The sequence below is a fragment of the Amblyomma mixtum genome, chromosome 2, assembly GCF_055824585.1.
Source record: "Amblyomma mixtum isolate Tamu chromosome 2, ASM5582458v1, whole genome shotgun sequence".
Lineage (NCBI taxonomy): Eukaryota > Metazoa > Arthropoda > Arachnida > Ixodida > Ixodidae > Amblyomma > Amblyomma mixtum.
In genome coordinates this window covers 125,361,618-125,433,706 of record NC_143013.1, presented here as the reverse complement: position 1 = coordinate 125,433,706, position 72,089 = coordinate 125,361,618, and positions in this window count along the sequence as shown.

Sequence of the window (72,089 nt, the reverse complement as noted above, 5' to 3'; positions counted from 1 at the left end):
AATCCAAGATCTGAGCGTTGGTGTATTTCTTGAACAGGTAGCCCACTGTCTGCAGGAAAAGTACATTGGTCGTAACAACAACGTCATCCTCAGTCAGTTCAGGATTCAAGGCGGTAGCGTTCTTGAGCAACTGCAACCATCGGTGGGAGCTTATGTGGTTCGTGAACACTTCGAGCTCGCTTATCGGGAACACAGCCGAATCTTTTGGTGAGGCGTGTAAAGCCTCTTTGATAGACTCAAAAATGTCACTCTCCATTTCGGCCGTCTGAAGCGCCCGTTCTTTGCTGGCTGTTTTCATGTCGCTGGAGAGGGCTATGTAGAAGGCCATCCAGTACTTGTAGTAGGCGTCCTTTCCGTCGCTGATAACAGCGCGGTGCTGCTGGCGGTAGAGGGTTATCAGAGGAGACGGCGACAAATTAATGCTGCGGCTGCCTTTGTAGAACCCTTTATGCATCAAAGACACTCTCACCTTGAACCAGAAGGGAGCCTGCCAATTGTAGGCCAGATTGACGAGCACGCCAAGCGCGTCGATATCTTGATTTGGTGGATTCGGCCAAGGCAGGCTGAGTTCGTTCAGAAATTGCCGGAAAAGCTTCAGGTTTGTTCCGTAAGTGGAGGAGTTGCTCATGCAAGACTCTATCATAGCCAGTGCCTTATTAGCCACGGGGAACGCCTTGGATCCTTCCTGCAGAGTCGTGCTCAGATCCAGGAGCCATGAGTAGACCATGTCTACCATAGCGGACGTGTCAAAATCTCTAATTTCTTCTCGTTGTCTGGGCGGTGACCAGTTTGAGCAGACGTGGGCACTGAAATCGTGGCAGGGGTCAAACTTTGTGCTTCGACTCTCTTCGAGAAGGCTTGCGTGTGAAAGGCAGTCGTCTGTCACGCAGAAGCCGTCTTTTACTTTCGGTGTCGTCGTGGGGATTAGGAAGAAGAGGGCGACTATGAAAAATAGCATGGTCGCAGCAACGAGGCTGATGAGAATCTGCCCCTTAAGGAGCATTCCTGCGCTGCTGCCAAAGGTCTCACGAGGACTTCTCACCTGAAGATAAAGAGGAGCTTTGTATTACTCGAACCGGAATTGCAGAGTTATGTCATTAAATATGAGAGTCTAATATGCGCCCTTTCCCACGTTCCAATGTGCTTATATGGTAAAGAAAACCTTTTACATGGTAAAACACGAGAACAAGACAGTATTTGTGCAGGACCAGAATTAATTTAGGTAGCTTCGGCCTAAGTTATCAGTGGTATTTTTACTTTTACGGTGTTACAAATGAAGGTATACTACTTTTAAGAGTGAAATTACCAGTGAAGGCTGACAGATTTGATGTCAAAATGAATGTAAGACATAATAGTCAAGCGCTGCACCAGTGATCATAATTATAAATGCGAAATACTTTAGCATGCCGTCTCAGAAGATCATTCCTACTTATTTGTAAATAAATTTTCTGACTCATGGAAAAAATTTACGTGATCTTGTGTTGTGAGCAAACGGATTTTGAGGAAGCGACGATCGTTGCTAAACTCGATGCAATTCCCACGCGCCCATCATGGCGCTGCGTAATAGCCTTAGGGGAGCTCCGAATGAGCAAGCTGCGCCGCCCAAGCCCAAACGGTGGCCGTGTTTGAAGTAGACACCATCCTCGGCAGTGGCGCTTAACCGCTGCGCCACTGCGCCAGCACTCGTACGAGGACTCACCGCGATCATGAATGTAACTGAAAATGTCGTGACGCCATCAACACCACGTGACCACCAATGATAGAGCATCTATGATATCTATGACAGAGCACCGCCAAAGTTGAAAATGTGACGAACCCCAAAATTTGAAAATCGCCCACCCCAAAAAATTCCTAAGGACAATCAAAACTTTGTACGGACACTTTCATGTTTAATTAAGGGGATTAGTGGGTGAAATAAGCTACATTAGCAAGTTTAATTACTGAAACTTTATGTGATAATAAAATAGAAGGTACTCGATCATTCTTGAAGGTTATAATTCACGCATACCATTTAGAGGTAGTGCAAAGTTTCCAACCAAAGTTCGGGCGCGAAAATTGCAAGAACATTAGGCACTCGTTACAGACACCACAACAGGCTATGTAAACGATATAATATTTTTTTTTCTTTAACAATGTGGGTAAGAAGGCCCCTAAGTTTCCCTGTTTACGTTTGATTTTCTTCCCCGACCCTAAACCAAACGCTATATGGCGAATTCTCTCCTGCTGGAAGTAGCGGGCGCCTTCCAAATGTTTAACATAAAGCGCCCTGCTCAGAAGTGAAATAAACCTGGTGTTGGCGTGAGTGTTCGACACCATCTACTTTTCGTCCGTTGCATCAGGCCGCTGCCCATATAAAAGCAGATGCAGCTAAATTCCCACCATGCTCCGATAATACAAGACATCTCCGCATGAAATGTTCAAATTGGCAACTTACCATGTCGGCCAAATCGAAGTTTCTCAGGCCATGCCAATTTGGGCTCAACATGGTGCTCTTCCTTGGAATCGCCTTAGAACCCTTGGCGGGAGGTGCCGGGTTCTCGGCAGGTGCAATATCCGGCACTAAGCCATCGGAAGCCGGGTCGCCTGGTGGGGCTACTGCGCTCTGCGGGTAAGCCAGGCTAGTCTCGCCCGCGTTTTTTTTGGTAGACGTCGTGGGATGAGAGCTAGGAGGTTGGGTGGCGGTAAGCGTGACGTTCACGTCCGCCTGCTTTGTATCACCACCCGAGGGAGCCTCTTGCACACCGAAGGCCACTTGGCTGGTTTTTTGGCGTGAGTGCTTTAGATATGAAGCTTTATCCCGAGCTTGCTGCGATGGCTGATTCTCTGCGATGCGTTCAGGATGCGGCGCATTACGGCTCTCAGCATGGCTTGGCTTTGCGGGCTTCGAAGCGGGATCGTCTGAAGTTGGCCCCGCTGTTTCCACTTTGATGGTTGCGCCCTTAAGGCGGCTGGTCGAGCTTCCAGCTAATGAGCGCCGACTGCGGTTGTCAGCAGCACTAGTTGACAGCCTGCAAGGCACCTTAAAGGAAGATCCTGCTTTGACTGCCTCCTCGGCATCTTGAGGAGGGTGAGATTCGTTTTTTTGCTCCTTGCCGACTGTCGCGCTGGGCTTGCGTCTCTTACGAGTGGACAGCTTAGACATCTCTCCGTCTGGCTTTGAAAGGCCACGTTCCTTGTCGGGAGCACCTGGTCCAGAAGACATAACGTCTCGACAGCAGAGTATGGCCCAGCCCGAGCCTGCAAAGAACACAAGGGTGCGGAACTGTATAAGCCAGCCACCTATCATTTACGTTTCCTAATAAAGACGGACAGATATCTGTTACACACCTCTTGAAAAAAGTTAGGCGGTCGATTAGTTTATTCCTTTCAGAATCAGCTATCAACAGCGCACACCATTATTTCAACGGCAATGCATAATAGCCTGCATAATAGTACATATTACTACAATCCATACAACTTCACGGGGACACGTAACAAGCGCGAAACACGGAACGCCTGAAATAAAGTGCAGTAGAGCCCACGCCTGTGACCTTCTTTTTCTGAGGTTACTGGTTTCGCGCTGCTTGTTCTTTTTCGAGCTTGCCACATACTGCTCCACTGAGTGGAGCTCGGTTGCCACGCGTTGAGTGCGGAGCACAAGTAATGAAGTATTTACAAGCCCAGTCAGGCCCACTCCGCGTGTGCTCGCAGTTACTGGATTTATAGATGGCTGCCCCTGCACCTAAGGTGCGAAATATTAGCTGCGTCGCTAGAAAATAATATTTTGTTGTTTTGAGTATGCGGCGTCAGGACACCCAGGTTGTATATAAAAATGTTCTCGCAGTTCTTTTGTGCTACAAGAGAGGTTTTTTTGCGGACGTATGGTTTATCAAAAACATCCTTGAGTAACAACATTTTCGCGGGCTAGTTGGTTAAGCATTCTGTATCTTACAACGAGAACGACAAAAGGAACAAGAGACGAGGAATACAGCAGTGTGTTCTTCTTTGTTTGCTCGCCTCTTTTGTATGTTTGTATTCGTGCAGTTCAATACAGGGTCCTTGGGTAGCTGCCATTATGTTTACTCCGCAACCAGGTACTGTTCTCGCATGAGCAGCTGATTATCCAGAGGCGCGCAGCGCGCATTGTAAAATTCTTTGGAGTACCTACTGACATATATCACCATACTCGGCCTCTGAATAAATCAAATGACACTTGTGCTTGTACGCCGTTCCAGCGTATACTGACAAACTGAGACCTGTTCAGCCTGGCGCCATGTGTCAGTGATGGCTACCAAATCTTGCAAAGTGAAGAGCGTACTACAAGGCCCATGCGCTTCATGCCTGTCGTTTAGACGGCGCTTCGCCTCAACACAAAGAACCCATTATAGAAGGCACACATTGGCATAGGGAGATGCATCTGATCACCTTTACTAAGAATATTGCATTACCATATGGTACTGATTTACGGGTCAAAGTAAGTGCAAGAAAAAGCTTATTGTTCAGTCGTGACCCATTGCAAGCACTGGCGCTCTTTCGTTCAGCCGCTATGACTATATAAATTAAAAAAAGTTGCTTGCTCAAGAAGTGCGCTAACAAACAAACGGCAAGTCTCAGAGAACACGGTAGAGTTTATGAAGCGGCTATGAAAACGCTTTAGTTGAAAGCTTGTGAGGGCAGACTAAGATTCAGAACTTTTTTGTGTCTGCGTCTGTGGAGCATGGGTAAAGCGTCTGTGGCGAAGCCATTGCCGACCGCAGGAGTAGCACAGCGGTTTAAGCAAATTCCTCGTATAGGAGATGCGGGGGGTTTAACTTCAGGGAGGCCTGGGTGCTCACCAATTTTTTGGCGTGTGCAAGCTTTACCCTGCCCTCGGATTCTACCCTAGCGTTGTGGTCGCGCGAACTGCTTATAAATACGGGGCTCTGAGGACGCCTTGCTTTTACTAATCGCAAGACTAACATGACGCGCACTAACCAGGCTGCCCTTGGTGCAATGAAATCACGATTATCATTAAACGCCATACGGTGGGACAGCGCTAAATGGCGTAGCAACCAGCTCGGATCGAAGTTGTTTAGTGAAGGCTGTTTGCTGGACGTTAGGGTCCGTCGTAATTTATTGCTCCGCCGCCGCGGTGGCCCAGTGGTTATGGTGCTCGGCTGCTGACCCGAAAGACGCGGGTTCGATCCCGGCCGCGGCGGCTGGAATTTCTTTGGAGGAGAAATTCTAGAGGCCCGTGTACTGTGCGATGTCAGTGCACGTTAAAGAACCCCAGGTGGTCGAAATTTCCGGAGCCCTCCACTACGGCGTCTCTCATAGCCTTAGTCGCTTTGGGACGTTAAACCCCATAAACCAAACCAAACCAATTTATTGCTCCTGTATGATCGGTAGCAAGAGGACCAGTAGGGGTCGCGTTACGTTAGATTACGTTTAAGCATGCTAGCGCGCGCTTTTTTACACAGCCGCGATAATGTTTCGCGCGGATCGAGAGACTTTCTTTGCTGTCAAGAAGCCGCACGAAGCCGATGACGTGGCGTAGAAACAGCAGCTGGATGACGTGACGCACGGCAAAGAGACGCAATGTCGTATAGCAGTGATCGCTACCGTTGCGCCCTTTTCGATCGAATGAGTAAGCAGCCGTATAGAGAGTAGAGCACTGCATTAGTCAGCTAGAACCAGAGATCTGCCCCCGTCGTTGATTTGCGGTTGCATACACCTGAGTGCCCCAATTATTTCAGGGATAAAGGATTCGAAAAAAGGAAATGATTTCCCGCAAAACAATTCTATGCTAGCCTCAAGTATATTAATAAAACGCAATGCGCGCTTAGTTGGTGATGCATTTTCTTTTCTTGAAAGGTAGAGAGGAAAGTGAGGTCGCACTTTTTTTCTTTGTCTTTTCTAGTCAAGGTGACGGGCCGCCGCGGTGGCTCAGTGGCTATGGTGCTCGGCTGCTGGCCCGAAAGACGCGCGTTCGATCTCGGCCGCGGCGGTTGAATTTCTTTGGAGGAGAAATTCTAGAGGCCCGTGTACTGTGTGTTGTCAGTGCACGTTAAAGAACCCCAGGTGGTCGAAATTTCCGCAGCCCTCCACTACGGCGTCTCTCATAGCCTTAGTCGCTTTGGGACGTTAAACCCCATAAAACCGAACCAATCAAGATGGCGGCTAATAAGTTAACGAAGATTAAGGAGAGCAAACTGCATTTCTTCCACTATTTCTAAGCAGGTAGAATTCGCTGGTATGGAGGGAGACAGAGGTAGTGGTGACACACATGGCCTCTTGCCATGATAAAAAAGGCTTCCGATAATTCCCGAGCTCATCCATCTTTGATCCTCGTCAGAATTTTGATCTTGGCAAGCAGTGGCTCACAGTTCTGATCGTTGTAATCCTTGGAAGAACGGCAATGGGCGGGTCGATTCGTGCTTGAGTGTGATGCGTTTTCCAACATTTTTTCATGTTTCCTGCCCCGTTCATGAACAGGGCGCCCAGTCTGGCCAACGGACACTTTACCACAAGGAAGGGGGATGCCATAGACTACACCCATGGCACACCGAGCAGAAAAGGGCTTCGCGTGTTTTTTTTCCCCACAGCCAGATGTTGCAGGGCCACTACTGCTGACCTTAGGGCAGATCTTGGCCAATTTACACGGCGCCGAGAAAACCACCGGGACGCCGTGCTTGTTGCCCACCCTTTTTAGGTTGTGGGACACCTTGTGGATGTATGGAATAAACAGTTTCGGCGTTCCCCAGTCTTCCTGGTCTCCGTGTCTTTTTTTGCCTTCCCTTGATTTTCTATAGCAGTGCCTCGGTCACAGCAGTCATCACGTGGCCAGGAAACCCTGCTTTGCGCAATCTGGCTACCTCGCCTCGAAAGCTTTCTTGCATCATTTGAGCGAATCACTTGACGAGTGCGGATTTTAGGAAAGGGGCCGCAATAGCCCTCTTAAGAGTTTTTGATTTTGCCGAAGCAAAAGGATAAAACCTTTCTTGGCTCTAGGGTGCTAGCACCAGCGTACTCACCTTTCTCCTGGAAAGATGTTGAGGTCTACAAACTGGAACCTCAAGTAACAGCTAGATTTGCAACTCAAAGCACAAAGTAATTTTCAACCCTGTAAAAAACTGCGTGCAAAGTATTCCAATGGCTGCAAATCACAACAGAAAAACAGCATAGTTAGACAAGTACGCCAGAGATAAGGGGTTCACATATTTTTCGAAGATGGTCTTCATTCCAGAAATAGCAGAAAAAATTGGCAGTGCTTTATCTCTGGTTACACTTGGACGATTGCGAAAACAACGAGGAGAGAGAGAGGGGCGATGGCGATGCGCCGCTACTGCGCATGTGCAACTGGCGAGTGCGGCGGCGGCACCACTGAGTCACCTGCCTAGCGACGGCGGCGGCGCGCCAACTGTGCGTCATGTGACGTCACTGCTCCTCGTGCACGCGCAGTACGGCCTTTCCTCAGCTCCGCGAAATGGCTCGGCGACTCGCGTAGTGTTGCTTTCGCAACAAAAATCATTTTGTCGGTGACAAAATCTCTCTGGAGTGCAAAGGCGTGCTAGTCAGCTTACTGTTCTGAGAAATATTCACTACGGTCGCTATCTAAATCAACAGAGCACACCAGATGCAATGCCATGACTACGGAATTGGCTTTAAACAAACGAATTGGTGCTAGCTGGAGCACCCTCCAAGAAGAAGCTGCGCATGCGCTGCAGATTAGGGTGCACAACACTTCAAAAGAATAATATATAGCCCAGGGCTGTGAAGCTTGTGATTGACGACACTGATTTACGCCGCCATCTTCTACCAGTTAGGCTCTTTGAACCCTTCTGGTAAACAGACCAGTTATTTTGCTTACTCACTTTCGTTTTACGGCCTGCTGTGATTAGCTGGATGCTTTCGCTGCGCTTGAGTGACAGGAGAAGTTTCGTTGAAACCCTCACGGACACAGGGGACGGCGCTGCAGAGAATGGTGAAGACTATTAATAGTGATGGACTTTTTTTGAGCGATCAGTGGGATTGTGCTAATGTTTTTTGTGACCGATCACTGTCATCCTTTTTTATTTCACCTGTTCGGAACAAACAAAAAGCTAATCAAAGATAATGCAGTGTCTTATAAGAATTTATCCCGCTCACGCACTCAAAGTGCTTATTAACCAGCTGCGAATCCGAAAAAATGGCTGAGGCTTAACTTGGTTAAGCCTGGAGAATGCGAAGCATCATCGTGTCGCGTAATTTGGAGGCGCACAACCACAGCGACGGCGCGAGGTGGGCCCCCGTTTCTCCACTGTCGTGACGTCATCGTGTCACGTGGTGTGACGTCATGTATCACGTGATTTGGAGGCGCACAAGCACAGCGACGGCGCGAAGTGGGCCCCCGTTTCTCCACTGTCGTGACGTCATCATGTCACGTGGTGTGACGTCATGTATCACGTGATTTGGAGGCGCACAACCACGGTGAAGGGCTGAAGTGGTAGCTAAAGTAGTATGCTTCGCATAAAAGCAAACACGCAAAACACGCCAATTCGAAAAAGCAAACACGCCAAACAAACTTTCAAAATTTAACCTCAAACCATAAACTCGTCTCCGCTTTCCTCGAATCAAACCCTCAGGTCAAGATCTTGCTTGCTATTTCACTGTTAGGTCCTCTGGTATCTGTTGTTCTGTCAAACTTCATATAGTTTCATAGGGTTTGATACTGAATGGGTCGTAAATAAAATTCGTTAAGATCCGGAAAATCAAATAGAACTATCGCAGATATAATGAGGTTCACAAAAGCGATGTAGCAGGCTAGTTGGTAGTGCGTATCTGTGGGAACAGGGCAGGTAACAGCACAGAACGAAGAGGAACACACGCACGGTGTGTGTCCCTATTCGTTTTCTCCTGTTAACTGGGCTGTTCCTACAGATATCGTGAGCAATAAGGCAGGCTGAACTGTGCTCCATATAGTCCCAGGCGTATTCCCATGTCTGCATTTTGGGCCTTCCCTTTTCCACATTGAATGATCTCTACGATACGGATACTACTGTTTCTTTCCTATCAACGGCTTGCGCGTTGTGCCCCTCTTTTTAAGGCGGAAGCCTTTAATGTCTCATCGTTGTAAGCAGAAGTTGTCGACAGAAATGTCACGCTTTTCAATTGGTCGAAACGGTCGTGACGTCACAGGGCGCGAGTTTCAAACGGCGCCAATTGTACTTGGGCTACTAACCATGCAACCAATTGAAGGGATCGTATAGTGATGCTCCAAGTAAGTGGGACTGAGCTTAGTTAATTGCTTAATTACTCTAATAAACCTTTCTAATCGGACCAGATACATAAATAAAACCGAGTAGGAAATTGGTCGAGCTCGGGAATCGAACCCCGGTCTTCGGTGTGCGAGACGAGCATGCTATCCACTCTGCCATGCCAGTTCGACGGTTCGGAATGAACAAAGGCGCGTCTAGTGAATACGGTCTCTTCGCTCACTCTCATCCTCCTCCCTTCCCTTCCAGCGAGGTTTAGGTGTCCACCGAGGTATGAGAGACAGATAGATTTCCTTTACTCAAAAACCAATTTACCGACGAGCGAGGCGTAGAACCGAATGGGTGATGGCGTTCTATGGACTCCCTGGCAGCGTTGCAAGACGCTGTCGCGTTCCACGCTCGGAGGCGAAGCTTAACATCTTAACCACACATCAGTGACCACACTTTAAGTAAAAAAAGTGCCCCCCCCCCCCTGAATTTTGAAGGGTGTACAAATACAATTTCCAATTTTTTCATTACGGGCCCTCTTTATCATCTCTCACTCCCACTTCCTCCCTTCCTCTACGGTGCGGTTCAGGTGTCCACCGAGATGACAGAGAATTACTGCGCCATTTCCTTTCCTCAAAAAGCGTTGCGTTCAAAGGGCAAGGCATCGCGCCGAACGGGTGGTGGCGTTCCGTGGACTGCCTGGCAGCGCTACAAAACGCTGTCGCGTTCCCCTCCTAAAGGCGAAGCTTAAGCGTCGTTAATTAGCAGTTAATTAGTATTCAGGGATTAATCAGTAATTAACATTAATTACTGATTTGTCGTCACTTGGTAATTAGTACTCAATTATATGTGACGCCACCAGTGCCACAGAAGCAGCGAAAGTGGTGCGGAAAACGCTTTCGCCTCTACGCACTTTAGACAGTCAAAGTGCCCCCTGAATTTTTCCAATCCTTCTCCGCCAGTCTCTGCAGATGCTAAACTTGGGTGTTAAACCCACTCGAAGGTTTGCGCTGCATTAGTCCAGCCTGTATCTCATCGTGCTCTTTGCAGTGCCTAGTTAACACGAATAACTACTAGCCCTCAGTTTTGCCGCTGTAAAAAGGAGTTATCTTCGCGCTTAAAGCGACGTGAGAGACGGTACGAAATGGCGTCTGCGAGCAGCTGCTCTATCCGTATCGTGTTAGACCTCTGTCCATATGGAGGAGGGATAAGTGCGGCAACACTGAGAGCTAAGGGTGTGATTGGCCAATCCGGCACACCCTGGAGATGTGCCCACTAAAGGCCAAATGAGAGCGATGCGGGCGCATTTGCGCCCGCGAAGAACGTTTTTGCTGACCGGTTCACGAAACCTAGGGTTATTGGTTACAACATGCCTGACTGGCGCGGACGCAACTGGAATCTGAGAAAGTGCCGTGTAATTACTATCCGAGCTGAACAAGGCTGAACGCTACCGGTAGGGTTACGGAGCATGTAGATTGCCCTACTGACAAAACGTCTGGGTTGGCCGGACGTTATTCGCGATACAAACGACTCGCTAACAGTTCTGGTCGCGAAGGCTCACCTTTTAGCACTTATTTATCCGATGCCGGTGGGAAGCTCAGCAGGCCAAGCGGTTCGAAGTTCTGGGAGATCGGACAGCGAGGTTGTCCAATATGTCGCCCGGAAGCAGGTGTGGTTCTTGATCAGATGATGATTTTTATGAGGAACCGTGCGCGCTCATGAAGTGGTACAACATAGTGCCAAATTGAGATAGACACTTGAGTTATAACGTGCGTGATGAAAAACTCAAATTGAGACCTCAAGTAAGAAAGCGGAATGATTTAAATATTTTCGAGACCCACTCGTTTACTACGCAAATGAGGCAATCAGGAGGTGGCGAGGCGAGTGGATGCATGCCATCCACGCGGCATGCGTAGACGAAGACGAACAGAAAGAGGACTGGAATCTAATCGGTTACCTTGCTAACTTTTTTTTACTCATGAGGCCAGACTTGCCACTTCTGCGCATGCGCGAAACCGAGCGACGTCACGCGCAGCGCAGTTGGCCGCCGATTCCGTAATAAAAAAAGAATAAAAATAATCCCAGCAATGAATAATATGCTGCTTAAATAATATGCTGCTTGAATATTAGCAGGAGCTTGTATTATTCATTTCTCTAACAACCATGCTCTATTTTTGCGCCCAAACGAAGAAAGTAGGCTGGTAGTGCTCGGCTGTTAGGGCGGTGTCTTTTCGTTAGAATTGCTTGAAGGAAAAGAGAGAGCGCTTTACTGCTGCGTCCACTCCACCATTTGCTGCCTACCTCCTTTCTTTAACGCACTTCACAAGATCATCTAAATAGTCCTGATAATTTTGAGCCGATAAGGACAGCTTTCGAATGGAAGTTTACGATAGACGACGTGAAAAGTTAGTGGCCTTAGAAACTAGTTTGAAATTTAAAAGCTGTTCCTGACATACTCCAGTGCATCTCTCCTCTGATGGTGTCGTTACGTGTAACCTCATCACCGTAACAGCTCGCCTCTGTGTCATAAATTTTTATCCTTGAAGCGAAACCTAGAGCGGTGAGCGGAAATCTGAGGCAAAATTCCGAAAGGAGCTGACACGTACGAGAAAAGCTGACTGGAAGGCGCATTATATCTGCAGTTTTGATGGCCCGCCATCCCATAGCTAAAGTGGTGGCCTTTCGTGCTCCGTTGGAGCCGCCGCGGTGGCTCAGTGGTTATGGTGCTCGGCTGCTGACCCGAAAGACGCGGGTTCGATCCCGGCCGCGGCGGTTGAATTTCTTTGGAGGAGACATTTTAGGGGCCCGTGTACTGTGCTATGTCAATGCACGTTAAAGAACCCAGGTGGTCGAAATTTCCGGAGCCCTCCACTACGGCGTCTCTCATAACCTTAGTCGCTTCGGGACGCTAAACCCCATAAACCAAACCAAACCAAACCAATCATGCTCCTTTGGAACACATGAACAGATCTGAGAACAAGGTAATAGAAAAGAGGGGCTCGTTATGGGTGATATTGTAACGTGGCGGCCAGCCGAAGAACAAGGCGTGATGAACCATGAACAACAGATGATTCAAAGGCTGCTGGCCTAGCGCGAGCGCTCCGTCCCGCGCCACTGCCAGCTTCGTCTTCGTCACACTACCCGGGGCCACCGAGCGATCGTCCCGATCAGTGACGAACACACGCGCGAAATGGCGATGGTCTTGAGTGGAGGGTTGAACAGTATGTAGAAGATGGTGCAGTGCTGGCCGCCACGATGAGAAAGATGAGAGAATGAGTCCCGGTCTACGAAGCATCCGGGCCGCAGGGTGCCAGGAGCTGACGGCCGAGGCCCTTGGACGCACCGGACGGCAGGAGCAGGGGGGCGGTGTCTTCACGTGTGGGTCTTGGGTCGGTCGGGTCTCGGGTCGGTCGGGTCTTGCATCGTCGTGTCTTGTGGTCCGGGCGGGGGACGAGGCTGGGGTGAGGGGCGAGGTCGGTTCATGTCGGGCGGGCTGGGGCATGGCCGGGCGGCGCGGAGCAGGCATTCACGGCCGACGTCCACGGCAGGCGCAGGACACCGAAGCTCCGGGACCAGGATGGCGATGAAGGGACCCCCGCACCTCACACCGATTGTAACGTGGCGGCCAGCCGAAGAATGAGGCGTGATGAACCATGAACAACAGATGATGATGATGATGATGTCCTCGGGCTGAAGAGATGATTCAATGGCTGCTGGCCTAGCGCGAGCGCTCCGTCCCGCGCCACTGACAGCTTCGTCTTCGTCACAATATGACGGACGCCAACAGTCACAGAAACAAAGCAGCATAGGGTCCATATATATTTTTTAACTTGTGGCGTTCATCAATGGCAAAACAACAAATGATTGTTTCTAAACATATTGATTATACAGCATAAGAAAAAACAACCACATGCCACCAGTGGAGCCCGAACCCACGACCTCCGTATTGCGCGTGCGGTGCTCTACCAAATGAGCTAACGTGACGATTGACCAATCTTCGTTCGGGGGCCTTTATGTGTAGTGTAACCGAACCTTGAGCGTGTTCGCCAGTGCCGTCCTCGTCAATAGCGGCGGACGTAGCCCGTTCTGTATTACCGCGAATGTCACGTGAGAGCGTGATCGAATGGCGGAGGCGGAAACTGTGCGAGAACTCGCACTAGAGGCAGGTTCCAGTTTCTTTCGGCTTTCTAGTCACTTATCTGTAAATAAGCACTTGATTAATCTCCGATTTATGAACAGCACAGATAAAAAATTCCTCTATGGTCCTTCGTTTCGGTGAGTTTTGGCTTCCCTCATGTCATATTTGATTATGTTCCATGAAATCGTTGAAGCCACGTGCAGTCCTGCTGTAGTGCCTGGAAATTCTGACACAGCATATGAATAACCGACCTATCTGTTTCTTTGCTATCATTTGCGGTCTTCAAGCTGTGGTGCATAGCACGGAAATCCACATGCGATCGTGCAGTCAAAGCTGATGGCTGCCCGTTGGTTCAGTGAAAGTAAAAATTTTTCTTGACCCAACGGGGAGCGCGAGATTGTGTCAGTATGGACATGGGACTTTGTGTTCTCTCTATGTGCCCGCGCCGAAGCAGAAGCTACAGCCTTGCATTGCAAAAAACGGGGAATGAATTACGCTATGTGATTTCGGCATCATGACACCATCATATTTAACGGTATTACATGAGTAACACTTCCGGCACTATTTGTCCTTTCAGGTCCCGTATCGGTGAACAGAAAGGCAATACATGCCAGTGTTTATGGGTATCAGGGCGGGCCTAACCTGACCGCAAAATCGGCGGCCTTCTTTACAAATATGAAAACAGTACCACCCTACTATGGTGAGCCCGTACGAAGCTCCACTATAAGCTTTGCGATTGCTTCAAAAGAAATTGAAAATTAAACAACTTAATCAATGGCTGCACTTTCATAGTTTAGTGGCTTGTATAATGTCCATCCTGCTTAGGAGAGAGAAATGGCGAATGCAAAGCAGCCGTAGCACTTAGCCACTTTTTGCGTTTAGGAAGAATGTGCTTTACACAGATAAGATCACCGGGTACACACTGTATACCACCATCAAGGTAATCTTAACCGTCTCTTGTCCAGGTAAAGGGTATCGCAAATGTTAATGTTCCGATGATATTGTCAAGGCTTATTAAAACAATTGAGTGCATGTGCAATGAAATGAAAGAATCGCAGTGTCCGCGCTCTTCATTGTGTACTAAGATGGCACCAGCTAGCCCTATTTCTTGTGCTTCATACAGGAGGAGACTGTCTCGAAATTAACGGTTCCCGTGATATTGCAACGGCTGAAGCATGGTAGCCTGTAAAACTATAGTGCGGAGATACCAGGAAACGCAGCGTCCACGTTTGTTGTTGTTGTTTTAGCTTTAGTGCCATGGCACATACCCACGACGGAGGATAGGCCATGGTTCAGAGAGAAGAGCCAAAAGAGGGTAAATTGGTGTCAAGCGAATGTTGCTTTGCAGTTCCCTGTAATTTGTCTTCGTTGTCATCTCCATCCTGCGCTAGCATGGCTGGCTGTGATGCCCCAGGTCGAATGCTATTAGATCCGGCGGCACGAAGAATGTTTTTATTGTATTCCTCCTTTGCGTCACTGCATTTCTTTTCGCCCGAGTTTCTCCTGCAAGCGCTTGGCATTGTTCTCACTGCAGATCGTGTAGTAAAGGGCAGCACTGAAGTTTACTGCATCGACTGCATGGAAGGATACTGCATCAAAGATGACTGCATCGGAATTCATCGACGAATGCTGACTGGGTAGATTTTATACAGGGCAACTTTCCGTCGGTATCGCAGATCTCATGGTCATGTGTGTAAAAATAAATATCACCACTGTAGCAAAACAGGATCAAAGTCTCCTAACCAACTTTAATAGTGCGCACTGCTCTGAATGTGCGCTGTGCGTGCATACATCTCCACGTAGGTTATTCTTATCATGCAGGTGTAATTTTGCAAAAGACGAAGATGAAGGACAGGATGAAGTTGTACACGATGAAAAAAAAAGATAGCTTGAAAAAATACAGCCGCTTGTGCGAAATATCACGTAAAAAGCAGAACGCAAAATAGTGCTGCTATATTGCGCAAATCCGAGGCACCCTTCCGAGGCACTCGAGCCCTGGAATTTTTTTCCACTTTTATATTTTTTCTTTCTTTTTGCTTCCCACTCATCGGCCGTCAATATTCCCCCCAACCTAACGTGTCTTTTCATTTCCAACCCATGTAATGGCAAAAATGCTGCTTTGATCACCTTTTTGCCGAAGGCTTGAACGCTGTGTACCGAATGCAATAAACGGTACCAAATGTAATAAGTTGATATTGAGTTCGAAATTCAGAGAGGCTTATTTGAGGAAGAGGCAGATACGCCAGCATTATGTATCATTTTCTTTCCTGCTACTTTGCACTGGAGAAGATGGAGAGGATATGAAAGAAGGTTATGAAGTGTGATGACGTGGATATAAGAGAGAAACAAATATCTAGTGGCACATATGGGCAGCACCTAATCACAGCCGCGAGTACAAACACGTGTACCGCAGGAAACTAAGCACCCGGAATTCCTCGAGAGCTATCCATCTCTCTGACTAAGGTACTAAATAAACTGACCGGCACTCGAGGACAGACAGTAGGTTTCCGTTTTCACACGCCGGGTCGACTTCACCTAATTTCTGTTGAGTTGCAAGACACCGGAATCTCATCGACCGGTGAGAAAAGCCCGAGATATTTCGCCTAGCGCAAAGAGCAAAAAAAAGAAGAGATTAGATATGGCATCCGGTACAATCCAAGACGCAACACTTAATCGTAATAACATATCAATTTCAACTGCGTAAAAATATTGACACAAGGAAAATCTGCGGGTGTATTTACCGTTCGTTATTAAGTGGGATTGATGCTGTTGAAGTGCAGATTAAAGTGGTATTACATATTATTGGGATAAGCAGTAAAAATAATTTCCCCACATTCATCAGCCGCCGATCACCTCTTTTTCATGATTCGGATTGCTTTTAGCAGAATTGTGCTCCTGGACATCCACAGTGTATCTTGGGTTGGCTTCTTTATTTTGTTTTCAATAAACGGCTTAGTAAGAACGAGAAAAACGTGTTTAGGTAACACGCTTTGGCGGGCTAGTCGGTTAAGCATCTTGAATAAACACCGGGAAGGACGACAAGCACAAGAGACAAGGAAACGGACGGCACAGCGCTGTGTCGTCTGTTTCCTTCTCTCTTGCGCTTGTCGTCGTTCGCGCTGTTTATTCAAGATGTTTAGGAAATCAAAAAATTTGTCAATGTTTATATCAGTAAATTCGTCATGGCGTATAACAATAAAGTTGTTATAGTTATCTCGTGAGTGGCCAAAATCATATTTCACTATTTATCGCCGGTATGCGATTCGGTGGAGTGGCAGGCAGTGGAAAAGTAAAAAAATTAAATTTTGTGACCCGATAACGTGGCCTTTATGGAAACACCTAAAGCACTGAAAGGTGTCCAGGGAAGAACGCTGCGCGAACAGCGCTAGGCCAAGATACCAAAGCGAAAAAAATAGCACAATGGTGCTCATCGCATTTGCGCACGTTTAATTGCCCTGAACGTAAATGAACCAAGTAGACCGCAGGATTGTGTTACGAAATGTAAATGCTCGGATGGGTTGTGGTCTTAAATGCCTTTCGAGTGCATTGACTCCAGTGTAGCAACAATATACACGCATAATGAGCGCAATTTCTTACAAAAAATTCTTGAAAATTGACGGTGTGCGTTCACAAGGTCGGGTAGCATATTCAGGGCAATATTTAATCCGGTAAAAATGGGACAAAATGCAGTTTGGCGGAAAACCTATTTCATAAGTTATGCCTATCCCTCTGAATAAAGGAACATGACTTTTCAACACAGCTTCTGCTCTCGACAGCATATTTTTTCTTATACTCGCTCACTTGTCACCCCTGAAGCGGCGAATAATGCTCTCTTGAGAGAGCGTATGAGTTGCTCTGACACAACACACAGCTATCAGCGCGAAGCCAAACAGCAACAAGTTCCTGCAAATCTTAAAAGGCTATAGACGCCAAAATATTAGACTGCATCAACGAACGAATGGTATTCGTTTAGAACCGAGTAATAATTTATAATTGAATTACTTCTTGACGCTATTCAGGCTTCATGCATTTAGGCCACGTGAAGCACAAAAAATACACCAATATAACTATTGATGTGTCGTTTATTCTCATTCCGCGTTTTTAAGCGTGCTGGTTAAAGTGTTAAGCGGGCTGGTTAAATGAATTAAAAGTAGGCATCAGTGCTCATATCGCAGATTTTTCCTCGCCTCACATGGCCTAAGTGTGAACGAAAACATTAGAGCCGTCGTTCTGGTAATAAAACGGAAACCGGATAAGAGAAAAAACTCAGTTATAAATTATTTAGCCGTCGTAGACAAATACCAGGTGATGATCCACGTATTTTAATGTCTAACACATGATTTGAAACAAAAAAAAACATGCAATAAAACTAGCTGTCCTTTAACATGTGGAACAGAGAAACTCTTAGTGAGCAGACGAGGTTTCTGTTCTTTCTCTGATTCTTTTCCGAGCATTTTTATTGGCTACTTATCCCGTGGGATAAATATACTCGTGTAGGCATTCGGCAAGCAGTGATTTTCTTATTGCATAATTTAATCGGCGGTAAAAAACGGTGTCACCATCGCAATCAGCACTCTGAGCGCGTGATGAAGGACGTACTTCAATTAAGCAAGGAGAAAATTTTTACTTTTTAACTACTCTAGAGAGTATGTGAGCATTATGAAGAAAATACGATGTAATCTCATTTAATGCGCTTCGCAACGGTGGATAGCATGGTTCAAGGCCAGAGACTCTCGCGGAATGTTACACGTTGCAATATACTCGCGTATGAGGCGGAACCGGAATTCCGAACGTCCACAGGAATGGAGTCCCCATGCAGGAGCCCTTAGTGCTACCTTCTCAAAGGGAAAACAGGGCGCATCCCATAAATTGCCGGCACCACTCTACAGCTAGAGCTAGCACTGCAGCATTCGTTTCTGTTGCAAAGCGCATACAAAACTAATGGTAAGTTCTTCAACCCGGAAAGAATCGCGACTTCCAGCGTAAACAGTTCCCGTGCCGTATAAACTTTCGCACTTGATAAAGTTGTGCCACGACAAAATTTGTTTGAACCTCATAGATCCAGAAACCTGGAAAACCAGCTTAACGCATATCGTAGTAAGTTATGAATTGCGGGAAACCGGCTTCCGCATTTATGATGCTGAAACTCGGTGGGTATTCCGGCTAATTTTTTGTTGAGCAGGGCAGCTTGAATGGTACGGAACGGTGGGAAAAATTGTACATGGCCTCGAATGTTTGTCGGCAGTTTGTGTAGTACGGAACGTTCATGTTATATTCTGAACAATCTATTCAATTCACCTGTGGACGAGCGGCTGTAGGCAGAGAATGAAGGAGCCAGCGTAATACTTTCATTGTATCATTTAGCGCAGTTTTTATCATTACTATGCTAACGTAGCACGTAAATTACGGACTGAAATTCCGAGTTAAGTTTTTTGTGTCAGACTTTCTGCCGGAACATGTGGGTTGCAAAGAGGAGCTCCTCTAATGCACCTGCCCCCTTTTCCATCTCCTATTTTCTCTTTCTGTTTTTGCCAATTTTAAAACGAGTTTTTATATGGGCGTTTGCGCTGTCATTGTTAGGAAGGGGTAGCGTGCTCACACTTGTGCATGGCGCTCCACTAGTGCGCGTGAGGCAAACCTGATGTTAGACAGCCACCAATAATTTTAAGATGAGATGCTTACGAACTGAAAATACATGTGATTCCACTTCCGCGAATGTTTTGCTATATATGTTGAATCAACAGCTACGGCGAGGCATCGCTTTGTTTATAAAGCTACTGTATGCTCGGACGCTGTACGTAAGTGTGAGGAAGGCTGCACTTGATATTCCTAGTGGAGCACAAAAACCAACCAAATATAGAGGTGAGAACTATATAACAAGACTGTATTGAGGATTTAATTGGGCGTTATAAAACCAGGTGGCCAGAATCCATGCCATCATCATCGTGATATGGCGTTCCTTGTAGCAAGAGCGCAGTTCTGTCACGTACCGACAAATGAAACTCCAACTTGACACGCCAAAAATGAAAAGCAAGATGAGAAGACACTGGCGCGAAGACTGTCCTTTAGAGGGTTTATTCGACCTCCTTTCTATCGCATCCCCAGGGATAATAAGTTTGTGTTTTAGTGTTGAAAGTTCCATTGTCTTGTTCGCTTTTTACTTTTTCCTTATAGTAAGTAAGTACGGTGTGAGTGAAGGCCTCACATCTCTGTGTGTGGCCGATTGCCTCGCAACCAACGTGCGATGGGATTAGGTGCCTGCCATGGCAGATATACGCAGCTGCTTTAAATTCACTGCCTCAAAGCAGGTTTATACAAGCTCAGTTGCGCTCTCTATAAGCGACCTGGCTTTTGCAGTTGTTCACTTCTTCGGATTTTGCGAGATCCCCCGTCAATTTCAGTGCGACATTCGGGAAAACCTGGCATTTCGAAGCGAACTGTCTGAACACTGCACGCCCACTCAACAACTTCTTTCCCCACGAGGACGCGGATTTCTGAAACGGGGTATTCAGCAAATCCATGGTGAGCAGAGAACACCATGGTAAAAGTTTCTGATAGGGTGGCTCACAAAGCGGGAGATGTTCACATGCAATCTCCAGACCAGGGACGTACTCCGTAGTACACCGACGCCCACCTGTCTCCGGAACGTTTACAACAGCGTTGTTTTCTATTCCTTGTTAGCAAAATACAGCATATTTGCAGGGAAAACTTAGCTTTATGCTCTGCAGTAATATCCGCTTTGCTCCATTATTAAGCCTCGAAATAGAGATGCTGCAACTTGCAGTGAATGAAGTGCGGCGCGAGAGAGGATAAGCTTCCTGGACTCCGCAAAATTGCGCTGGCTTAATATAGCCCGGTGTCATTTTGAGAGAGGTTTCAGTGGTTGACGCACTCAGTGGGCGCATTTCCTGAATGTGAAGGCTTGAGTGCTCAAGGGCTGTGATTTGAAAAAAACTCTGTACTCTTATCTCTATCTAACCTTTGCTTGTGCTTTGATACAGCGTGGCTGATACTGCTTTTTTTTTGGCCGCCACACAACTACACAGACGCAGAAAAGAATGCACTCCACAGACCCACTTTTTAAGACGGGGACATACAAATAAGGGCAGTTATCGCGCGGGCAACGCGCAATGAGCACCGAAACAACAGCCATACGCGCTGTAGTGGAACCCTTGCAAGACCATAACTGTACAGTCAACACAGAAAATCGAGCCTATAAAAGATGATTCGCTCGAACAAGATATGTCTATGTAAATACCAGAAGGTATTTGTTGACATGCGTCACTGAGCAGACATAGCTCACTCAAGCGCTCAAGCGCTCAAGTGATATAAGTGCTCAAGCGTAAAGGGACTTCTTCATGACTATGTAATTTTAGTCTTATTACGGCGTTCGTGGGTAGTGGGTATTCTTAGGTTCTTAGTGGGTATTACGGCGTTCGTGGGCGTTCGCTGTCTCTTGTTTGACTCTGGCAGTCGCGGCTCCGGGAGCCGGGTGGCTTGTTGCCACGGATGCCGCTACGAGCTCGCTGGTATTGCAGCTTGGCACCGGGCGTTCCGACACCGGCCGATACGGTGGGCGCCGATCACTCAGAAGCTGCTTCGTGCAGTGAGTGGGGTAGGACCATCCCACAACGCTGATGTCTCCTCGCGGCTGCGCGTACGAAACCCGTTTCGGGTCTTTCTTTTGTTGGGGGTCGTCGACCGTCACTATGGTAGTGAGGCCTAAAGCTAATCATAGCTGCGTGCACCTTGTCAAAAGTGACACGACCACCGGACCGTGGTGTTGAGAGGGGGCGCACTTTGCTGCCCCACCCGTTTTTTTTTTCAACCTCGCATGAACCGAGCATTCTCGTTCAACTCAAGAAAGGCTTTGTTCACTCGAACTTTGCGTTGCACAGCCGCCCGACACGTTTTGCTAGCGAGTTGAGTATTGAGCCACGAGGCCCTTGTGTACGCCGTTCCCCTCCCGTGACCTACGTTAAAGGCATGCGGAGCGTGTTTCGGAAATTTTGCAGATCCAGTGGAGACACTCCGGCTTGCTGTCCTGTGCACATCGTCTCGCTGCTGCCTGCTGCGACGGAGCGGCCTGTATCCTGTTCGCCGCATCCTCCCGGGGCAGCCGTGGCGAGACCAGACAGCAGCCACTTCTGGCTGCTGTTACCCTGCAGACTACTGCAGAATCCTGGCCTGCAGTGGTCAACCGGCCCTCCTCTTCGCGGGCCTGCGGACACGTAGTCCGCGGGCCATGCGAGTCATCCCAGCGGAGACCTTCACGCCGCATTCGGAATACCGCGGAAACCTGCGTGCACGCTGTCGGCGTGACCTCCGCTGCACGACCTGCCTACTGCGCATGAAGACCAGGAGACTCCTCCATAGCATGTAACTTGCAGGCGCGTGGGTCTATTGAAGGTTGGGGGATGTGGGGACGACTTCGTCCCCTGCGTTCGCTTTCCCTCAACTCACTAGTTTTCTGTGGTTCGCTTCCCCGCAACGCACTCCCTTTAGTGGGGTTACTTTTAACTAACAGGGGAGGGCGCTCGCGTCGCACCGACAGCAGCGCCACGGATGGCGTTTTTTGCCACTCGCGCGCGGGGTAAGGCTCTCTCTCGTCTGCTAGGGACCGGGAAACGTGTTGGACGTTCACGCGCAAAGCTCCGCTCTTCGCCGCGGGCGTCCTCGTGTGGAAACATGTTCCCCTCAGCTCGTCCCGTCCGGCCTCGGAGATATTCCCACTGCCCTACCGTGGGCGAACATTCGCTCGTAACCGTGGTGGTGAGTCGGACATCCTCGATTCCTCAGTGTATTTTGTTGCTAGCTGGCGTTATTGTTGTTATAGCAATAAATGCCTTGTTTGTGTCAGCCAGTGTGTCGTTCCTTTGTTCCCGCAGAGCAAGGCCTGCCGTGGTCGGCGTGCGCTCGGTAGCGTACGCAACCACGGGGTGGGGTCTGCGCGGCTTTGAACTGTGTCAGCCGCGGTTAAGCGGGAAGAACGTGTTTATCTCCCCCAATTTTCAACCCCACAACCCTGGCCTTTCTTAGTATCTCTTGGCTGACCACGGCTTTTCGCACGCCGTCTACGCTTGGTTTCATTCCAGCGTGCAAGTGCCGTAGACGGCCCATCGTTCTCCATAACGGTTCGTCTACTGTTTATTTATTTATTTATTGTTACCCTCAGGGTATAAACATTACAGAGGGGAGTGGGTTTTAATCAGTAAACAAACAAAAGATATGCACAGCAACAAAAACATACAAGTAATACTGTAAGTGACAGTTAAGTTTGGTTAAAAATGATCTAAACAAAGTCCCATAACACTTAATATAACACAATGAAAATCGTTTGAGTGTACACAGTGGTGAAATTAAATAATATATGAACACACAAGAAAGAGGTAGGTTTTATACAATGTTAAGAAGAACTCGCATGGTCTATATTGCGCACGGCAGACTGAAATAACCAAAATTTTTCAATTGTTGCAACGGAAGAGGGAAGGCGGTTCCAGTCTTTAGATGTTGTTGTTACTGAAGGAAGGATGAAAAGGAAAGTGCAGTGGCATGCCCACTGGCTCAAGCTGAGTCACAACCGCTGCTACGAGCAGATAGAAGAGAGCTGAAAGATGTGAGCGGAAAGTGAAAGAACAGACGCGCATCGCAACAACCGCGTCCGCCGAAGTGAAGAGGATGGCTGAAACAACAGATACCCCCTCCCCTTTATTTCATCTACTGATCTTTAAAACAAACCTTTATTTCAGCATCGCCAAAATGGTGAGGGTCGTGGACAAAAATCTTTTTTCTGGGCTTGACTAGGCCCACGGCCCTTTTCTACATGGCAGCATGGCATGCAGCTAGAGAAAATTGTTCTAAGTTTTGTACACAGCTCTCAGAAAAAAAAAGAAAAAGGAAGACAAATGAAAGTTCACAGAAGGTAAGCGACTTGGTACAGCTATTAGGAAAATAAATACAGGCATGTATGAAACAAATCTACTATGAAGGCAGTTCTTAATAGCATAGAATATTGCATGAAATGTCAACAAGAGAATGACTGCAATAAAAACTATACAATGACTTAAAAAATACAAAATTCGTAATAAAAAGAAAACCGAAAAAAAGAAACTTCTACCTACATTTGTTTAAGTATGAGGGAAGGAGATTACGTAACATTTGAAGTCCATAATTTGTTCGTGAGTATGGAATTTCTCAGGTTTCAGCTTGTCGTGTAGTACGAATACTAGTTTTTAGCTTTAGGTTTGCAATCTTAACTAATGCGGTATTATTCTTTCTTATGCCAGCTTCATAGCGCCTGAACAAGTTAGCATCGTACATGTCCGGAATAGGAAGTAAGTTTAATTCAGCAAAAAGTGGTTGTGTGTGATTGTCAAATGGAGTGTTCATGATGGCGCGAATTGCTTTCTTTTGAGGAATGTAGACTTTATTTTTACTTTAAACAGTAGTAGTGCCCCATACCAGGTGACAGTAGTTGAGACTTGATAGAAGTAATGAATTATATATTAGAAGATTAATGCATTTTGGTAAATATGATCGTTATTATGAAAGAATACCAGACACGCGAGAGACCTTTGTAGCAACTGATTCCACTTGCAAGTTCCATGACATGTGAACCCGAGCCGATGAACCGAACATGTGAACGATAAACCTGACTGCCTCTACATATACGTACCCCCGCCGAGCGACTAGATGGCATCATACCAGATAGCGCACCGAACGCTCTTACCGATGGCGAGCGCTACGGTTAGGTAACATCATACAAGATGGCGCGACGGAGCGGCGAAGCACAGGTGCGGCGGCTGGTAGGGAACGGCTCATGCGGCGGTTCCGGCGCACAGCTGCCAGCACGGGCATACGGCCGAGGTGCGACCACGCTCGACGAGGCGAAGTGGCTGGTGTATTCAAGCTATTGCTTCAGAAGTGAACTCCGAATAGAAGTGCGAGTCGTAAGAGAAGGAATGTAGTTGAATGTCACAAGCGACAATCTATCGGAAGCGATGCTGTGTTCGAGAGATGTGTTATCCTCCAGAAAATTGATAGGATGTGTAAATATACGTATCATTATTTTGCATGCTATTGATCGCAAAGATATCGGTCAATGCTTAAATGGATTCTGCTTATCTCCGGCTTCATGCACTGCTATGACCACAGCAGCCGTCGAGCCTTCAGTAGTACACCAAGATGATACGATTGTGAGTATATGCATTTCATGATGACGGAACTATACTCTTTAGTATTCCGTGTAAATTTGCCATTTATACCATCAACTCCGCATATTAGTTTCAAACCGGTAATCGGTATAATGCTTTGCAAGTGGAATATGGTGAGATCCATTGCGAAATGATCGCACTGTTGGAGATCGGGACGTTGGATAACAGTTGAAGGAAACGACTCAATAGAAGTATCATTTACTACAATAGCACAGAAGTTGTCGGGAGCAGGTTTGCCAGTGAGTGCAGTAATGACACTTTATTGCTGTGTCCAGGTTTTATTATCTTCCAGACGCATTTCGGGTGAGTCTTCAGAATGTTCAGGAGCGTTATTTTAAAGAAGGTGGATCTAGTAGAGTTTAGTGCTCGTTAATATGATGGAGGAGCTGCCTTGTGTGGTGTCCAATGGGCAGGTTTTAATGAATACTTAGCAGTTCGAAAAATGTTTTCTTTTTGTTAGGAAATCGTTTTAAATATCTGTTATACCATGAAGCATGATTATTGGAGTACACACGCCAAAGAGGGATAAGATGATGACTTAGTTAAGACATTTTATTGCGGTACATGCACCAGTTTGTTTCCTGAGCGCGCGAGATAACCTCGTAAGAAAATATCTAAAAAAAGGTGCCCAGTTATTAAGGGCGACAAAATAAGGACAGTTTTCCTTTGTGCCGCCATTGAAATCATTCGCGGCGCAAAAGGAGCGAATGGAAAGGGACGACAATGATACCCAACCCGCAGGGCTGGAGGCCACCAGTTAAGCACCTGGCACGAGATGTTGCGGGGATAGCCGAGTGGTGTAACGCAGCGGGAAGCAAATGTGGTCTGTCTGCGCCTCTGCGGCTTATAATCTCACTTCGGACAGAAAGTTTTTTCCCCGGGCAGGTTGAGAGGACGTAACAAGGTTTCGTCACCTTGGTGGCCCATTCATACCCTTAGGGAAAACTAATACCTTTGTAATATACGGCGAGATATTTATATTGTATTTTAAACAATTTTTTTTGTCATGAAAGCAATAAATATATGCAGGAAAAAGGTTCCTGAAATTTCATGCTTGATATCCAAAATATATTCTTTCAATACTTCACTTAAGCATGCTTCGAGCACGCTTCAAACACGCGCAAAATTTCGTATGCGGTTTTAGCATCTTGTCAATGTATTAAAAGGATACTTTCGTAATTATGAAATTAAGTCTTCCGAAGTATACTTCAATTCTAACAAACGGGTAGCCCGCGTAGGGGCCAAGTACGGGTAGGGCCCAAGTACTGATCCCTGAGGAACCCCACAACCAAGTGTTATAGTAGAGGATTCAGCGTCATTAATGGAGATAAATTCGACACGAGAAGAAGGAAATCCATGGATCCAGTCCAAAACTGCAGGTTATTTGTTGAGCACACTTAGTTTATTTAATAGCAGTGAGTTATTAACTTTATCGGATCCTTTAGCAAAGTGAAGAAATATGCTGTCAGATGAAAAAGTAGAGTCCAAATTGCAGTGCAAGTCGTGAGTGAAGGAATGTAGTTGAATGTCATATGAGGCAGACTATCGGAAGTGATGCTGTGTTGGAGAAAAGAAATGTTATCCTGTAGAAAATTAACAGGATGTGTAAATATACGTGCCGTTATTTTGCATGCTAGAGATCTCAAAGATATGCGTCAGTGGTTAGATGCATTCCATTATCTACGGCTTTATGTACTGATATGACCACAGCAGTCTTCCAGTCTTCAGTAGCTCACCAAGATGATATGATTATGAGAATATTCATTTCATGGTGACATGACTATACTCTTTAGCATTCCGTACAAATTTTACATTTATACCATAAATTCCATTAGAAGATGTCAGTTTCAAATCGATAATCGTTAAAATGCTGTGCAATGCGAATATCGTGGGATCCATCGCGAAATTATCACACAGTTGGAGATGGGGACGTTCGATAACATTGGATGAAGAAGGAAACAACTCAATGAAAGTATCATTTACTACAGTAGCACAGATGTTGTCGGGAGCAGGATCGCCAGTGAGTGCAATAATGATACTTTATTGGTGTTTCCAGGTCTTATTATGTTCCAGAAGCGCTTTGTATTAGTCTTTAGAATGTTCAGGAGGGTTAGTTTAGAGAAGCTGGATTTCGTAGAGTTTAGTGCTCGTTAATATGCTGAAGGAGCTGTCTTGTATACTGTCCAATGGGCAGGTTTTAATGAATAATTAACAGTTCGAAAAATATTTTCTTTTTGTTAGGAAATGTTTTTAAATATCTGTTATACCATACAGCATGACTATTGTAGTACACAGGCCAAAAAGAGATAACACGAGGAATCAGTTAAGACATTTTATTGCTGTGCATGCACAAGTTTTTTGCTGAGCGCTGGAGATAACCTGTTAAGAAAATACCTAAAAAGGAGCCCAGTTATTAATGACTCCAAAATAGGCTTTGTTATAGTCTGTAATTGTCTTGGAGCGTTTTGGCTATGTGCATGCGATAGATCGAACGTGAAATGCAAGATATTATAATCTCTCAGGCCGGGCACATTTATTACGTGTGACATGGTATCTTCAAATGGCGTTGCTGCAACATGTGGACGGGTGGACAGGCTGTATACTTAAGGCCCCGCCTTCTGAAACACCGGCTCGCGAGCCATGGTCTCACCTGACGAGCGACAAATAAAACTTTGGTTTGGCCTCATTGGTAAATGTTGCTGTGAAGGTGAAGGTTGCGCAAATAGCATCTGTGTGTGTCTCTCTGTCTCTCCTTTGTGGTTTGTCCCCTATTTGCACAACCTTCGCCTTCAGAGTGACAAATAAAGTGTGCTCAAAACGCTGGCTTTTTCCGCATAGACAAAAAGGACTTTGCAAACATGAAATATTAGACGTCACCATTACAATTTCAGTATAAACATATCTTAAACTCTTCGTGTCTAAGTGCAAGGTGGGGCTTATATAGCGAAGCTTCGTAACGGGAGCAGGGCCAACAGCAGTCCGAGAGCAGCCATTCCATCCAGGAGCGTGCACCAACCGATGGCCATGCGGCTTGCGCGTATGCCCATTGTCTTCCTCACAATGGCTCCCACACACAAGAGAAGCCATCCAGGCGACTTAAAGGGCGCTGAACAGAGCGGAGCCGCTGTAAGTTTTGAGGCACTGAATGTGAACTACCTCGCGGCCGCGGCGTCTGAGATCAGGAGACGACGTGAGTGGCTCAACAATATAGTTGACAGGGGATGTTTGCGATGCGATGCGATAGGGCCCTTGGTATTTAGCGAGCAGTTTCCGTGGCAGGCCCGGAGTACGGGGAGGTATCCATAGCCAGACAAGAGAGCTGGGCAGGAAATGCTGGGTGGATTGATGTTCATCGGGGCGGGTTTTCTGGAGGGACTGGGTAGCTGTCGTGAGCGACCAGTTGAACTGGCGGCAATGTTCGGTGTGCCTGGCGGCTTGGGAGACAGTGGTGCACTCAGATGTGTCAGGGTGGTAGTGGATAACAGTATCAATGGGAACTGAGGGATGTCGACCATAAAAAGGAACAAGAATTAATCCCTGTTGTAGACTGCCGAGCAGTATTGTACCGGAATGTAATAGGCTGGAGAACCAGGTTCAAGTTTGTGTGGTTCGAACCGACGTACATAGCCAGCATGCTCCACACAGTGCGGTTAAAACGTTCAGTGAGGACTTTTGTCTGAGTTTGTAAACAGTGCGAGACCGATGGATGACGTTGCACTCGCGTAGCAGGGCTTTGTTAGCATCAGAGAGGAAGGCACGGCCTCTGTCGCTGAGTTCACGAGGGGCACTGTGGCTAAGGATGAACCAGTGCAGAAGAAAGGATCACACATCCTGTGCTGTGGGAGCCAAGAACGCGGTGGTTTCGGCATACCTCGTGAGGTGATCGAGGCAACAATGACCCATCGTTTGCCAGAAGAAGTACACCGGAGGGGCCTATATAAATCAATGCCGATGCGGTCGAAAGAGCGGGGCGGACAAGACAGCGGCTGCCACAAGCCAACCGCACGATGAGTGGGTGTTTTTCGGCGTTGGCCGTGGAGGTACGAGCGTACGAAGTTGTACATGCTTCGCCAGTAGTATCGGAGGCGGAGGCGCGAGTAAGTCTTGAAACGCCCACATGGCCGCATTGTAAGCCATCGTGAAAACATGAGCAGTTGTAGGACTGGAGGCGGGGAGGAATGACGAGGAGCCATTTTCGCTCTTCATAAAGATAGATACGGTGATAAAGCAGGTTATCAATGATCTCAAAATGTGAGGCTTTACGGCGCAGGGCGCGGGATGGTGTAACCGCCGATCGGTCGCCGAAAAAGTCGAGAAGAGCCCGAATCCAGGGAACTTCGCGCTGTTGAGAAGTCAGGTCACTGATAATGGGAGACGAAGCAGGGGCTTCTATTTCGTACAGGCTTGTAATGTCGGCGTGTAGCGGGGAGCGAGACAAAGCGTCGGCGCCCTGATGCTTGCGGCCCGACCGGTAGACGTCTCGAATGTTATATCCTTCTTCACGCAGCGCCGACCGCGCCAGGCGGCCGGATAGATCTTTCAGTGAAGAGAGAGAGAGAGAGAAATAGACAGAAAGGCAGGGAGATTAACCAGGCGATGCCCAGTAGGCTACTCTACACTTGGGGAGAGGAACAAGGGGGAAAAAAGGAAAAAGAGCGGCAATGAAATTAGTTTTCTAAGTGTCCAGCGACCATCATGTCACGGGGACAGAGTGCGCGCACTGAAAACTTAAAACATTATAGACGGGAATACAACCCCGAGTCCCTTAAGAATCTCAGGAGCGCTTTCACCGCTATCCTTTGCGTGGAAGGTTGTGTCGAAGGCCCCACAACGTTGGACTCTGTTAAAGGACGCGAGTCCAAGCGGTACAGAGCAGCAATTAGGAAAGCGCGCTCTCGCTCAAAACGAGGGCAGTCACAAAGGAGGTGTCCGATAGTTTCATCACAACCGCACTGGTCACACGCTGGAGAGTCTGCCGTTGACATGAGATGGGAATAGGCGTTTGTGAACGACACTCCCAGCCACAGGCGGCACAACAGCGTAGTATCACCGCGGGGGAGGCCGAATGGTATATGATGTTGAAGCAAGAGGTTGAAGTGGTGCGAGCGGGGTGTCCCACCTCCAGGGCAGACCACGACGTTACAGTCAGGTTTCGGGCGAGCAGTTGAAGGTGCCTTGCTGCGTCAGCTCTTGTCAATGGTATGCGGACAGTGTTTTGCATCGTGAGCCGATTGGGCAGCATCGTCAGCTAAAGCGTTACCAACAATGCCGCTATGGCCTGGTACCCATTGGAAGATGATTTCATGATCTTGTTCGATTGCCTGGTGGTGCCGATATTGTATCTCCGCTACAAGTTGCTCATTTTTGAGCTGTTTGTTGTGAGATATAATGTACCGCCGCAAGAAGTGCGGCCAATTCGCCTCCAGTAGAGGTAGTCCGATGCGAAATTTGTTGGCGAATTTGAGTCTGTCGCGCAAGAACGACCACAGCGCAAGCAGAACAAGTAGAGGTTACTGATCCATCCGTATAGACGTGAGTACGGTCCCAATATTCGAAGTGGAGCATATACAGTGTCAATTGCTTAATGGCTGGAGTCGATAAATTTGATTTCTGCGCTATCCCCGGAATAGCAAGGCGCACACATGGGAGCCGCATATACCACAGAGGAGAGGGAATGAGTGCTGCCGGGGTGAACTGTTGTGGGATCGACGACTGTTGCGTTGTTATCACCTTTGCAAATGCAGAATGTGGTCTCTGCAGTGGCAGAGGCGCAAGGAGATGCTGTGAAATCCTTGAAATATGACGTATGTGCATTCGCAAGCAGTCTAGGACAATATAAGTAGAGATCGGGTGGTCTTAGGCGAGTGCAATGCTTGCCGGTGTTGATGCGCTCCGAGGGAGACCAAGGCATGTTCGAAGGGCCTGACCCTGCACTGTCTGGAGGGCACTCATGTTGGTATTGGACGTGTTTGTGACTACAGGTGTAATGTACCGCAAGTATCCCAGAAATAGAGCTCTGTACAACTCCAGCATTGACTGGACTGACGAGCCCCATGATTTTCCACCCAGAAATCGGAGTAAATGAGCGATAGATGTTAGCTTTTTTTTTTCAGTAGAGTGCAATGCGGGCTCCATGATAAATTGCGGTCGATCAAGATCCCTAGGAAACGATGAGTTTTGCAGTAAGAAATGATGTGACCGTCGAGGCGTACCGGATATGAAATCATACATTTACGTGTAAATGCCACTAGCGCACACTTTTCCGGTGAAACGCTGAGACCTTGCTTCTGGAGATAGGAAGAAGTGATCGACGCTGCCCGCTGAAGTCTTGCACGCACCTGGAGACGCGTCACAGAGGAGGCCCAAATACAGATGTAATCGGCGTACATATACATCTGGATGGTGTTGGGGAGGTTCTCAGGGAGGGCGATGAGAGTCAGATTAAACAAAGTAGGGCTAAGGACACCGCCCAGCGGCACGCCACGGTAGGTGTAATGCGCAGGCGTCGGGCCATCTTCACACTGGATAAAAAATGACCTTTTACACATAGCTCTCTATCCACGCAAACATCCGACCACCGATACCCACAGTTTCCAGCGCATCAAGGATGGCCTCATGGGTCACTTTGTCGTATGCACCTTTCACATCCAGAAAGAGCGCGACTGACAAACGTTTCAATCGCTTCTATTGTTGAACCGTGGATACGAGATGAACGACGTTGTCAATAGAACAGCGACCCCGCCTGAGTCCAACTACTCTGTGACTGAAAAAGAGTGCTTTGTCATTGTGTGGGCCTTAGGCAAGCTTCGCCCTTACGTGTAAGGCCGTCTTTTCGAGGTCGTTACGTGTCATCCCGCCCATGGGCTGTTGGACGCCTGTATAACACCACTTTTAAGCATAGTGTACACCTGTTGTTCGATAACTCGTTGGTCAGTGGCGGAAACACGATATGGGCGCTGTCGCAGAGGGGCATAGGCACCGGTGTCAACGCGGGGCTCGACTCCCTAATTCCACTAAAATACATACTGCATTCATCACTGCAATTTAGCAGCGCTGCCTTAGGGGCCCCGTTGTTGTAAAGCAAATAATGCAGCGCTCATATACACTGCTCATGTGGGCGAGAAAAACAGCCCGCAAGCAAGCTAGATTATAACTAAATAATAACTAGCTAAAATCTAACTCAAATTAGTGTTTCTATCTCTTTCTTTTTCTCATGTTAGGCTGCCGTACGCTTCAGTAATCAAACTAACCTTAGGCTACCTGCAACCGTTCTGTGTTTCGCTGAACAAAGGTGCGAATAGATTTATTTGGTGTTGTGGCGGCCACTTGATTAACAGGAAGTTCGGTTCAACATCCATATTCTATAGCATGAAGCTAAAACCGGATGTCTGTGGTCCTTTACACACTTTCCTTCGTCTTTTATAATCGTTCTTGCAGCAGTTAGTTGCTAGTTTGATGCTTCCGAATTTCAAAACTTTTGCATGAGAACTGTACGAAGCAGAAAAAATAACAGTACATCAATCTGAATTCGCTCCAGACATGCGCTCAGCTCTTCAATCTATTGGACCACTCGGCCATCGCAGCAGCCTCTCGGGTCATTTGACTGCAGAGCAGAAGCCCGGGTTTTTTTCATCTCTAGGTTTCCCAGATTCTGCTTACATACTACAGAAAGAAACTGGATCAAAGATGTCAAGCAAGCAAGGACCACATAATCACTAGTTCTGCTGTATGCACCGTTCAAGCAACGCTGCTCCTCAAGGAATGAGCCTGCCCTGTTTCGTAATGAATCAGCGAAAAGAGCACTCTCTAACTCCAAAGGTCGCTGCCTATGTGTTGTCGTTTACCGTTTCCGGTTACGGCTTTGATAGTTCCCCTTCCAGCAGTGCTGCAGCGTAGTACGCTTTGCTGTTTTGTCATCGTGTGGTTTTTTTCTCTGTGCTGTTTTGTCGCTGCGCCGTTTTGTTCGCCGCGCTGTTTTGACGTGTGCTGTTTTTTCCCTGTACTGTTTTGTCGCTGTGTCGTTTTTTCTCTGTGCTGTTTTGTCGTCATGCTGTTTTAAAGCGCAGCTCTTAGGCGCCCGTTTCTCCGTTTCGCGGCGTCGCCGTCGCCCTCACCGTTGCCGTCGCCGTTGTCCGTTGAAACCAGCAGTGGACACCCTTTAAGCTGTGAAAGCAATTGAGCGGTAGCTTGGAAAGGAGAAAGTACAAGCGCAGCCTCCTCCCCTCCTTAGCAACCGACCCGCCGGTGGTGGGCGCAGCTGTGTATAGCAACCGTCGCGTCACACAGTAGCGGTAGAACGAGCGCGCGCGCGTCGGCGGTTGCAGCTGCACCACCACCTCTCTTTCGCCAGACGTCTCGTTGCAGTCGAGTGAGTGAGACGCATGGCTCCGAAGCGGCCCAGTGATTCCGCGCCAAGCGGTTCGGGGAAGCGGCAGTAGGTTGACCGCAAGGCTTTCGCCATGCACCATTTAGAATTTTCAAAGTGTCTTGGGTATTTTTTTGTGAAAAGTAAATGCGCAGTGTCCGTCTCCCACAGCTGCGAAACCAATACAGCGGAGGCTTGGAAAGCAGAGGGTAAAATTTGCAAATTGGTTTTTGAGGAAAGGAAATGCGCAGTATCTGTCTCCCACATCTCGGTGGACACCTGAACCAGAGGGAAGGCGCATGACTGCCCTTTTGAAACTGTGGGCACCTCAATCATGCTTTAAGCTACGTGGCGTTAGTGACCAATGTGCGCTGCATGCTCTGGCACTGACAACTTTGTGCCGTCCACCTGCCAGGTTGGCAGCGTGGGTGAGGACTTTAATGTAGATATAAAGACAAGCGGGAATTTCTTACAACTTATGCGGGCGAACATCCCGTTCCTCTCGCTCGTAACGGCTCCCAGAGCTGTGACAACCTCGCGAAATACTTGCGCAGACCTCGTCTTTGAGAACCAGGCATTGGTGCAGCAAGCCGAGCATATGTCCAGCTTTTTCTCCCTCCACAAAGCTTCCTTCATGACAATCAAGAAGGGTTAGAGGAGCGTTTCCTGAAGAAGGAATATGTGTCAAAATAACAAGTTGTCTGTAGTTGTATATATATGCCTTGCTCGAATTGTTTGCCTCAATCTATCGAAAAGCTGAAACAGCTGATGAGCCGCTCTCAAATTTCTCATTAGGAAGTAACGTAATCACCGGGAAATTTGTCCCTGTGCTGTTTTGTCGCCATGATCTTTTTTCCCTGTGCTGTTTTGTCGCTATGTCATTTTTTGCCTGCGGAATATAGTTTCATGTCCCCACTCTGCATGCTCGTGAAGAGTTTCGTGAAAGGCTGGTTTCCTTGACCTCTGCAGATGGTAGTGGGAAAGCTGACCTGATGACCTTGTGAGTACTCTAAAGAAACCGGTACGTATGTGTACATGTATGCAAAGAAACCCGTGCTCGTGCGTGCTTTCAGGTGTGCGTGCCCTGTGGTTGAGTGAGGCAGAGCACAAAATATATGCGCAGCGTTTTTAGACCATTTTGGCTCTCTTTCACGGCCTATCTCTCCCGTATATGGGGATGACATGCTCAGCACACCTGAGAAGTACGTGTTAAACAATCTGGCATAAAGGAACGAACTTCATATGACTCTCTAGGGAATTAGGCTGAGATCCTAGCGCCGTTACTGACATTGTCATCATATTCTTTGTCATCACCGTATAATAAAAAATTAAAAGATAATTGCTGCTATGCAAACACTTTCAATATGCAAACACATTCGCAAACTCATCCTTTCCGAAGACGATACGTGAGCAGAGTCGGCTGTCAGCCAGTGCCGTGGAACGCACAACTACTGAATGAGTCATTGAAATCCTTCAGCTGTACTTTTAAGGACTTTGAACTCAGCCACCTCTGAGTACACTATTCTGTCAATCCCCGCGTGCATTTACTCGGTTGTTCGTGTCGATTTGTAGAGCAGTCTTGTTGTGCCTTAGTTTGTTTTTCGCATGTATTACTTACTTGTGCCGGTACTTCATACATCCTACTCCTGCATACAGCCTCACCATGAGGCTAGCAGTATTTTATGAAGAAATAAATTGACGATTTATCCGTTCACCCCACATCCTCTTCCTTGAGTGGTAACCGCCTTGCGGTCCGTTCCCGTGGTAACCACCCTGAGGTTGCGCCTTCCTTCGACTCCTTACACACCCCTCCCCCCACGGTAATGAGCAATAGAGTGGCCACCACAGCAACTCGCCCGCCAGTTACGCGGACTACTACAACTGCTGCGACTAGGACGACTGCGGCGCGAAACCCAGGAACGGGTGCTTAGCCGTCGCTGAGAAAATGCTAAATGAAGTATCGTCGACATCCTTCGCATAATATGCAGATGCTCCCGATCAATTAAGTTCAGGTAAGTGAGTGACGCAGTGCTCATGGCCGCTCGAGGCTCTTTATCGCTTGAGTACACCCCTAAATATTATTTTTTTTCCGATAGAAGACACAAGCACCATGCATCGACGGTAATCCGTGAGTAATATTAAATTCTAAGGCAAATTCTACAAAGCATGAATTAATGCCACTGGTCTTCCAGCAAAGAGTCTTTGTTGATAGGCTTTTGCACTGGTCCTCATCGTAGCACGTATATTCATCCTGTTAAAAAGGAAACCTTTTTCGTATCTTGCGTTAAGGCATGAAAGGTATTGGGCACGTCAGACTGTGCGCCAAAGCCGGTGTGTTCATAAACGGAGGAAGCGCTTTCTGTTTTTGTGCCATATCTTTTTATTTCTCTAAACTAACGGTGTCATGGTGTTCTCAAAGCAGCTTCATTCATTGCTCTCTATCTACGGTTATTATCATTGCATTAAAGCCTCGCTGTAGATTTGCGCATATTGGGCTCTTGAATTTTACTATGACTTTAGGCATGACGCCTAAATCGCCGCTGGAAACTGCCAGCCTGAAAACGCCCTCCCCTCCCCACAGCGTTCCCTGCCGTTTCGCCGTGCTCAGTTCTGGGGAATAAAACGTGCGTACGCTTGTTTGTTTGTTCGGTCCCAGACGGGAGTTTAGCCTTGCATACTTATCCCATTGGCTCCGCCCCAGTAGCTTGAGATGCGGCATGCCATCCCTCTTGCTCTGCATTAAAGCGGCCGGTGAGAGCATGGCGTGCGAATCAATAAACAACCCTGACAAGCATTGTACGAAGTTTTCATTCGAGAAATTGGGGCATGCGTACATACAGAAAAGGCGAATGTTAGCGTTTACTTCACTAGGCGTCAAGTACGCTGTCAAAAGCGATGTTTATTTGTTTACCCTCCACGCCCCCAACTCCGAACTTAAGGGGTAGGAGCCCTGCCACATGAGCCCCTGTTTTTCCGCCACTGACTAATAATAGCGTGACTCCGCTCTCAAACACTATCGAGTGTCATGCGTGCTTAGGCATTCAGCCGTTAGCGCCAAACGTAAATAAATGTTCTTGCTAAAACGTCCTCCGGCTGTTTAAAAGGCCGCAGTGAAACAGAGCTGGATTTGGACCATGTTAACATGTTTACTTTCTAGGCTATCTTGATCTGTGTTTTAATAGAATGTTTCTTAGTATTCGTTCAAAATACTGCAATAAAATATGGTTTTCTTCTAGATTCAATCTAATCGCATTTTGATGCGCCGGTGAAAGCATTTGTGAAAGCTAAGGTGAACGAATTCATGTATTGTAACAAAAATAAATCATGAAAATAGGTTTGTAAAACAATAATACGTCTTTTCTAAAAACGCATATGTGAATCGAACCAACCACCTCCTAAGAACTTCAGGCATTCGAGGCTGAATTTTGTTCTGTTAGACAGAGTGGCTTACTAAGAAGTGGTAATAGGAGGGCGTCATTGTAAACCACACGCTTGCATGCTTACTTTTTTCTGCACCCAGGTTGGAATCACTTAGGCTTGCTGGCACTGGGCGCGGACACGTGGTAATTCAGTACATCACTAAGTGTCTGTAGTAATAGTTTAAGGATTAATGAACTTCTTGGGGCAGGTTTGAGATATCGGGTGAGTCAGACAGTACGTGCAGCTATGGCTCTAAGGCTCAATGTGTGACAATTATTGTTTAGCTCAGCAATCTACCCAGCTGGGCTAAAAACCATTCAGACTGATTGAGAAGAATGAATTTTTCCATTGGTCGGTGTGTTTGCGAGTGTGCACGTCTCTTACATCCACCTTTCATTCACTTAGCGATATGTAAAGAACAACAGGTGCATTTGTACCGAAAAAAATTTCAACATTTTTCGTCCATGAACAAGAACGTGGATGTTGCACTATTGTTGTGTGTCATCGGTGGTAGGCAGCTGTTCACACTGCGTCATTTTCGCTGTCTGTTTTTTTGATGCTACTTCATAACTTCAAAAAGTGTCTTATAATAGAGCCATCGTACTTAATAATCAAGCTAAAATTACCAAAAATTGTCACTGACTACCTAAAGCAATACTTGTAACCGTTTAGATAACGGTGCCCCATGTAAAGAGCTCATCGCAAAAAAAGGAAGGCGGGGACTGATGGCAACTGCGATATCTTCTCAGTAGTAGCGCGTGCAGCGCGAGGAGTAAACATTGCGGCATTTTGCTGTTTTCATCACCCCCATGAACACAAACTGCAGGAGGAACACAGACGAATCCACTGTCACTTTATACCCATGTGTTGCCTTCCTTTCGTTGCACCCCATGGGGTTCGACTAAGGGGTTCTGTCCCCAGTGCCTTAGGGTACCCACCGGTGAAACAGTGGGTACAAGCTTTGTATTGGCCTTGTACACGGCTTATCTGGGTGAAATGCTTCGGTAATGGGTATTGTAGACCAACCTGCGTAGACGAAGACGCGGCATAGCAGCTCTTGCGCCATAAATATTAATCATCGTCAGCACTCATAGCGTCTGTCGTGAGGTTCAACGGAAGTATTAAGATTGATCTCAGCACTCTGGCTTCATGTGCCACCTAAATTTTGGCCTTCGACGCGTTTTTCGCAGTAAAAATATTTGAATAGCACCTTCTATTGAATAGAAGGACTTTTAATAGTAAAAGCTCCAAGACTATTAGCGTTGCATGCATATTTTGCGGTTTTCAGGAGAGAGAAGAAAAGTTCTCAGTTTTTCAGAACACGTCCTTGAGCTGCGCTAAGCGACATATTACATATGCAGGTCACGTGAATACATAGTTCTGTATGCATCACATACGCTGGCGGCCTTGCTACTGAACAGGATGTCTGAACATATTATTTTGCCTGCTTACTTTCTTCCGTGGAGAAAAACAGCGACGCGACTCTGAATTTGAGATTTATTATCATTGATGGTTGTACAGAGAATGGAGTTGTGGTATGCAGAAAAAGGTCCCGAAGTCAATGCTGTACGGGGTACTCTTATAGTGAATGCATAGGAAGAGTAAAACAGAAGCAGTCGGGCAATGAGCAAAATCATTTGTCAGCGACTAAGTACGCAAAATAACTTAATAACTCAAAATGTTCACGAATAAATTTGCAGTATACGGGAGCGGTGGAAGTATCCTAACAAATAACTATATTCGCTAAGCTGAAGGGTTCAAAGAAACAATGCATGGTTAAAGGAAAGAACGGCAGAAGTATTAGTGGGAGTGCTACATGCAAAAATATGATTTAAACAATGCTACAATATTAAAACACTATGAGATGATTGCAAATGTTCTTCCTGAAAGATTTCCTGAAAGATGAAAGAAAGCAGGATAATTTGATACAGTAGGGAAGTTTGTTCTATATTTGAATCAAGGTGAAAGTACTAGTTAGTTTGCCATAATTGGTCCGAATGTTTGGAAGTAAAAGGTTATTCGCATTGGAAATTCCAGTTATGTCGAGTGAAGCTGCTACTTAAATACGACAAGACTACCTACGTGGATGTGCACACCGAGCAAAGCTATTTTCATGCGATGATTTTTCAGGCCTTGTAATTTGCCCTTCTTATTTTTTGCCAGGCTACCAACCATAAAAAAAAAATTACAAAATTTTTTGCTGTTTCATCATGTGTGCTTGCAAGCAGCAGTCATTGACGAAAAAGCCTTCACTTCGTCGTATTACTGTTTACTCCGCACTTAATGCTATTTTAGGGGATAAAGTTAGGGTGAAATGTGTCAAAGGAGTTGGGGGAGTAATTTACAGCACTGTTTTTGCGTTTGAAACAATTGTGCACAGCGGAGACAACTATCACCTTCAAACAGCTCGAACGCCTACACATTACCTATATAATGCGATGGGAGTGTCATGCGATGAATGCGGTCACCAGGAAGGGAGTGATTCTATGTATTATTATGAATTCTTAGTATTACCTTTTTGGAAAAGTTTTTTTCTCTCGAAGAACTGCGAAGGAAGTAAGCGGTGTGTTAGACTTCCTACTGTACCAGCATTTGAATGAAAGCGACATGAGAAGGTAGTATTTCATTTCCATGCGTCTTTCTTATTTTAGCAGTCCATTATCCTGTTGATTTATACTTCGTCCGGCCACCGGTCAGCTGAGCATTTCATACTCCGAACAGCGACGAACATTTGTTGCATGTCACCAATATCACAGAAAGTTTGTGCGTTTGACAATAGTGATAGGTAAATTAACACAGGGTAAAAATTATGCATACAATAATAAAAAATAAGTTTTCTGGCAGAGCAAATTGCTATCGCTAGCAACCCTATGTTACGTTACGTGCCAAAATGAGTACCTTTTTTCCGAATGGAAATAAAGACGTGATGTCTCTTGCAGGTAGCTCACAACAAGGCTGCGGAGTAGAGTTTAGTCATAAAGCAAATTGTTGACATTTTTTTAAATGCCTCGTGTAAACGGAATATTTAATTAAATTTAGAAGCTTCAGCGTTTCTGAAGTTAATGCGAAATTAGTGATTACGATTTTATTGTACCGTTATATATTTGTCGTCTTCTGACAGTGCCTCTAATATCATTTAAACAGTAAAAGTTGAATCTGGTGTTCGGGAGGCGGTAAAAATGGCTTATTATTTGTCATGTCCACTGTGTTTAACAAACATGAGCTGAAGCACAGTTCTATGTTTACTTCATCTTCCACTAAGTTGCAAGGGGTGAAGAAATAAAGAAGGCTGAAAACAGCAAGGTCCTACTACTAGCAATACTAGTTACACTTACCTGCACTAACTTGATGGAGCCGATTGAAATGTTACATTTCTTTGAAATAAAAAGAAGGAAAGGTCATTCCTTGGGCAGTTAAGAAACTACTTATAAAATATGCGCCAACGAATAAGAGATGATAACCGGGCTTATTTGAAAGTAATATGCGAAAAGAAAGCGAATGAACTCCCATGGAAAAGGTTTTTTTATTATAAGTTTTATCACAATACAAATAACGCATGCATCGTGTCTCACTGCTTATGAAACCTGTGTTTAGAATGTCTGAAAATATTTCTTCGTGGCAAATTTGCCTAAGTGTTAAACATGTCTCGCGTGTTGCGCTGAAGAATACTGGCCAACAGGAAGGCGATTTGCTTGACACTGACGTTTCCTCAGGAAAGCACTTTGTTCCGGGCAACATATCGTCGAACCTTCGTCACCAGCTGCGCATCTCTTTCTTAACTGTTTTTGTATACGTGAATATTATTCACATATATTCCAGAAGAGAGCCCCGCTGTTGCATTGGCTCGTCGTCGAAAAAGTGTAAGGTAAGTTCGGTAATTAAATGGACACGAGGACCATTCTATCCAATTTTGTCTTCAAGAAAAATGAATTCCGTAGTTCTCTATGGATGTGTTGGCAAAATATACATTTACTGCGGCGAAATATCCATTTAAAGTTTACCTACAGTTTATTCAGGCTTGTGACGTGCCTCTGCGCCTAAGGACCACGGCTCACTTACAAAATCGGCGGATGATGTCGGCACCTTTTGATGCCTAGCAATTTAATAGCTTACAAAACTTCACGACACGTATTGATCAGGCCTGCTCCAATTTGTAATTCGTTTTCCTTTAAAGGAAAACAGTGGCATGGTGTCTACCTATGAAATGCACTCGTAAAGCAGATCCTACATTCACCTCAGCTCAGACTTCCAAAACGTAGGCACACTAACGGGCCACATCATGCGCTGTTGCCGCATATAACGTAACAGTTACGTTCTTATCAACGCTATAGAGAAAACTACGGGCTGGCTTCAGTACAAAAAGTTTGGCGGTTTTACACGCCTGAAATACCGAAGATTTTTTTCGCGTTGGGGAGTAAAGATAGCGCTATTTTCACTTTAAAGAGTCGCCAACCAAATGACCTTCTTTTCGTAACGCCTTGATGACCTATAATGGAGAAGCTGAGCATTCGTAGGTAAGCGTGGCGTTTGGTATAGTACCGTGCGGTGACAGCGCTAACTACCACAGCGCAGACCTCCATGCCCGAAAGGTTTATCTACATTATTACTTTCCTTCCTTTGTTCTCGTAGACCATTCTGCGTGCCCAGCGCCGGCGTTTCCCCGCATCTCTGGAGGATCATGCTCGTCCCACCCGAACCCATCATCGATTCTCCATTGTTCGCGCCCTCGGCGCTGGAGCTGCGAGTGTCACGGCCGCGGCGCGCCCGGCGCAGTCTATCCGCCGCTACTCCTAGCGTTCTCTTTGCGCCTTTCGTTCTCTCGGGAGCACTCCACCTCCATTCCTCTTCCCAACATCGTAGGCAACAACCACCACTTCATCGGACGGCAGGGCCAACGGCCCCGACCCCCCGATGGCCGTCCTAAGCTCCTTGCTCACACTCCCTCTTGATCGCTATTTGTGGCTCTCCGTTCCCATTCCGCTGAACACTAAGCTAGAACCCAGTCTTCACGCTCCGCAGCGACGAAGCTGCGATGCAGCGCAGCCCTTTCGTCAAAAGTTCTTTTTGTAGGCGGCCAGACATTGCGGAGCGATCAAGGCCTCATATAACAAGACCAATATAACAAGACACAGACGACAGGACCAGCGCCACTTGGATTTGAGGATCTTGCATACGCGCCTGACGTCTCCTGAACATAACTCCAAAACGCCGAGGATAGACTGAACTTCCAATTGCACCAGTTTTCTTCTCAAGCAATACGACACCAGTCGAGACTTGCAACTTGAGACGGTGATCAGGTCAACGCACAAAATGGCGGGATCAGTGCAGAAACTTCGATGAATGAAAGGACCCAATTTAGAAGAAATGTGTTCAGTTAAAACCCTTGCTTGAGCTAGTTGGTTCACGCTTGAAGGTGTAATGAAGATGGTGCGACGACTGAGAACATATTAGTAGGCCACACACGACCGGACCAGTGGCATTCGGGCTGGAGTATTTTGCATACACGAGTGGCGTGTACGAGAGATGGCTCCAAAACGGGAAAGATACACAAGTCCAAGAGGAGCTGGTGCTGTCTTTTGTGCTCTACTTTTGTGCTCATTCGTCGCGCTGTTTTCCTTACATATCCAATTATGAACCAATTAGCCCAACCAGGAACCTTACTAGGGCAAATTTCATTAGCTTAAGCGTTGCAATGCTAGCGCAATAAAAGAAGTAGTAGTGGTTTATAATCTTTACCATCGCAAAGATTTTAGCGCCGATATGCCCCCATTTCAGAGTGCTGAGTGCAACAGTGGAACGAAATTCAGCATTGCCTACAATTTTTCGGGTGATCAAAATGTAACTACCGCAGACATCAAAAAGAGCCAAATCATCGATGCTAATTTTCAAAGCGACTATAGCATTATGCAGGTCATCGAGGCTTAAATTGTCCGTCAGCGTCGGTGTCTTTTAGTAGCCTCCACCCGTTAGGTGGTGTTTGAGGAAATTCGCCTCTCTCCATCTTCTGCCCCTCTTATTCTCTACACTTGTAGGAGAGAGGATAGGCGGAGCAAGCCTATTCGTGCAAAATATGCAGCCTGCCGTAGAAATATGTGCACAGAAATGAGGCTTGGAATAGCTATTCCCTCTCTCAATGCGCGGCCAGGGTGACCTAGGTCTCACAAGCCTCTCCGGCGTCAGTGTTTGAAACAGCTACCCACCAGTGCAAAACCGCATCGGTTTACCGCAGCGCTACTGCGCTGGTAGATATATGGGGGTTCGCAGCGATTTAATAATGTGATTCATTTCGCGCTGCTGCGTAGTCGTAATTGGAAAATAATCACAATTGCAGTAGATAGGGAGTGAAAAAATATGGAGACAGAATTAGAACAGGATCATATTTTTAATAGAATCACAACTGGTGTATTTTCGCGGCTGAAAGGACATGCTATCGCAATTCCGTCGCATAAATCCAATGGATCACCCCAAATTTTTTTCTTCCTCCCAACATCATGGCCTTATTTCATTCATGCTGCTGCTAGCCCACCCCAGTTGAAGTTCACAATCCAATAATTAAAAGAAAGTAGTACAAAGGCTCTCTACGTTCGGGCACGCAACTTCAGGCTGGGCCCAGCTCAAGCCTCTAAATTCAAGTCCCGGGCAGGCTATAAGAAACACCGCATTTTTGGGCACAGTGCGGCCCGAGGGCCGGGCCAGCGCCCGGGCTTCCGGGCCGGAGCTCTAGTCTGAAGCATGTAATGGCTTGTAAGTTTTTGCGACCTTCCTTTGTCAATGGTCGATGTTCATGCTTATGGCTATCAATGATCAATGCCCTCATTACCGACGAGGCATACTTGTGGAGCTGTGTTGGATATTTTAGTAAATATTGATTTTCCAAAAGAAGACTTTTAGCTGCACGGGACAACAACCCCTCTTCCGCAGGGGTCTAGCTACAAGGCTGGAGAGTGAGCTCGCCGTTGTTATTGACTCTTTCGAGGAAATACCTCATGATCAAGCAGGATACTCCACTCTCTTGAACCTCATGATATCTGCAAACGATTTGAAACCGTTTCAGACGGTTGTCATTTCCAATAACAATATATCTAGTTCAATTTAAAAGTGACATTTTTGTAGAAGATTTCTATCCAACGGGGCACGCCCACAATTACGGCTTACGCTCGCAAAAGCCGGCTTTAGTCAAGTAGCAAAAAACTTCATTTGAGGCAGGAATCAGCGATGTTATTAATAGCTGTGATGGAAGATCTATTCCTGTTTGAAACTTCTGCGAGCACATCCGTAATGTTTATTATAGAAAGAATTCTCATTCATAAAGAAAGGCACCAAGGTTGGTCCGAGCTATATTTCTCATACCCACTATTTTTATCAGGGAGCAATAGGGCATGGGTGCGCGATAAGCACGACACAAGAGACGTGAAAATGTAGGCGAACACTGATCAGTACTTCTGGTGACGGCCGCAAGTGGAAGTTTACTTCGGAAGCGAAAAAGCGCCCCACCTGCCCGGACAGCTTTCCAAGCCTCTGGCAGAGTGTACAACAAACGATCTCTGACATAGCCTCTCCCCCGCCTTGAAACACACTGTGAGCAGTCAATGGTCGTCTTTCTCGCGCGCACGTGGTCTATCACTTCAAGGATTTGACAAGGGGCACAGTTTGGAGAGTCCAGATGTGCAACGAAATAGTGGTCTCGCAGCGTCAAACCACTCCCAGCTCTGTCAATACAGAAGTCTTCATTGGCTGTACTCAATAGCACGGGGAAATCTTAACGTAACATTTCGACGCAGCGTTTCAAGACGACTGCGACGAAGACCTTCCTGTTTTTGCCGTGTTTCGCTGCCGCATTGGACATCAAACCAGAAAGGAAACAGGTGGAATTCTCTACAGAACCCAAAACTGCTAGTTGTACACCATCGCTTAAACCAGCCTTTGCTCCTTCACGTGCACGCTCGTTCCTGTGGAGCCCGAAATGCACCTGGATCCATAGGCGGCGCATGGTGACCTTTTCATTGCGTCGATGAGCCGAATTCAATGCTGTCGACGGACAGATACTGGAGCTCTATCGCTCGACGAAGTCTAGATGATCAGTGATCGTTTACGGGTTAGAAACTATAGGTTTATTAGGTTTATTGGGGTTTAACGTCCCGAAACAACTCAGGCCTTGAGGGAAGCCGTAGTGAAGGGCTCCGAAAATTTCGACCACCTGGGGTTCTTTAACGTGCACTGACATCGCACAGCACACGGGCCTCTAGAATTTGGCCATCATCGAAATTCGACCGCCGCGGCCGGGATTGAACCCGCGTCTTTCGGGTCAGCAGCCGAGCGCCGTAACCACTGAGCCACCGCGGCGGGGGGTTAAAAACTTTGAAATGGCTGCATGCATATATGACTAATGGCTTCCCTAATCGCAACAAGCTCAGCAGTCACTGATGTCGTTCAGTGGTCACAAGTGGAGCGGAGAATAATGCGCTGCGCAGGTACAATAATAGCAGGTAGGAATGCGTTGCAGATTTATCGATATAAACATGCACGCATTTTTTGGACTCTGACCAAATGAGGGGCACTCTTTTCCGGGAATCTGAATCATCAATTTGCTCGGTATTCCTGAGATTAGGAGTCGGCTGGAAGGCTTCGCCCTTACCCACTGCGGTTGGCTTGGAAGATGTCCGGGAGCAAACCGAGAGACTAGGTGAGATTGGTGACACCTGATCGGCATTGAAAAACTACCGGGGGGCACTTAAGTCTGCTTACGTGTGGCGAATCTGATAGCATTAACCTCTACGAGGCGTGGTCACAATATTGGAGTTTCTGAAGTCAAGAAAACATGTGCTACAGCAAGCCTAACTCCTAGAAATGCTCCTCCTGTTTAGGGTGTTCAAATACGTCAAAGGTGCAAATTAGTTGCCAATAGGCATTCCGGAGAAGTGTAGTTTTGTCAAAACCATTCGCTTAAATTAATTCTCACCACAAATGCCAATACATATCTCAATCAATCATCACAGAGTGGAAAGGTGGGCTTAATTTTGCTGCCATACAATAAACGTAATAATATTTGCTGTTTCCAACGTTCGCCATTTACACTGCACACATATGCCGAAAAATTGAAACCGCAAGGTAAAATTGTAGAATTATTGGCTGGAAGCGGCTCATTGAAACGCGTTTACGCATGCTTTGCTCACAGAAGCGCGCAGTGGGGAGACACCTGCCGGGAAAGGTATAAAAAGAGGATCGCGAAATAGGAACTAGCAAGACGCTTGTGAGTGGCACAACTGCTATCCGCTGCGCTAGAAAATCTTACTTTGCTCTAGCTCAGAGAGGCAGCATTTGGTAAATATAATAAATATTCTCATTAATCTCGATACTTAATTTAGTGCTAAGAATCATCATGACAGGAGTTGCCAAACGTTTCAGTATTAATATAACTCAATATGCATCAGCCTTGCTTCAAGTGGGAGACTGACGTCAACTGAAGTGGATCTGCTTGCCGCTTGATCTCAGTGGCATCATGGAGAAAAAGCATTTCACGTATGAAATAAATCGAGCAAACAAACACTTCATTTCTATTGCAGAAATGCGAGCAGCTTGAGCAGCACACATCCATATGAGCACTCGTATGAACTGCATTGAAACTGAGTATTGCTAGTTCACTGTCCAGCTCTAAGCCTGATTAGACGGGAACCAAGACCGACAAAAGGTACATCACTGATACTTTGAAGCCCACTGCCATAGAATACTGTCAAGGTGGAAGACTTCATTATGCCACGATATGGACAGCTGGCAAAGAAAATGAAGCTGCAGGCTGAACGTGAATTTTGTTGTCAGAAGAAGAAACGCCGAGAGCGAAGCGCTGCCAATTTCGTTGCTCTGTGCACACTGCAAATAACCGATGAACCTGGCGCAGCCACAGAACAAGCGGCGTGGCTTGAGGCCGAATTTTGGCGGACGGCCCCGGACACCTGAGACCCCATCGTCGTCGGCTACAGAGGTCAGGACATACCGGGGACACCACCCGACCTCTGCGAGTGCGCAAAGGTGGACATTCGAAGATGGCCCCCAGAAGAAGACGCCAGACCTCCTTCGGAGGGAGCGAAAGATCGCTTTCGTCACCATCGGCTGGTTTGTAAGTGCACCTTCGACGGTAGAGGCCGATGAGTTTGTTTTTTCTGCTCAGCCATAGCTGTTAATTTTAACTGCTCTAACTCCTCTAACTGCTCGGTTTCCCTAGATGCAAGCACTTCGAGCGGATAGTAAACGCGATGAGAACAACAGAAACTTTTGGAACGCATTATCAACCGCCATGAGATCTGAAAGCGATAGCGTGAGAGGATCCCTATGAGTGAATCAGCTTTCATTCGCAACCATTAACTTTCTGCTTTGAGTGTGCAAAAAAAATCAGGACATCGAACCCTTGTGAAGGGTTCCACGCAAGGCGTTACACGCAAAGGAATCGCCGCAAACTATCGCGTTCAGATCCCGCTCTGTGGCAGGTTCGCAGCTTGCGCGGTGCCGAACCGAAGGAGATCTCTTCACACCTGTCATATCACGTGACATCCGGAGCTTAGCCAAATCATTCTCAGCTTTAATCATGTTGAACGCTTGTTTCTTTGTGCCGCTGAGGTAGCGCGCTCGCTTCGCAACTCAGGAGAGCAAAGATCGATCCCACTAGTGACTTGGGTTGGTTTATCATGGAATGCACTCAATTATTTATTTGTACGTCCCTTTGAACATTTGGTGTGTCGTCTCATCCTACAAACTAAAATGTGGCCTCCAGCGCCCACGTCTAACACAGTTCGCTGCGAGATTTGCAACGTCATAGTCCCTTACGACAAATAGGGAATTAACGCCCTACAGACACTGATGTTCGCATCGAACGGGATGTCTAACGCTGTGCGTCAATAACAACTCTCGCAGAGCAGGTGAAGCCTCACTCAGAGAGGGGAAAAGGCAACAGAGCTGCACAGCTCGGAGGATGCACATTCGCAAGCTACAGCGCAGCCCACCATGATCACAGGCAGAGACTAAGATGTCGTGGTACGGCGCAAGAGAGCACTGCACTGATGCCGCAGTATGGACAGGGGGAGAGCACAACAGCTGTCGCGGGGTTTTCGCAATAATTAGTATTCCGGAAACTTTTCTTGCCATTTCACATTCCTCACATGTACATACAATCCGAGAAGCTGCGATTTGGCAGATTCACTTGCGAATCAGTGCGGTCCGTGAGCGATACCTCTGGAATGCTCGAATCTCTGCAGCCGAAAACGTTTAGACGCTCTTTTAATACACTAGCTGCGCTAGGAGACTTTCTAAACAGCGTTCATGCTTTAGCATACGCAGCATATGTATCATACGGTACTACGCATATGTGGGGCCAAGTTTATCAGGAACACCTGTGTTATCAGGAATATAAGGTTTATCAGGAACATAATCTACACAGGGATGTGAGATTATGCTCAAAAGTGAACTTGAGAGGTCCCTCCCTCCGAAGTAATGCCGTCCTCTATCGTGGCACTTTAGGAAATGAGAGCCCTATAAAACTCGGCAAGAGTGTGGCTGAGAGACTCTCCCGTATGCTCTTTACTTTGTACAAAATGCAAATAAACCCAGTTCTATTCTTTCGCCATCGCCCAATCCTTCACTAGACGGCAGTAATATCCTGATGGAATCTGCGTCCAGTTGACCGAGATTTTGTGAAACAGTGGCACATGAACTGCGTATTCCAACAAAGTGCAGCGCTTGGTGATCGCGTGGAACAGTTCGGCGCCGTCACGTAGGGTTTGTAAGGGCGTAGGCAAGCGCGTTGTGCCAACCTGCGCTGTCGATCCTTCTTCTAAGAATGTTTTTTTTCTTGATTTATGACAATACTGGCGGCAATCCCTGGCCGCCAGTGTAACTTTCTTCAGTCACAGTCAGAATTAAAAATGCGGGTCGCGAATGTATGTTCCACTGAACAAAAATGAGTGCAAGGGTGAGTTTCTAGCTTATGCGGCATTAGCTTTCAACGATTACTCGAGGTTTCCCTTTGACTCGACGCGCCGCATTCGCCTTGCAAGAGTACAATATTAGCTTCATCCACAACCAGTAGGCGCACAAAGATAATAGATGAGTTCTCCTCGGTTAATACAAGAAGATGTCGTTCTGGCTGCTCTCTGTGTCATACGTTTATCTTAAACATGTTATGAAGATCAAAACTTGAAATACGCAGGATCTTCCATTTCTTCTGCAGAGATGTGCTTGTCTGGAAGCGTCAGCTTTCTTTTCGTTTGGCATAAGTGGGGATGAGACCATCACGAAGAGTCGGCAAGCTAGCGGTACTCCCCTCGAGTGCTGCTACAGTGATATGTCGCAAAAACACTGTTTAAACAGGGCGTATTGCTCTGCATTTGGCTATCAGTGCGTAGCTGCATCGCTCGTCCTCATACACCAGGGCCTTCCATGCCTTTCGAGATAGAGGCCTCACATGCAACGTCGAAAGCAGACTGGCAAGCCTCGAGGTGACCAACAAGTCAAATCGGTCGGTGCTCAAGCGTCCTGGGCACTTTCCGCTTTGTTAGCACGCCGTCAATAAAAGCGCCGGGAGTTCAGCTTGAGGCGCTTGTGAAGCGCGAAGAGTCTCTCGGAAGCACAGCCGAAGCTTTAAGCTTTCATTTCACAGATGGTGCATCACGGACCAGTCATGCGTTTCGTGTTTCAGCGCGGAAAATTATACCCGTTGAGCATGTGCGCAACCTTGGACCACTTCCCAGAACTGAATGGAAATTAGGCCGCACACTTTAACCTTATAATTCGCTTCATCAAGATATTGCGCATGGAATCGATGAAGCTTAGAGATTGTAAAAATTTGCCCAAGAGTAAGAGCTAAAGCCAAATAAAACTGTGATGCACAAATGAGCACAATATTACCACACCCTCAATATTGTTTAATAAATACTTCCGGCTGAAATCCTGGGGAGTGTTTGCGAGGTAGCGGGTTGGTGTTCCCTGAGCTTCGTTTAGAACCAAAAAGTTACGCATGCTATATAGAAGTGAAAGATGCGTTTAACGTAGAAGAGAAGCCAGTCAACGGTGAACCTAAGCAGGCTTGCCAGCTCGTCTTCACAGTGTACTCTTAAGTATTGGTCCTAACAATTGTAGTTGCAATTATCACCAATCTGTTAGGGTTGGTATTTTGTATGCAGTGAGAAATCGCCTTGTCTTCTCCAGCGTACACTAGGTGTTGAACTGCGCCCTGGTGTACGGCAGATCAACGAACTCGTGGATCTCAAAGTGGTTCACCATAGCAGCGCGCTCAGGTGAGTGCCAGGAGGAGATAGTTGTTGCCCAACACCTAAACGCGCACCCTCAGCATTGGCCCAGTGACATCTACGCAAAAAGTGAAACGGTTTTCTATGCGGTGCACATGGTAGATAAAAAAAAAACAAATATGCACTGAATAGTTTTCAAAGTTATTACGCCGCGCGAGGTGTGATTTATGTGTGGTAGCTTTAATAAAATAGCTTTAGGCGATAGTACATTCAGTAATATTCTAAATTGATCAACACCACAAATTAAATAAATTAATTAAAAAATCCCCTGTGCCCCTTGGTTTCTGTGGCTGTTGGCTTCTGTCATATTTATAACGAGCCCCTCATTCCCCTTCCCTTGTTTGCTTAATTGCTTAGTGAGGGCCTCGGTTCTGGCAGCCTTGACGCCATAGGAAGCATAAGAGGGTTCTCACGCAGCTTCCACCCTCGGCGTTCGATGACGTTCTACGTCACACCTGCGGTAACTCAGGACGTTCCACGTCCGCCGCTTATGAATGTGGGTGGCGCTGATGAACACTCTCAAAGTTAGGTTACTTGTAAACATAAATACCCCCGAAAGCAGAAGATCTGACAGCCGTCGCCGTAGCTCAGAGGTAGAGCACCGGACGCGTACTTCGGAGGTCGTGGGTTCGGATCCCACCGCAGGCATGTGGTTGTTTTTTCTTCTTCTTTTCTAATCAAATAGCTTTAAGCGATAGTACATTCAGTAATATTCTAAATTGATCAACACCACAAATTAAACAAATTAATTAAAAAATCCCCTGTGCCCCTTGGTTTCTGTGGCTGTTGGCTTCTGTCATACTTAAGGCAGGTTTCTTAGCGCCACCCAGCGCGAAACTCTAGAAAAGCTTGCTTATTGATTTGGTCAAAACGATTGAGCGGCAATCTCAGCTGGCATGTTCATCACCCCTCTGCACAGTGCCTTCGATCATGTTTATTGTGTTCAGAGAATGAAGGGCTTCGAAGGTGTTTCGTTGCTCAACTTGACTGTGAGAATAGAGACAACAGCACAGCGACGTGTATCGTCTCGGCGCTGTACCAAAGACCCTTCAAAGAATATTAACTACTAACTAGCGCAGCTTAAACTTGTGTCATGAACGGAACAATGTGAAGGATTTTAAACCGGAGAACTAACGTGGACAGATCTATGTCTTCCGAGCCATCTTCTTGGTCATGAACAATCAAAACAGGAGTCAACAGTGACAACCATGACTCAATAAAGTTGTTGCAGTACAGGCACCTTCATATTGTTATTGACTCCTGAGAAGAAACAGCACATGTAATCAAGGACAACCGCATAGTAGTCAATCTAAATCATGGTCTACACAGCCTGTGAGCGAATTCACTGGCCACAGCAAAGTGAGCGACTGCAGTGCTTTGCCCCAATTCACCGCTCAGGTAACAATAGCAAATTCATCGATAATCGTCGTGAGTTATAACTGGGAATACAATGGAACCTTTGCCTTCTCTTTTTTGTAAATTCTTATGTTTGTTCGTTTTTCCACGGGCTGCAGATCACTGGATCTTAAGAGCAATCAACATTCTCCACGCTTCCAACGCACTCAGTGACGTCATCTTAATATACAGCCTATACCACGTGAGTGTACGTTGATCTCCGCATGCTCACTTTATTTAATCGAGGCCTTTTGTTTTAAAAAAAAGGAAACTTTTCTAACAAAAGGCACAAAATACTAGGTGGTCACACTAAATTTGCCAAAATTGCGGCACATGAATTTTATTTTAGGACAGATTACCAAAGCATCGATATTATAATGTTTCTTAATCTTGACGCATTCATCTGGACCTTGTAAACGGCCCTTTTTAACCATGTGATAACATCAGCTCAGTTTTTTCTGACTTCGCCTATTTCTTAATGAATCAAAATTCAGATTACCGAATAAATACAAAACGCCAATTAGCCAGACTAGTGTACTGAAGGAAGGATGAAGTATGAGTAAAAAATACGTTGAATATTCCACGAACAGATCAGTGCCTGAAAAGCATAGTCGCATTTGAGATGTTAAAGAAAGGTACACAAATCTTCAAAAATCATTGTTTATTCTGGATGAACCTCTACTTCTGTATCTTTTTTTATGTAGGTATACTGATCACCGCAATTCTTGTCTTTCCTATATAGAGTCATTATTGTGTTACATCACTGTACACCCTGCTGAAAAAAGTTGTATGATGCAATAAACTCAAGCATTTTATCATACAAGAATCATACACTTATCGTACAAATCATAGACACTTATTATACAAATGTCATACATTTCTGTAAAATCATACAGTCATCATAGAGATGTCATAGAATATCATACAAATTGTATGATATATCATACATATGGTGTGATATTCTATGATGAAACCTTTATGAGGTTATTGCATCATAGAACTTTTTTTCAGCAGGGACGTAGTAATACAGAAGCAACAGTTATTCTTCTTGAGATTACGTCAATTCCTGAAATATTTTTTAAAGTTCTCTCCTTTAACACTATCCGACGGGGAGCGGAACGAGATGCTAACGCCTATGCTTTATTCTAGCCTGCTGACCATCGACGACGGAATGGTTACCGCAGCTGCCTGGCGACCCTTCTAGGAAAACCAGCACAAAAGCTGCCGGTGTGCGTCACCTGAAGCAAGACAGCGGGCGTCATCTATCTTATCGTCACGTGGTGCCACAGATATCAAGGAGGGCGGCAACAGACAGAAGCTACTTAAACGGCCACGGATCTTCGACATATCGCAGTCCGACGGGGAGCGGAACGAGATGCTAACGCCTATGCTTTATTCTAGGTAAGCGGTTTTTACAACCACTCAATTGCTTGAATTCTGTTCACCTCGTCGGACTGCGATCAGCGTACTTTGGAGAACTCTTTTCCCCCTCATCATGTCTCCTAATTCTACTCGTTTTTGTGGTGTTTGTTCAAAACTAGTGCCTGATGATAACGGTCTGAAGTGTAGTGAATGTAAGAGCTCTTATCACTCTGGCAAATGCTCTGGGATTGCAAAGAAATCCTTGAAAACACTGAACAGATCAATCTGGGTGTGCCGGACATGCATGTCGTTGAGGTCTGCACATCAGAAGGATACAGAAAATTCTGATACAGACAGTGAAGATGAAGAAAAGCAACCGACTATGAATGAGCTCATGAAGGCTATCCGTTCGGTAGATGAGAAACTATCCAAGGTTACTTCTAGAGTTGACAAGCTAGACAAAGCTATACAAACACAGAGCTCGAAGAGTGATTCAGTGCTTGAACACATTGAGAAGCAAGGGCAGGTAATTACGGGCATTGAGACTTCGATGGAACTGCTCGCCTCCAAATAAGAAGGAAAGAAGGTGTCTGTGGCTTCGTATTCAGCTGAGGTTTCTGCTTTAAAGGAGAAATCAGAGGAGTTGGCGGGATCTCTTGCGGGGCAGGCGGACACGCTGAGTTATCTTAGCACAGCCTTGAATAACCTGGAAGCCTACTCAAGGCGCAACAACATAGAAATTCATGGTCTCAAGCTAGAGCAAAATGAGGACCTTGACGTTGTACTGAAGTCACTGGCAGGTAGGATGGAGATTCCAGAGACTACGTTTCAGTCCATAGAGGTTGCGCATCGACTACCTGCCCAAAAGGGAAAGATACCAGCTGTGCTAGTGAAATTCCATTCACATACTGCTCAGGAACAGTGGATAAAGAAATGCTACGCACTTAAGGAAGAAGATGTTTACATTAATGAGAACCTACCTGCCCAGACAAAGAAGTTGTTGTGGCAAACTAAACAGGAAGCAAAGAAGAAGTCGTACAAGTTTGTATGGCTGAAAAATGGCAAAATTTTTGTGAGGAAGATCGAGGGCTCTGGAGCTATCAGAATTGAGAGCGTATGTGACTTTGATAAGCTTTAGTAACCATGAGTGAGGACTTCGGCTCATTTACAGACTGGAATACACACAGAAGTAGTTTGTTTAACTCCGAAGTCAATTCTGCACTAGATCTTATCCATATCAACATAAGGAGCATCAAGAAGCACTGGAATTTATTAAATATCTACTTGTCTGATTTGCTTGGGTACCTTGATATTGTACCTTTGACTGAAACTAATGTTAACGACTATTAGTCTGATACGTTTATTCTTCCAGGATTTCAATCTTTCTCTTGTTGCCGTCACTCTGGTAGGGGTGGTGGCGCATTAGGATTTGTTAAAGAATGCTGGCACATTGAAAGAGTAGCTTGTGCTTTTACTGCGGCGGAAGTAGTAGCTCTTTCACTCAGTTGCAAAGACGAGACATTTATTGTGCTAGCAGTTTATCGCCCTCCGAACTCAATACTCGAAGTATTTTTTTCTGAACTTGCGGAATTCTTAACTCACCACAATCGAATTAATGTAATAATAGCTGGAGACATTAATATTGACATTTCCGAGATAAAGAAACCCGGTGTTGAGTGCTATTTAGACTTACTAGCTTCATATGGAATAGAAAATATGATTTCTAGTTTTACCAGGGAAGAGGTCATGGGCACCAGACTTACTCAGTCGTGCATCGACCATATAGCAGTGAGACTCCCGAATAATGTTGCTAACGCTGCAGTAATACGAAGAAAGGTGGCGGATCATTATTTCACAGTGATATGTGTTCTGGCGCAAGAAAGGGAAACGCCTGGTCAAACCGTTAGAACGATAAAAATAATTGATAACAAGTGCTTGGACGAGCACGTTCAAACTTTTGATTGGAGGTCTCTGCTAAGTCAAACTCACATTGATGCTTATAACTCGTTAGTAGCTAAGGTTGATGAGCTATATGCCAGTTCCATGAAGGAGGTTAAAATCAAGTTAAGAAATCCAGAGAAGAAATGGATAACGAATGATATACTTAAACTTTCTCATGAGAAGGACAAACTATGGAATGACTATAAACAAAATGTCGAGAATCTTGCCTTGAAAGAGCAGTATAGGGCACATAGTAATAAGCTTTCTGCTATGCTGAGGCAAGCAAAGAAGCACTATTTTTCTGCTGAGTTTTCTAGGTGCAGCAGCAATACGAGGAAAACTTGGAGTCTATTAAATGAATTATTAGGTAGACAGAAGAAATCTAATTTGGATGAGAAGTTGCATTGTACTTTTCTGAAAGCAGATCCTTCGACCATTGCAAATTCTTTTAATGATGCGTTTGTATCATCCATTAGGGAACTTAAAAACAAACTGTCGTTTCTACCATTCAATACCAAGGCAAGAAAACAATTAATTCTGCTGCTTTTCCTCCTGTTGATCAAGATGAGTTGTGGAACCTTATTAGGACGCTACCAGACAGCAAACCACCAGGCTACGATAAGATTAGACTGCGTGATTTGCGAAACAATTACTCCAAACTTAAAGTTCTACTTTTATATATACTTAATGGGTGTTTCAAGACAGGAGAAATACCATCAGGTCTGAAGATCTCATTACTACGACCCATCTACAAGTCGGGAAAAAAGACAGATCAAACAAATTACAGACCAATTGCCATACTACCAGTCATTAGCATCCTGATGGAAAAAACTGTGCACCAATATATGACATGTTTTTGTGAGAAGTATTCTTGTTTGAGTACTACACAGTATGGTTTCCGTCGTAATATTGGTGCGGTTGAGCTTCTCGAAGATTGCTGTGATTTTATCAATGGTAACTTGGATGTTAATGTGTTTTTGGATTGTTTTTGGATTTATCGAAAGCATTCGATACCGTGCAGCACTCTGTTTTGTTAAGTAAGTTGGAAAGTATTGGATTCCGTGGTCCATACCAACAATTTTTTGCAAGTTACCTGTCGCAGCGTAAGCAAGTAGTGAAATTTAAAGAATCATTTAGTGTTTTTTCTGATATTCAGTTCCACAAGGTTCTGTTTTGGGACCCTTTTTGTTTAATATTTATGTAAATGACATGGTTAACCTAACATTAAATGCAAAATTATTTCAGTATGCTGATGATACAGCTTTAGTGATATTCCATGAATCTAGCCCACTCGCACTGAAATTACTTCAGTACGATATCAATAAAATAGTAGACTGGCTATCTGGAAATCAAAAATACATAAACATAAACAAAACTGTGTTAATATGTTTCAGAAATCCGCACAAGAATGTTGATCTTACCCAGTCGGTTCTACTGCATGGTAGGAACTGTGCCAATTGCGAATGTTCGCCACTACCCTACTCGAGCAGTGTTAAATATCTTGGCCTATATCTTGATTCCAACATGTGTTGGTCTTCCCAAATTGACTATTTATTAAAACGACTCCGTGCTCTTTCTGTCCAGCTTTATCGTATAAAATACACTAAACCTATAAACCTGCGTCAGACTGTGTATAGATCTTTAGGAGAATCTATCCTTAGATACGGTGTTTCAGTGTATGGTTCTAGTGCACCTGGTAACATTAAAAAGGTAGATAGTTTCCTGTGCAGAATCTCCACTAATTTATTGTATGGCACTGCTCACGAGAAGTCCGACCATAACACCAGAATGGTTAAAGCAGGAGTTATTCCTCTGCATGACTTGTACTTGCAGGTGGTAGCTCTGAGAAATTACTTTTCAGCACAGTTTAAACAGCCAGATAAAAAACCAGAGTCACTTAGGCATATAGCGCGTTACAAAGTTCCCAGGGTTTACACACATTATGGTAAAAGGACACGACAGTTCTACATACCCTACCATTTTAATAATCTACCTACTAAGTTGTTTGGTTGTGATTCGTTGACGGCTGTGAAATCTGGACTGCAAGCGTGGTTTGAAAGTTTCAAAGAAAGGAAATACTGAGTTGCTTTGTAATTTCTATCTTGTTTTTAAATTTGTGTTCCATTTATTAACTGCAGATTTTCTTTGCTTTACATAATTCTCAATCGCTAAATTTGTTCACTGATCTATATGTAATATTTCGGCTTTGTGTTATTGCTTTTTTTTCTTCTTTCTTCTTCTTCTTTTTCTTCTTTATGGATTTTAAATTGTGCATTTTCAGCGTTTTGTATTCACCGCATGCTGTTGTGACTGCCGTGGCCCGCCCACAAGCGCTTGCGCTTCTGCGGGCACACGCTATGTACTGTGTATATATATCTTGCAATAAAATTCCTGTATGTATGTATGTATGTATGTATGTATGTATGTATGTATGTATGTATGTATGTATGTATGTATGTATGTATGTATGTATGTATGTATGTATGTATACTATGTATGTATGTATGTATGTATGTATGTATGTATGTATGTATGTATGTATGTATGTATGTATAAGTAAAACGTATATGGAAATAAGAAACAATGATATCAAATATCTCTGCAGGTGGAGACACAGAAGTAAGAACTTGGAAAAAAGCTAGCTTCTCTAGTTTCTCGTTTAGAAGCATTACTTGCTGTTTTTGCGCCAGGTTTTTTTTTCATAAACAGCTTCCCAACTAAAATCCACCCAAGGAAATAACTCTCCTCAATTGCTATTGACTTGGAAGATCGCAACCTTCTGGTAAATATTGTGACGCTTTCATAAAAATTAATTACTTTGACTTCCCTACGCTTTCCGAACCAAGTGGCTTTGCCAGGTCACAAGAAATCTCATGAGCCCAATCGGCTGACGGGTGATAGCAGGCGATAGCAGGGAATGGTTTCGTACAACCCAAAGTGAGCTCTGAGTAGTACGATTTTTAATAGCCTGAACTAAGCGCTAGATTCAAGCAGATGTTGATAAGTGATCACACCATTTCGACTGGTTGACTTTAAATAGGGGCCAAAACCTAGATGACATTTAAAGAGCTCTGAGATTCCAAGCAGATGTTTTGAAGGCCGGAGACCACATATATGTATTTTAATTTACGGTTGCTAATCATAAAAAATTCGAACGCTATGCTAGGGACCGGATTAATCTAAGCTGGACGGTTACCCTTTCAAAAACTTTTTGTTCTTAATAGAGAAACTATATGTTGGAGTCTCAAGTATGTGTTATACGCAAGTAAGCGGGATGTAAGAATTGCAGTAGCGTTGTATCATTGCCTTCTTGCCGCCGCGGTGGCTCAGTGGTTATGATGCTCGGCTGCTGACTCGAAAGACGCGGGTTCGATCCCGGCCGCGGCTGTTGAATTTCTTTGGAGGTGAAATTCTAGAGGCCGGTGTACTGTACGATGTCAGTGCACGTTAAAGAACCCCAGGTGGTAGAAATTTCCGGAGCCCTCCACTACGGCGTCTCCATAGCCTTAGTCACTTTGGGACGTTAAACCCCAGTAAACCAAACCATCATTGCCTTCTTCATGGTTAGAATGGCGTACCCCAATCTTGCATGCCTATTGCGGTTCTGGGAGGCACCTTAAGAAAACAAGGTGTACAGCTGCCTGGACAAATGAATGTAACTGCACGTAAAGTAAAACTCATGAAGTACTGATATTTTGTGCCCTTTCTTTGTTCCAGCAACAGAAAATCCAAGCAACCACTCCGGAGGAAAGCGTAAGACCACCATTCCCTGCCACAACTTTTAAGACACGGGAATGTTGGCTTACAAACCTCATACATTCACTTCAAAGGCAATTATGAAACATATGGTAGCTCCGATTGCATTAGGGGAAGAGAAAAAATGTCTAAAAAGGCGTGATAATATGGCAAACTTAAATGATACCCGAGCGGAACTACTGGAAGAACTTCTTCAAAAAATAAGCTGAATTCCACACATGACGGGCGCTCTTTTGTGAAGCGATGCACTATAAGCTGCCACATCGCACTTCACCAACGTGATGTGAGAGACAAGCGAACAATTCTCACGCCCGCAACAAAATAATCTCACACTACATTAATCGCAACACAGCAGCGTGCATCCCTCTGAATGGGATTTGTTCTGTACACATGAGGAAAGCACAAATTACCCCAAAACCTTAATCCCCAACTTCCCGCATCTAGTGCCGCACAGCGAAACGGAGGACAGATATGGAGCAAAAACCACTAACAATTAACTGCAGTGGTGCTCGACTTGCTTTGTGGATAGCATCATGTCGTGTTCTCAGCTTGGCCATGACAGCAGTTTTACGTCCGGTTGTAAAATAATGCCTTCAGAGGCCTCCCGCAGGCGCTTCTCAGTTGTAATTTTTAATCCATAACAACGTCGAGAGTTTACTCTATAAAGGAGATTACCAGTGCGATTTGTTTTATAATTCTCAGCGTGTATGTTACTCGCTGCGCGTGTGAGATATTGGTATTGAAGGGACATTAAAGAGGAATATCAAGGACGTAAAGCGGACTGATTGTTCCACAGTATTACGAAATGCGTGCAATGAAAACTGACTGCATTGGTGAGAAAAGCGGAAATGAAAGTCCCTGACCTCTTTCCGGTTCAAACCACCTCTCGAAATACGAGCAGCCTGGCGTCAATTCAGTGACGCATTCATAATGGTGCTCTCCAACGAATCACAGGTGCCATATAAGAAGGGCCGAAAATGCGGCCAGAAACTGGAACTAGCTTATCGAGGGGCAGGCTGCCTCAGCCGTCTCGGGAGACTGAAATTCGGCACTCCACTATATCGCCTGCGTGTGCGTCTCGTTGGTAGCTACACAAGCGTAGCGCGGAAATGGCTCCTTTGCGTTTGAAAGGTAATATGGTCAGTTGTCGAGCGCAGCCGAATAATTTCTGCGCGTGTGAAAGAAACTACTGTAAGTTCTCTAGCGCAGCCGCTGCCTAGAGGATATATTTCTTACTGCGTTAACACACGTGTACATCGGAGGTGCCTACCTTCTGTGTGTTACGCGCTCTCGTGCAGTGTACATGAAATGTTCCGAGGGATACTCCGAAGCATGAGAGCAACAGTCGCGCTCTAACGTATTGTATTCTACGCGTTCAACAATTGCAGCCCATAGCTTCTCAAACGGCTCATTATTCTGTCAATTATCGCGCGTTGGTTTACTAACAAAGCAGTAAGCAAGATCGCAGATGGCCGCTGTGGTCGCTACGTTTTTACTTTCGAGGACTGCATTCTGTAGATTATAAGAGCAAAAGTAGCAGTGTATGTTGCGTTCTGGATTAACAGGAAGTTTTACGGGACAGTGTAAGTGCGCGATGTGCGAGAAAAGTCGGAGTCGGCGTTGCTTTCGACGCGACGGAAAAATATGTTTTTTTCATAGATTACACGACCCGCACCTGCGGCGCATTGTATGTTTAGCGATCGGAGCAACTGCTAGCAATGTTAAGCGAAGAGGCCGTCGGCCAACGTATTGCTCCTCAACCTCATATAAACGCAAAGCAGACGACAACTCACGTTACAAGCATCGCCTCTCAACCTTCTACGCAGTAGAGCCATCGCTGTATTCCAAGTGACCCCACCTACGTAACCTAGTGAGTGTTGGGACTGAGGCATCCCACTGCTGCCACCACTGTTGGGACTGGGTGTCCGAGCCAGGAAACGGTCGAGGCGACGGTGAGTCAAAGAGACTTTTATGTACAGTATGTACAAGGGCTTTTACATGATACAAGGGCCAAGAGCACCACGGGCTAGCACAAAGAAGAAGAGCAGCCCCGGCGGCGAGCGTAGCTCCGGCGTGATGGCTCTTCTGCTGCCAGTCTGCTGGTCGGGTTCAGCGCGGCTCCGCTTTTAAAGCCGCTGGTAACGGTTACGGCAGCCAGCCGTTCAAGTCCTCGAATCAGGTCACGGCACTGGCCACCGTTCAAATTAGACCAATGGTCGAGAGGCGCCGGCCGTTGAAGGCTTGAGACAGGAACGGGTGGCCGTAGAAGCGCCGCGGGTGTCCGAGCCGACGATGAGGAGGGCAAGGAGGAAGGGTCCGCGTCGGCGCCGGCGAGACGGCATGAGTCACGCTGCACGCCGCGACATGCCCCAGAGAGTCTGGGCCTGCTTTGAGCGACGGCGGGCGCGCAGCGCTTGTTTCCAGAGAGGCCAGCCAGCGAAATGTGGGCTCCGGCACTACAGCACCACCGCCGCCAGACAATGCGCCACGAAAACGAGCTGCTTCCGCGTGGCTCGGATGCGGGGCGCGCTCGTACGCCAGGCTCCTCCAAGTTCTCGTCCGGTGTTCAGCCGCAGGTAGCTCCAGGCTCCTTTCCGAGAACGGGTCCCGCTCGTCAGGACAGGATCACTGCTCCGCAGCTTTGTCGCCCAGGTGACTGGATCAGCTTCGCTCGGTCCTTCGGAAGAGCTTGCTTCTCAGCATCGGTCGTTGATCGTTCTGCATGTTGCCAAGAACCGACCGACAACAGGCAACACCCAACACGAGCAAGTTCCCTCTGTCACCCGTCAATGCACCACACTTAAAGGTCACAAAACTCCGCTAGCAATAGTTCTGTCCCCTTTTCGCTCCCTCTTCAAGAAGAGACACATGTGGGATACAAGAACTCCAAAGTAATTAACTCAGACAAAGTGTCAAACACATGAAACACTCGGAATGAAATGAAGCACAATAAATTCGCTCTATTGAGATCACTCGGGCAGAAGAACACTCAGCTGAGACCACAAATGAGGACATAAATTTTTCCCTGATTGACGAGCGAACTTGATAACCGCACGCGAAGTGACAAAATGTAAGCCACGAGGAGGCGAAGGCAGCCTTGCTTAGAACACACGGCTTAGTGCGTCTACGTTCGCGTTTTCCTCGCTTCTAACGGACGTTAAACGAGACCCGCTACTGCGGAAGCTAATGACTGCCTCTTTCGCTGTAGCTGCGCTTTTCTCTCTCTCAGCACTACCGTGGTAGCTAATCTTTCTGCCTCTTTCGCGGTAGACGCGCTTTTCTTTCTCTCTGTACTTGTCTTTCCAGTTTCTACGGGCGGTACAGTACGAGAATGATTTGTTTTCTCTTACTGACTTATCCCTTTCTTTGCGCTTCGCACGCCAGTCGCGGTGTTCAATTTCGAGTGCGCAACGCTTCCGGTTGGACCGTTCTTTCTTTCTCTTTGTTCGTGGTGGCAAGTGAGACCTTCCACGAGTCTTGTATTTCTCGCGCACCCGTTTGCCTTTCCGCTCGAGGTGAAGTGCGCATCTACCCGGCCTTTTGATTTTGCGCATACTAAATGGTGTTATTTCCACTCGTGGCTTTCCATCGCGGTAACTGTGCTTGGCCGGGCGCTTAGACGGTTTCTTGCAAATTTCCTTGCTCCTGTCACTGCGGCCTTGTACAATCTTTCGCTCTTTGAGCCGTACTCGCGTTTTCCCTGTGTGCGCGTGCCGCTTTCTGTGGGATCGCGGTTTCTTCCCTGACTGCAGCGGAAAACGAGAGTCTTCATGTGAGTACGCGCCTTTGCGTGTCTTGCTCTCTTTGTGCTGGCGACAAAATTCTCTCTTGTCCCGCTCCATAATTTTTCGCCTCCTGGGCAGCGCTCTATTGTATCTCGGTTTCCTCTCTCGATACTTTTTCCCGCGCGAATTCTTATATGATTTCTTTTTGCAGTTTATCCGACTGCTCAGATCTAGGTGCCTCGACACACTTATGCGCTTCGCTTTGCGCGATAGCGACGCCTCGAACACTTCTTTAGCTCTCATTCTGAGTCTAGTTTCAGGGCTGTCGAAGTGACTGACCTTGCTGCTATCCATATTCCGTTGAAGCCGATGCTTCCGATGGTGGCAACCCGTCTCCGCGCGCTTGCCCTTTCTCTCTTTTCGGCAGCGCCCGTCTTTCTTATGCCTGCCTTTCATCTCTCGGCGGCACCGCTCTTTCTTTTGCCTGCCTTTCATCGTCTTTCGGTGACAGCTCTCTCTCTTGAGCTTGCCTTTCCTGTCCTTTCGGCGGCAGCACTGTTTGTCGGTCACCTTGTGGTGATAGCTCACTTTTCGGAACTGGCTGTTACTTTCCTTCCGGTTGCAGCTTTCTTTCTTGTGCTTTCCTATCATTTTCTCCTGAGGAAGCAGATGCTGCTTCCGTCGTCTAGGTTCCTGTTCTCTGACAATGTCACTATGATTCTCAGCCAATTCACGTGCGCTACCTAGATCAGACCTGTCTTTGGCGCCTTCACTAAGTTCCTCAAAGCTGCGCTCTTCCTGCTCAGCGTCTCTGAGTGCGCATTCGGCCTCATCTTTCTCGGACGGATTGACGTCTACCGCCGCTATGTTATCTGGAACGTTCTGTTCTCCACTGTCGTCCAACACCTTAGTTTCTTCAGGCGCAGACGAACCAGTGTTTTCAACCGACATGAGTGCTGGTATACAGCTCTCGTCATGCTCCTGACGCGTTTCAGCCAATTTCGGATGAGGGCCGGCTCTGCACTCAGTCGCGATGTTCCCGCTACTGCAGCTGCTTTCTGGAAAGTCGCAAAGCTCAGAGCAGTGCGAAAGCACGGGACTCGTTTCGCATCGCTCGCTGCAAACACTAGCTCACAATTCCGCGTCCCCAAACTCTATATGCGTCCGCATCCGTTGATCGGAAGTCTCAGGTTTCTGCATTTCTGTTGAATGCGATGCACATCGCGGTGTGTCATCCTCGTTTACTTCGCTAGCGTTGGCACTGGCGCTTTCATTAAGGTCCAGACGGACATTCTCTCTGCCCTGTTCGGCAACTTCCCCTGCTTTCGACACGCTAGGAGATCCGCTTTCCGGTAACTCCGCCACAATTTCAATGGGCGAGACCTCTGTAAGTGCATCGTCCGATGCTGTGACTACGTTATCCGAGGGTAGAGAGGTTTCCTCGGTTGGCGAATGCGGGGCAATTCCCAATATTACAGCAGCAGTTACATCTGCCAAGTACGGACTACGTTCCTCTGTGCCGCACTGGCAGTGCTGCTCCACAGCGACGCACTCTACCTCTGTGTCACGATCTTCCGACTCTTCAGCATTTTCGAGCCACTTTAAAATGTCGGCTTTAAACTGGTAGGGAAAATCGTTAAACGATTGGGTGCTATTCTCTCGCAGGTACCTTTGGCGAAGGTCCAGCGGTGACACGTTATATTTCGCCAGTAAGAAGCTTTTCAGCTCATCGTAGTCTGCCAAGCCGCCGTCCAACAGGCGCTTGCCAACGTCATACGCTTCGCTGGAAAGCAGGGCTAACAACTTCTGGGCCCAAAAATTCCGCTCGACGCGCTTTCTCTCGCAGACGCTCTCAAACTCCGCCAAATATTTCGCCATATCCTCGGCGATCACGAAGGGCCGTGGCCTGTCTCTCGGCTGTCGACTATTAGTCTCATTCAGAACGGATAATGTTTCATATCTCTCTAAACTCATCCCATGCGCTTCAAGCTCGAGGCCCCTCAGTTTCCTGACGCGAGCACGCCGTTTTGTCTCAAGCTGCTTCTGTTTTTCGGCCTCTTCGCGCTCACGGTGTTCTGTGATCTCTTCCCAGGCCTCATTAGCTTCCTCAGCCGTTAGATTCCCCTTCTGCATGACCTCAAGAATCGCATGCTTTTGTTTTGCGGGGCCCAAATCAATGCCCAACTCTTCACAAATTTCGATGAGTTCCTTCACTTTGAAGTTCTCCATCGCGCACAATACCCTCTTGTAGTTTGCCCTTTTCTTAGAATTCCCTTGCCTTTCACTACTATAGCGCTACTAGCATGACACGCGCAAGTAATTCTTTCCGAAACGCCTCGTTTACTCCCTCTGCACCAGCTTTCGTTTCAAAGCGCTCCGACTTGGCTCAAAACAGCAAAGCTCTCTCCAGTGCATCACACAGCCCTACTCTAAACTACAATCACGTGTGCTAGAGCAGTCTGGCGAATTGAGGGGAAAACATAAGGCACTCACCGCGCCGAGGTAGCTGACGCCGGTCGATCCCACCGCTGCCACCAATGTTGGGACTGAGGCATCCCACTGCTGCCACCACTGTTGGGACTGAGGCATCCCACTGCTGCCACCACTGTTGGGACTGGGTGTCCGAGCCAGGAAACGGTCGAGGCGACGGTGAGTCAAAGAGACTTTAATTTACAGTATGTACAAGGGCTTTTACATGATACAAAGGCCAAGAGCACCACGGGCTAGCACAAAGAAGAACAGCGGCCCTGGCGGCGAGCGTAGCTCCGGCGTGATGGCTCTTCTGCTGCCCGTCTGCTGGTCGGGTTCAGCGCGGCTCCGCTTTTAAAGCCGCTGGTAACGGTTACGGCAGCCAGCCGTTCAAATCCTCCAATCAGGTCACGGCACTGACCACCGTTCAAATTAGACCAATGGTCGATAGGCGCCGGCCGTTGAAGGCTTGAGACAGGAACGGGTGGCCGGAGAAGCGCCGCGGGTGTCCGAGCTGACGATGAGGAGGGCGAGGAGGAAGGGTCCGCGTCGGCGCCGGCGAGACGGAATGAGTCACGCTGCACGCCGCGACATGCCCGAGAGAGTCTGGGCCTGCTTTGAGCGACGGCGGGCGCGCAGCGCTTGTTTCCAGAGAGGCCAGCCAGCGAAATGTGGGCTCCGGAACTACATGAGGGACCGAACCCCTGACCTTCGCGTTGCGAGTGAGACAAGCAACCGCTACGCCATGCAGGCATGTTCGTGCGGCTTCGTTAAAGCTGGACATTATATGTATGTTATGAGGCTTCTCACATTATGATTGTGATTATGAGAGACGAAACAGTGTCCGTGTAACCGTGCCGAAGAGGGACCGCTGTCGCGTCATATCTTTAAAGGCGGAGTTTAATTGTCCTCCCAACTTTTTCCAGTGGCTCTATGAAGCCCTCCCGTATCTTTAACAATCCTTACATTTTAATAAGAGCAAAAACTCTTGTCTTATTTCAGCCACTGCGTCGAACAATCAAGGTTTTCATTTTGTGGAACTCAGTCACAATGGTGATGATATGGTGCGCCTCCACCGCTGAAGTATTTCTCGCGTATGCAGAGGTGAGTTTATTCTTTCTGTGAAAGGCCACTCGATACGCAAGAATTTATGGACCAGTGAAAGTGCGCTGGAAAATTTCAGCTGTGTGTTTTTGCACGCACATATACTGCGGAACATCTGGCTAGAGTGTTTTATTAGATTTGCACTGAACAAGCGTGATTTACAGAGACAGCGATGGATATCTCTGATCGCTTGCTTCTCTACCAAAAATACCTGATGCAGATAAAGAAACCTTTGAGCGTCTTTTAGTAAACTCTTCATAAACCTTGCACTTGATCCAATTCATAACAAGGTGCGTTTAAAACAAGCATCCTTTTTTTATTGTAATTGAATTTTGGTTAAGACATTACATGCATAGAGTTCTGAACGTCAACCATATGAGCAGAAAATAGTAAGAAAATGAAGGAGTCGCTGTGACATGCCAATGAAAGCAGCCAAGAGTCACTGACCTTGTGATTTTGATAAATGCAAACATTAGTAACGTTTTTCATCTGAAAACGAATCCGTTAAAATTACAACAAAAAAAAACATGCACCTGATGCCACTGGGACACGAACTCACGACCTCCGCGTGTAGCGTGTGGGCCTCTACCAACACAACTCCACTGCTGGCTTTGCAACTTTTGTCGTTTATGGTGCGTGTAGCGTATCCTTTAGAGTGTTCATCAGTGCAACCCCCGACCCTAGCGGTGAACGTGCAAATCCTGTAATAGCATAAGCGTCATCCTATTATCACCATCATCATCACCACCCTCACTACGCCGACTGCAGGGCAAAGACCTCTCTCTTGTCTCTCCAATTAGCTCTACATTTCCCAGGTGCGGCCACCGCATCCCCGCAAACTTATTAATCTCATCCGCTCACCTAACTTTCGGCCGCCCCTGCTACGCTTGCCTTCTATTGGAATCCACTCAGTCGCCCTTCTTAAGAACCAGTGGTTTTACTCCCTTCGCATTACATGCCCTGCCCAAACCCATTTCTTCCTCTTGATTTCGACTAGGATGTGATTAACCTGCGCTTGTTCCCTCACCCACTCTGCCAGCCTCCTGTCTGTTAATGTTACAACTATCAATTTTTTTATTTATTTAACAATACTGTCAACCCTCGTGTGAGGGTCCTTAGCTCGCTGCGTTGTCACTTAACTTAAGATGAAAGCTCTTGGTTACATTCCACGTTTCTACAAATAGGTATGGACCAGTAAAATACATGGGAGGCTCTAGCTGTAGCCTCCACATTTCTGCCCCGTAGTTGTGTACCGGTAAGATATAGCTGTTGTATACGTTTCTCTTGAGGGGTACTGGTAAACTGTCATTCATGATCTGAAAGAGCCTGCCATATGCGCTCCGCCGCATTCTTATTCTTATAGTTATGTCCCTCTGAAGATCAGGATCAGCTGCCACTACCTGCCTTAAGTAGAAGTATTCCCTTACCACTTTCAGCCCTTCGCTACAATTGTGAACTGCTGTTCTCTTGCGAGACGGGTGGACGTTACTTTGGTTTCTTGTATGTTAATGTTGAGATCTCCCGTTCTTCTCTGCCTGTCTAACTCATAGATCATGCTTTGCAGCTCATCTCCTGACTGACTTGGCCAGGCAGTGACATGACCGAATAGCAAACTACTTAGGTATTGACCATTAACTCTGATCCCCAACTGTCCCCAGTCAAGACCTCGGAACGCCTCCTGTAAACAGTCTCTGAATAGTATTCACAAGAAAGCGTCTCCCTGCCTGACGTCCTTTCTTGGAATTTCATGCTAACTTTATGAAGGGCTGTGGTAGCTGTGCTGTCGTTGTATAACTACACCCTGTTTACGCAATTCCTGCATGCCAGCTGAGGTTTCCACTGAGTCAAATGCATTCTAGAATCGATGAAGGCTATATATACGGGTCGGTTATATTCTGCCCATTTCTCTACCAGCTGATTGATAGTGTGAATACGCTCTTTTGCGGAATATCCTTTACAAAACCTTGCCTGGTGGTTTCGCTGATTGAAGACTGAGGTTTTCCTGACTCTATTCGCGATTACCTAGTAAATACCTTGTTAGAAACTGACAGTAAGCTGACGGGCCTTTAATTTTTCAACTCCTTGGCGTCTCCTTTGTTATGAATTAAGATAATGCTAGCGTCCATCCAAGCTTCTGGTACGCTCGAGGTCATAATGCATTGCGTATAAAGGCTAGTTTTCCTCGCACAATCTTTCTTCCGTCCTTAAAGAGATCGGCCGTCACCTAATCCTCACCAGCTGCTTTGCCTCTTTTATTGCCTCTAAGGTTTTCTTTACTTCCTCTTTCTTTACTGGCGGGATGTCCTATTTCTGTGTTCTACTGACTCTCTCATTAACGTCCTGATTACACTGGCTACTCTATAGATTTCTGTAGAACTCTTTGGCTACTTCAACTATCTTATCCACATTGCTAATGACATTGCACTATTTGTCTCTTAGCGCATACATCTGGTTTTTACCTTTGCATAGTTTTCTCTTCACTGCTTTTAGGCTACCTCCGTTCTTTAGAGCATGCTCAATTTATCAATGTTAAACTTCCTTATACAGGCTACCTTGAGCTTACTTATTAACTTTGGTAACTCTTCCAGTTATAATATTTCCTATTATGCTTGAAAGTAAAAGGTTGGACAGCCGCCGCCTTAGCTCAGTTCGTAAAGCAACGTACGGCACATTCGGAGGCAATGCGTTTTTTCTTATTAATTATCTGTCAGGGAAAATGTTAACACTAATGATTTTCCATATATCGACATAAAACCCTTTCTGCTATGTGTTTCTTGGCCTTAATGATTGTTGTCGTTCTTCATATAAAACAAGAGTCGTAGAATAGGATCCAAATTACCAACTGATGTCTTATGTTGTTTAGCTCTAGCGCACACGTTGCGTACCAGGAATGGTTGTTTACACGCGCTTGGTGCTGCTATTGGGTTTGCTTGACGTTGCTGTTCGGTAATTCGAGCCGTGTATTCATATCATGATAATGGGAACAAAATCGCAGCAGACAAGCCCTAATTCTGTACGAACGCTTATCTACAATCCGCAACCGCATGTAGGTACTGGCTGTGAGGATCTGAGAGATTGCAGGTCTTATTTTAAACAAACACAAAAGTACAAACAATGAACGAGGCGGCTTTTATCGGAAAGGAAACCAATTTCAGTATGAGAGCGAAGAAAAGGAAAGGAACAAGAGAGCAAGGCAGCAACACACGGGAAAAACACACGGGGGAACAGAACAAAGTGCTTACGAAAAATGCAGGAAAAAAAAAAGTCAAAGAGGAAAGTCACACTACTTGTCTCTTATTCGAGCAACGAGCGGGGAGGACTGGCTGGGCGTCGGGCAGTCAGGGAGTCTCTGGGCGTTCCAATGTTGATGCAACGCTACCGCAGCGTCGGCGTCCGTGGGCTCCCGGCACGGTTTCCAGGTCTGGTATCCCGGAAAAGTCACGTAGGCGCCAGAAGCGGCCTGTGTGGAGCAGCTGACGGATGGACGGAGAAGAGTGGCGCCTGGGCCTGGTGGTTGAGGTCTCGACGATGGATGTCCAGGTCTGGTGGCCCGGACGTCTGCGGCTGAGGCCCAAGCCCGGAACTGGGGAGCCAGCAGAACTCGTCCACGTCCGTCGCCCACCGCGCTCTTCTCTGCCACGTAATCCTGTTCGACCTGTCCCGGCGTACCCCTCCGCACGCGCTCCTCGTGCTTTGTCTTCTCCTCCTCACGAACGCCGCTGGGTGGCGCTATCTCCTTACACTGGCGCAGAAGCTACCGGTCCAAAGTATACAGCAAAGTTCATGCATATTTTTCAGAGTCCAACGAATGGAAAAAAAAATTTTATAGCTCCATGCAAACCACGAAATTCTTTTATGGGGAAATGTAGAATGAGGCAGAACGCTTTCTTCTCACCGTGGTTTCATCTGAAAACTTTTGTTAAATAACAGGAAGTGCCCACCTCAGGCCAGGGCCTCCAGTACAAGGCGAAATCAAGAGACGCATTTTATAAGTTAGGGTAAACTTTAGAAAAGCTTACAGCGCCCCCGCGTGCCTCTAATATACGGAGCGATACAACCAAAGTACAGGCTCTATTTAATGCCACCAATGGTACTTGTAACCTGAAGCTTACTCAGACCACTCTCCAAGCAAGCTTTAAGAACAGCAGCAGATCCCGAGCACCTAGTACAGCGGCGGGAGTAGGTTCGGGGTGAAGGTGCTGTTAGATGCTGCGGTTTTAGGGTTCCACCTGTATATCTCGTACATTTTGGTCCCCGCTCTGCTGAAGCCAGAGAATGCGCAGAAATCCCGGACAAGCCCATTATTTCAATCAGAAGACTTCCAGGCACGCAGTTGTTTGGAACGTGGTAAGGTTCCATCAAAACACTCAATATATTCACATATCGCTCCCCGGAAGGCTTGTAGTTTTCTGCTTTTTTATAGTCAGAAAGACACCGCATCGGTTTTCCAAGCCAGACTTAAATACTTTCTGTTAGCGCAGGACAGACTTTAAAACCAAGATTTTGGTACGCATGGGAACATGAGACCATTTTCATCAACAGGTTCATAACATCATCTTACAATATTCTTGGGCTGTCTCACAAGTTTTAAGAGTAGTTAATAGTTAAGGCACTCTTAACTACTCGGTGTGAGCGCAGGCCACACTCGGAGAGCGCAGGAAAAGCAAACTTTTTCTACGCAACAGAAGTTAGACCACTCGCATTATCTGTTCGCAGTTGTATCTTCCATTTATTCCACAGTTACCCCGGAATTAAAAGTGAACTCCAGGAATCCTAAACTCGTGGTGAGCATACTGCGCGTCACTCGTCCTGTAGATGCCTGCTTCCATTGCAGCCCGAGAGGTGGAGCCAGCTTTTGGGTTATCAGTCGAGTAATCATAACATCAGGTCAACCTTCCAGGTGCCCAGTAATTTACAGCAGACAATTGTATAGCTGTGTACTTTGACTTCCATTTTCCCTTTTGCGCCACCACCGTGCCTGCAAGCAGCTAGCCGTCACCGGTGTATCTTTCATTTTTATGAGCGCCGAGAATAACGCGACGAGAATGCTCAGCCGGAAAACTGCGCTTAGGGGTACAGCATTTCAATACACTATTATAACGGGGCCCTAACTTGAATGGAAAACCTTTGCCGTTTTATCAGTAGGAAGTGTTGTCAGGCATGCCCGCATTGTACCGGATATATATCCCAGCTTTTCAGTGATGCTGTTTGGTTGCCGTTTGCTGGCACTCTTAAGCCCCTAAGCTAAAGACTGTCGTGCTTGTCTTTGTAACGATTTAGATGTTTTCGTTTCTTGAAGCTTAAGTCATGAAACTAATATCTCCAATTCTTATTTTTCTGCGTTTCATGCCAAAACTTATTTGTGCTTGCTCTTTTCTTTCCAAAAGTTGGACCTACAGTCAGAAGATGGGGCTCCTCAGGGAAACACTACGGACGAAGACACGAAAACCAGCGTTCGGGACAGCAGTGGAGAACGAGCAGTAAGGATATGTCATGGAAGTTGCTGTACTGGCCATCCTTTCTGCCCCCAGCCTCTTGCATAAAACAGTTTTACAGTCCAATTCCACAAATCCAATTGCGGGCAGAGTCGTAATGAAATGCTTCGGATTAGATGGAATTTGGTGCCGGGGTTTTTATGGGATCCTAAACATTGTATCGAGAGGGCTTCATGGTTGTTGCTTCTATAGAAATGTACATCTAGTTTTTTTGCCAGTATATAAATGTACGTCTGTCCCGCTACATCGCACAACGCCTAAGCCGCTGATTCACCGCTGTGCACTGGTCCTGCTTTCTTTGAGCTTCTGGTACGAAATATTTGTAGTCTTTGTTGGTGATTAAATTTTCTAAAAGTGAACATTTTATTCTTCACTCTACAACAGTATGCTTCCAACAATACCTTTCTCTGTGCAACGAATGTTCCGTCTATTCCTTCCCGCTTTTCACAGAGTACTGCTCTCCTTGTCTGACGATAGCTTGTTCAGCGCCATTTGGACAAACTCGCAAGACGGGAATGGCGATCCTCCTGCGCAAAGCTTGATCCCAGAAAGCCTCTTTCTAAGATCTGGAGCATTGTGCGCAGCCTCAGTAGTCAGCCCGCGCCATTAAATCCTTTTGAGTGCGTAGCTGTGAATGCGAATATTTCTCGTCTAGACGCAGCGGAGGCTTTCTGTTCTAAGATAATTGCTCGTTCAACAGCCGTATCGGTGCCACTACCTCCTCAAAGCTTTCTCTCTTCACCTAACACCGCCCTCCTTGACGAACCGTTCACTATTGATGAACTTCATGCGGCTCTAGCAACTACCAATAAAAGATCCTGCCCTGGCCCATATCGCATAACCTGCACTACCCTCTCTCCCCTGACAACTAGCGCCAAGGTTCAACTCCTCGCAGTTTATAACAGCTCCTGGGAGTTCGGCCGCCTTGAAACGTGTTGGAAGCCTGCGCGTGTCATACCTATCCTCAAGCCTGGAAAACCATCAACTGACTTAAAAGCCTATCGTACCATAGCCCTTCTAAGCTGCGTCGGAAAGTTGCTGGAGAAAATGGTTCACTCCCGTTTAACCTGGGACCTTACGAACAGGGGAATTTATCCTCCGACCATGTCTCGCTTTCGGAAAGGACGCAGCAGCATTGACAATGTTATTGCCCTTGCCAATTGTGTCAAACGCAGCAAAGCAGAGCGGTCTATGACCATTTCAGTGTTCCT